The sequence below is a fragment of the Dermacentor andersoni genome, chromosome 9 (assembly GCF_023375885.2).
Source record: "Dermacentor andersoni chromosome 9, qqDerAnde1_hic_scaffold, whole genome shotgun sequence".
Lineage (NCBI taxonomy): Eukaryota > Metazoa > Arthropoda > Arachnida > Ixodida > Ixodidae > Dermacentor > Dermacentor andersoni.
In genome coordinates this window covers 128,852,459-128,913,611 of record NC_092822.1, presented here as the reverse complement: position 1 = coordinate 128,913,611, position 61,153 = coordinate 128,852,459, and the positions used below count along the sequence as shown (strand labels likewise).

The window sequence follows — 61,153 nt, the reverse complement described above, 5'->3', positions numbered from 1 at the left end:
AGACCTCCTCGCTTCACAGTTGGGGAGCTCCTCTCCCCGGCTGCCGCGCTTTGACAAGCGTGGGCACCAACATGTACACACACACACACGAAGACACGTGGCATTGAAACATGCCTGGACGCGCTTGGGAGGAAGCATTGCGGCAGCGCTGAACGGGCCGAAATGTCCGCCGCTTTGAACGAAGCCCCGGCGCGTCCGTTGCATCCGCGCCGGCTATACCGCGCGTCGGAGGCGAAACGTAACAGTGCATACATAGATATTGTGCAATTTCGTTTGTGCGTTGGGATTTCTTGAGGATGCCTCTACCTGTAGCAGTGCAATAATTAAGTGGTTCTATTGCGTCACTTATTTATCCCACTATAGTCCACAATTTGGCCACCAGTGTGTTTAATGGACAGCGGTTTTTTCGCATGTCCTTGGCTGTGAAATGCAGTGTGTTGTGTTTGATGCCTTTGAAGTGCAGCATTTTTCAATCTGATGAATGAGTGAAATAATATTTTTGTCTAACCTACAATTCAAATGGCAGTATGGTTCTCGTGTTCTCACTTTTGGCATGGCTTTGGCATTGCAGTGTGCTATGTTCTGCTTCCTGTCATTATACTGAGGCTCCTAGAGCGTACATTAATAAAGAAATGGCTATTTTCGGGTATTGTTACTGTGCGTGCCTCTTATCAGGGCAGAGTAAAACATCTTTATTAATAATATTTGAATGGCGAGAGCAGTGTGGGAGGAACCCTCAGTCCAGGGTCCCTAAGAATGCCATGACTTCTTTTGGCTGTCAGTTATGATTGTATAGTACACAGTATAAAAGTCAACATGTGTCTATATTACAGCGCGATATCGCTGGCTGTCATCCATTTCAGCTGCGGACATTGTCTAGTGGTAAATATGTTTGCAGACAGCGTCTGCTGTGATCAATAAATATCTATAATTCCCTTCGTAGTAATAATTCTTACAATTACCCTGATAAATCATGCGAATTTGACGGTCGAGGAACCTGTACGTGACATCAGTTCTCGCGAGGCGAGCGCGCAGCCCTCCCAGCCAGCGCGCAGTGACGTCATAGAGAAAGGAATATAACAAGTGCGGACATTCGGCGAAACGTGGAAACAGGATATGCGTCACGCTATAGTATTAACGCCAACCGTTTGCTGCCGCGAGCATCGAAAAAAAGAAAGAATGGGGAATGAGATTAACAGAAATTGTATTATTTTTTTATTCTTTCCCGGCAAAAGTAAAAAATATCTGCGTATCAATTAAAATAAACTTTGCGGCTTACTTCCGTTGCCTAGCGAATGGGCGAATGATGCTTGCGTCATTCGTCAGGCACACCGGCGACGCGAGAGATACCGGCCGCGCGTTGGCCTGTTCGGTCACCCGCCTGCCTGTTTTTCTATTTTGGGAGTGAGCCTGGTTTGGTGGGCTCCCGGCGAATTCTTGCGTTCCTTCTGAACTTCGACATGGCACCACTGCACTATTGGACTACGGCAAGGTGAAAAACTTTGTTCGACATTCTGCGACGCATTTCAAGAAATAGGCTTACTGCCCGGCACATATAACCTCAGACTCTGCCCAGGCGGCGCTGCGGAAAAACCCGTCACCAGCGCCCCCATTGGAGCCTTGGCGTGAACTGAGTAGTGCAAGGAGAGCTGTCCGCAAGCGAAGGTGCATAGGCCACAATGGACCCTTCTCTTTCGTTTGTGCTGAGGCACGGTTTCCTAAAAATCAAGGACCTGGAAAGCTTCTTCCGCCCATCCACGCTTCGGAAAGGAAGCTTAGCAGAGCGAAGTCCGTGTACAATATAAAATAAAGTCTCAAGTGGTATTTCGTCGTGCTGCAACTCGCAAGTACAGAGAGCATCAGGTCTGTCATATCAGCATAAAAATCTAGGCATTTCAAATTGTTTCGTATTAAATATGTCCTGAACACAAGACTTATTAAGTATCTCCTATATTTTTATGTATTTTATCGTAATGTTTTGTCTCGCAATTATTTACAGAGAGTAAATCCTTTCATAGCCTTTTCCAGGGCAGCAAACAGAAAACGTTTTCCAAGGCAGCAAATAGCGTGCGATCATAACGAAAGTAAGCTTCCTACAGTGCCTACGCGCTGCATCTTTCTTTCTCGCAGGAGCTACAGCATCGCTCAGTACCTTAATTTGAACTTTTTGCAGACGCTTCGAGCTACAAGCGCGCACAAATAAATGTAAATAAATGCGACATTTTTTTCTTTACACATGTGCGTTATTTCGCAAATACTAATCCAGTGCTCCTACAGCAACTTTATTGCTCACATTTGAAAAACGCAGTCGAGCAGGCTCAGCACGGTGCGAAGCGTGCTTGTTGTATCGGCGCAGGACATACAAAATACCGAAAGTAGAAATGAACTCGCGATGCAACGATGCTCTAGAACAGGATTTTGAATTCATAAACGAACCAAAATATTTGGTTAAGCTGACCTGCCAGATCTTTCCGTTCCACTTGTTGAGTCAAGCGGAGACGGACGTCTGTTAAAAGGCGGAGATATCGATGGCACATAAGCAAGATGGTTCGCAACGTTGTTTTTTCGGTTACCAACGAAGTGGCGGCTGCAGATTCTTGAGTTTTCGCTTAGTTACGGTCCTCCGTCAGGGCTACGCAACAGAATTACAGAACAATATTGTCGCACTTTATCATGCGAGCCCCTGTGTTGTGGGGAATGCAAGCAATCCGATTACCCAACAGGTTGAACGGCCCGTATCCAGCGCTCTCACCTTTCCCCTTCATACGATCACGATGGAAATCGGTAAAACTGAACGTTGTTATTCCGTCCTTCACGTTCATGGCAATTTACAACACAACAGTAGCGTCGATTGCGGCGTTTTTTTGTAGCGCACGGAGCTATCGCGGTTGCTGTCGTTTCCGCCATCAGCCTGACGAATGAGCCAGCAAGCGCTTTATGGCAGTTCGGAGGCGCGTCCGACTAGCGTAGAAATTCATAGCTCTCTGTCTGGGTCTTAATTGCGCAAAACGCTCGCCATATGGACCAAAATCTAGTTAAATCGTTGTTTCGCAGTCGCTGGCTGCATAGGCAACTTAGCAAGCGAGTCGGGCTTCGCACTACTCAATTACTGCCTCTTCGCACCGGCAGGTGGCGCTACGCGTCTTGCAAAGCTCCAGAGTCTGACGTCCATAGACTTGTGACGCATGTTAACGAAAAACAGCGTAGCCGTCGTGGCGCAGTTAATTTGAATTAATGAATCGTACCGGGAGATCTTTGCGACGCTTTCTATGAGCCGAAATGTTATTTTAACTCATTTCGGTAGTTTTTGGGCACGCTGGTCGCACAGGGTGCTGTGATGCAGTTTCGCGTGTACTGAATTTTACTGCGACACGTTTTGCAACCGTTTTGCGACAAGTATTTTACTGCGACTACCAACATTATTGTAACCAATTTCATTACTTTATGGGGTACCTTTCGAGCGCAGTGGGCGCGCCTGGCGCTGTGACGCGGTTATCCAAAAGCAGCTCGGCCGTGGTGCGCAGTTTCGCGCTTTAATGCACTGACAAGACACGTTCATGGCGCTTTCTCTGACGCCCAACATGGCTGAAAATTATTTTCGGTACTTTTTTTTTTACTTATGAGGCACGCTAGCCGCGCCTGTCGTGACGCAGCGAAAAGCAGCTCGGCTGTGGTGACAAAGTTAGTTTGGCGCCTACTGAATCTTACTGCGACAAGTTTGTGGTAATGTTGTCCCCGCAACAATGTAAGCCTTCTTTCGGTACGCACGGCTTGTCGAAAACGCGACGAGAAATTGTCAAGAGTGATAACACGGGAGTGCGTTGCTTGCGCCTGCAGAACGCGCAAGAGATAACGCCAAGGAGCTCAAACGCCAGGAACTAGTAACTCGAAAATTCTGTCTTCTGAACGGCACCCACGCATTTGTCTTGAGTGCGAGTAGAAGGAATTCTGCGAGCGTCCAGTATGTGTTCTGGTTGAGAGCCTGTGTTGTGGCCACCTCTGTGTATTCGTAGCGTACTATCGCGTCGGTTGTAGCAAAGTTCACAAAACGCGCCGTAGCCCGTGCATTCGTGCTATTAAAGTGCAGGAAATAAGGCCCGGGAAGAGGGGAATGCTTGGAATTAGAATGTTTTTGTGGTGTGCACGGTATTGTTTCGGATGAGTCGGTATTTTCTATGCCATGTGGGTAAATACGAACTGCTTTTGTTTGTAATGCCACCCATTCACCACTTTCGCACGCTTCGCCTCTACACGCATTATTCTTGCAGGTTAATACCAAAATAACACTTGCTTATAGTTTGATTTTTTCAGCTGACGTCGTCTGGTGGAGCTTCCTACGGAAACTACTGCTGCTTACCTGGTGCCACAACGTTGGATGAATGCACATAAAGCCCGCATCGATCATTTATAAAGAATAAAAAAACATTTCCTCATTTCACAAGGCGTCTTGCGTCTTTGTGAAATTGCACGTGACACATATACGATGGAGGCTTGTGAAGATCGTCCGCAATCAATATTACTTATTAATAAAACGATTTCGTGCGAAGACCGCGCGCGGTTGAGCTGTAGAAGCAAAAGAAAAAAAAAACCATCGAAGCCGGCGTGACGCGTACCAGTTAGTATTCAAAGCGCGCGCTATACGGGCGCTCACAAAACAGAAACCGAAAGTGTGCTTCAGGTATTAGCGCCGACGGCTTGGCGCGCTGCAGTCAATTGGGCTGCTAGGCTCTATGGGAGTGTCCGCTCTTGCTTTTCCTATGGTGACGTCAACGTCACATCTTGATGCGCAGGCATGAAAGCCACAGAACACCTATACAAACTTAGAGAAGGGAAACTGTACCTTCCCCAGTGCTACGGAAATAAGCATAGCGGTGGCGTCGTGAACTAAAGTATGCGACCACAGGTGGCGCTGTACAACAGGAAACGGAAACGGGGTTTTGCACACGCTTTACCAGATGTTCTGTGGCTTTACTGGGTTTCTGGCTGCTGCGCCTCGATCGTGCTCCCGCCAGTCTAGTTGCTGTGTAGCAAACGTAGCGCCTACATATTTATGTAGGCGCTACGTTTGCCACACAGCAACCAAACTGGCGGGAGCACGATCGAGGCGCAGCAGAATACATGTAGCGCTGAGTCATATCGAGTTAAGGCACACTCTAAACTGACTTTTAAGGGCATCCCGAGCGGTTTTTCGTTTATTACGCCGCCGTTACCCTGAGTTAAATTGTGCCGCCGCGCTCCAGCTGTTGCATTTCGTGTAGGGCTACTGACAGAATGCGGTTTCCAGGTGGCACGATGGCCTCGACTGGAATAAACGCACACGACACCAAAGATTGAGTAAGCCTGAAAATATTTTATTTGCATTTTACAAGTACAACAAAAAGCACACGTCTACGCATCCACACAAACGCGGTTACATAGTCAACAACATAGTCAAGAAATGGCTCATTAATAAGGATAGCACAAACGCACAAGAAAGAAGACCTAAGCTACAAAACGTACGGTCGGCTGCTAAGTATAATAATTTCCCTGTCACCGCGTGTCACTTTTATACGGCATCTTTACAGCACTACCAGGCCGGGTAGTTCGGCGGAAAGAACGCAACAGCTTATACGGCCGTCAGCTGCCTCTTCCTTACGGGTCAACTCCGCATCAACGTCGTGCAAGTTCGCATACAGGTATCTGTATCTGAACCATATGTGCCAGCTTAATACACGTGTAGTGAAATTATGATAACCACTGCGTCTTATCAAACGTATTGGTTTTGCAAATGCGCATTACAGCTGACGGAACGACATACTGTAAGTGAAGCACAAGAGAGCAAGGACAAAAGGAGGATACAACACTTGAAGAAATGAAGAATTAGTAGGCACACAGCAAACAAGCGATGACGGAGAACACACAATGATGCATCGGGTGTTCTGTGACATCGGTTTGCGTACTTGCGGTGTTATGGAGATCAACGGCATAAAAACGTACCTTCAAGCGTACTCCCTCAACCTCCGCCGCATTCATTATGATAATCAACGCCTAAACAAAATGAGGCACTATTCTTTGCCAAGAGTAGACCTTTTTACAGCAAGTCTATGTAATGACTCGCAGACGAAACCAGCATGCTTTCGAAAATTTTTTACCGCCGTAGTATTCGAACGCCAACGGCCAGGAAACACATCGATACCAATGGGCGTCTTGCGCTGGAGTTTGAGGTATAGTAGCGGCGCCTGGTGGCGGCGCGGGAAACGACATCTGGGTCGTACCAGCTTGGGTCGTATTGAGCCCTGGCTGTGGCGAAGCACGTTTCTAGGCCGAGTTTTGCGTTGATTCGCACTTTCTTCTGCCCTGTTGCGAGTGCGAAAAGGCTCGTCACTTCTCACAGACCACGTCGACCACGCTGCGAGCTGGTCGCAGCCTATAGTTTAACGAAAACGGACTCTGCGTGTGCCGTGCGATGTAATGCTGGAAGCAGAAGGAATCGGCGACGCCGATCCGGAGGGACCTAGCTCAGCATCGAAAAAGCGTCACCCTCGATACTGCTGCGTCGTGGGCTGCCATGAACAAGAAGGCCTGAATCCCAACATCCGATTTTATCGTTTCCCTTCAAGGCCTCACGAAGCGGAGCGTGGGGCGCGCTGTATAACTGCAGTTCGTCGCGCTGGGTAAGCGAAACTTCGCGCCATGCTGACTGCTTCACCTGTCTTGAAGCTTGCTTAATTATAGATCTGCGTTCTAAAATTCGGTCTTTTGCACCTACAGTCCCGACGGCTGACCGACATAGCAGCAGACATGGCTGGTGAGTCACGATTCGAAACCCGGCCACAGCGACAATTAACAATTCGACCGGTGCGAAGTGGTGAAGTGCCCAGGTGTGTGCAAATGACCACAAATGGCTGGGCTGATTCGGTGACAATTCACTACCCCACTACGAGCAGCACAGGTTAGAGAGATAAATGTGCTCATACTTGTCCTCAAGCCAGCATGTTGAGGCAGCGCAGCAAGATAGTATTGATTACAGCAGATCGATTTTCGAGTGTTGTCATTAAAAGCTACATCAAGCGAGCAGCTCACGAGCTCGCGCTACAGCGCGATTCGCACGTACGTGCGAGCTCATATGCATTGCATCAGTTATTACCAGTTACTAAAAGGGACAGATGGCCGCTACTACAACGCAGGCATAACTACTTGTTTAGCGGCATGCAGTCAACAAAAATTGCAGGAGACCCGCCGTTTCGCGGCATGTCGAAAGACCGCTGCCGTCGCGGCGGGTACGATCGTGCGCCCGAGCAGTTCATACATCGCGGCATGCTGAAAGACCGCTGCCGTCGCGGCGCGTACCGTCGTGTGCTCGAGCAGTTCCGTACACATGATGTCTGCTTATCGCTGCTGTGGATTCATTTATAGCAAGCATTTCCTCGCGTTTGTGCGCCTGAATCTAGCAGCGTGCAAAGCTTACCTGAAGTTCCACTTCGTACGCGACTCGCTTCACGTGCGATTGACACCGCGCTAAAGCTTCGCCGCTTAATTCTTGAACGGCATACACGTATTCGGCACTGCATAATTTCTTGCTTTTACGCAGCGTGCCACTCCTGAAAAAATCTTCGGCGCCCGATATTCGCTGTAGGCCGTGATACAACACAACCGAAAGTGGCGGGTCCATATTGTAAACGTGCTTTCCGAAGCAGACGACCGAGCTTGGTACGACCCACTTTAGGACAGAGGGCGCTTTTTAGCACCTTTTTCGCAGCGCCCCCTGGGCAATGCAAGAGCCCCATAGGCTGTCGGCTGTCGGTGGTTAATCAAGCACAAAAACCTTGACGCTATGATTAAAAAGCAGCTTCAACAATCAAATTTTTAAAAAATCAACTGCCTATTTGCCTGAGGTAAAAAAGCATCCTTAGACACCTCGATTGTTTATGTCAATGGTTTGTGTAAATTAAAAAATTCAGCATGTTCAGCGCCCCTAGCAGAGAAAGCACAAATTAAAGTATTCGACCAAATTACAGTAGCTCCACTTGCGCGCTTACGCTGAAACGCGCCTCGATTGATTTTTCGCCCTCTGTGGCCATTTGTTGAACTTGAGAGTGTGCGGGGCCTGTGAAAGCTGTTCAGGGGGTAATGGCCGAAGACGAGAGATGTAAACAATAGTGACGTCAGGGCCCCTCCTCAGATTTTCTTTCTTCCATGGCCTCCAATCAGCTCGCCGGAGCAAAAAAGCGCGAGACTTGAACTTTTCTACGATTCGCCGCAAGTGTGTGCTGCCGACGCCCGTAAGAACAAAACCTACGAAACTTCTTTAACAGGTTTAGGGAAGCAAACGCGCTACTGTGCTATTCCGTGGCACGTATAGATGTTGTCGAAGACCTGCGCCGTGATTACTTGAGTGTCTGTTGCTGGCTGAGACGCACACTCATAGACCTTAAACACAACTTTAAAGTTTACACACCACGCTCCAAAGTCAGCTTGTCTCGCGAACAGAATGTGCTGCGAAAAAGACACGGGCCGGAAAGTCTTATCTCACATTTTGGAGGCGAAGAGCAGCCGTGGAGCCGCAGCGACAGCTTCGGGAGCGCGATTGCTATGGCAACGTTGACGTTTGGGATACCAGTCCCAGTGCTCCTTTGCGAAGAACAGTACGTGACTTTCGCCACACTTTTTCCAAGCCAACACCACCCGGCCAAACAAGTGCGTATGTGCTGGCCGGGCCCTCTCCTGCACTTCCTTCCTTCACAACTAAAAACAACAATGTGATGTCACATCCGGAAAAAAAAAATTTGTTTATTTTTGTATTTTTTCTAAGCTCACGCATGCGCAGCGTCCACGAAGCCCTCGGCGCCGACGCGCGAACGTGGCACGCTCGCGACGCACGTGTCATGAGTTTACTTTTCGTAGTTCGGCAGCTGGCAAAGCAAGCGGCTAGCATTGGAAGTGCACCCTAATAATGGTACGTTCGTCAATTTTTGAAAAGCCTTGTTATACACATTCTGTGGCCTTATCGCTTCGCTGCAACGTAGTGTTTACGATGTCATCCACAATCAAAGCGTGACGTCGGCTTGTTAACGCGGTACAACGTCGGCGCATTCTATCTGTTGCTGTTTCCAGAAAAAGTAAAACAGAAACAAGTTGTCTAATCGCGCTGTACTTCGCTTTGAACTGACTCTGTATTGCTGAGTGCGCTGACAACTTACATTTCGTTGTTTACCGCAACCGACAGCGTTTCGCTTTGCGCGTGTTACTTATTTCTTCTTCTCTTGCTCTTGTGTATTTTTTTTCTTTAATCATGCAGGCGTCACTGATCAACACCGTGGACACTGCTCATCACGACATGGTGGTAAGCTTCGCTTCTTGATTTAAGCATGTGACAGCACTTTCGGAATCTCGTAGCAAACTATCCATTATTCACATCGTTAACTTAATTGCTCTGACTTCACTTATCAGCGCATACATCGTGGAGTCTGGACTGTGTTCCGGAGTCGTCGTGATCACGTGTCACGCGCAGCTGGATCTAGTTATTCGCTTTGACACATGTCGTTTTCGCGCAGCACGACGCCCAGACCGACTACTACGGGACCCGCCTGGCGACTTGCTCGTCGGACAAGTCGGTCAAGGTGTTCGACGTCAAGAACGGCACGCAGAAGATGCTCGCTGTGCTGACAGGGTGAGTCAGCTGACTGCAGTGTCGTTATCGGCGTTCAGCTGTGTCCACATATTTGACTAGTCGGTCCAGTTCGTTGTTCTACGTGTCGTCCCGTTGCTGTGCGCAGCAAGTTACTTTATGAGCTAGGTTGAGAAATAAGATGGGCTTGCAAAGAAAACATTATCTCGGCATGCACCTCTCCTCACCATTGCTCCCTGGACGCCTGCATCTCTGTGACATCAGTGCATTTTGTGCATCTTTGTGCGTCACTGCCATTTGCACAAATATCAGCATAGCTTGTGAACGGTTTAGTGCATGATATTAACATGTTCAGGGTGGCAGCAGCTTTTAAGTCTCGATTGCTGTGCATAACGTTAACATAGACACAGCATCAGATTATTGATTACATAGGGTGACAATAGGGACACTTCCTTCGCATCGAATTTATGGCATTTAATTAAGCCCTTATTGAAAGTTTCACTGCGTTGGATCTGCTTAGTTTTTGTTGGTTTGAATTTCATGCGATTTCGTTGTGGGGTTCTTTATTTATCACGCACTTGCTATATATATATATATATATATATATATATATATATATATGTGTATTGTAAATTACTGTTATAGTAAGTGAAATAGCCCGAAAATGCTTCTGTCAGTTATGTGTATATTTAACAGCCAGGGACCTATTTACCAATCACACATGGTGAACCATGGATGCCCGAAAAGTGATCTCAATTTACATTTATCTCTCGCAACTATATAAAATCTCAAGATTATACAGGGACAAGAGGCAATGAGTGCCCCACAGTGGTCCTGGATCTCGCCCAGTAGCAGCAGTACAGCGCGCATAAAAAATGCACATTTGCTACAAAGAATTCAAATTAAATAAGTAATTGTAATTGCTGTTTAAGTCTTCAGCATAAACGCATCACTAGGTAGTTTAGGTAATTGTATTGTCGAGGTTAGATGCATCGACGTACAGTCAACATAAATTACTTGCTATATTCACAAAAAACAAATTGCCAGGCCATCCCGGCCCTGCGACAGTGAACGTCCAGCGAATCTGTTGAAAACCACCACTACAACTGCTGAGGGGGGTATGCAATGCTTTATTGCTGGAAATAAATGACGCTCTTCCCCCCCCCCCCCCCACCCTGCTCAATTTCCGCTAGATTTGATATGTGTTGAGTTAGCAGTTCTTCTAGGGTAACGGCATAAATTCTTTGTTCGCAAAACACATTCATAAAGCTCCAGATAGCTTACATGCGTAACTTACTGCACACATCATAATTAGTCCCCTGTTTTTAAGTTTACCTACATATTGCCTATAACGCGCCCTTTATTTTCGCCAGATATAAACAAGATGCCTTGTTTAGTTCACTGAGGGCATTGCTTAAACTAAGACTGAACATGTTATGACGCCTGAAAATAGTGAAAGAAAAACTACGGCTAATTAATTATTTGCAACGCTTCTAACCAGACCAGGAATACCGGACCAGGAATTTGAAAGTTTTGTCGCACATTGCAGTTGCCATTTCCCCCTCCACTTTCCACAAAATAGAAACCTGTTGTAAACTATAGCTGTGTCAGGACACTAGGAAGCATAGCTGATAGCGACCATATCACACGCTCTAACACTTGAATTGGAAGTTGTTTACAAAGGCTGTGTTCGATCCAACCGCATTAAACTTCGCACAGAGAGTTTCCACAGTGTACCACCAATTTCTGGTAAATTTGGTCTTGCTGGCTTTTGTACTGCCAGGCTTGCAGGCTCAATTCTTCCCCGCTCATTAGACACACTTGTAACACTCTAGAGTGCTTGCATGCATAATTTATTGCCAGAGCCCCAATTACCCATCTATTTCTGACTTCACCTTCACATCACCTATTAACTTGTTGTTACAGTCACCAGACATAACGAAGCTGGCTACTTTAGCTCAGTGAGGACCCCAGACAAAACTGATATATCACGCATGGAAAAGTGAGCAGAAAAAAGATGAGGGTTCAATAATTGTTCGTAACACTTCCGAATAAGCCAGAAAGGTTAAAACTACATGACACATTTCACTTAAAATGCTGGCAATTTTTTCAAAGTATAAGATATCTGAAACACAGAGTTCTCTTGGGACATTGGGAAACCTAGCTAATAGCAGTAGCGTAATACTTTCGAACACTTGCTTACAATACTTTGACGCCGTATTTGATCGACACGTATTTACCATCGCTCATAAACTTGTCGTATTGTTCCCCTTATGTTCGAAAAATTTGACCTCAGTTGTTGTAATTAGGCCAGCGCAGCCCTTCTAAGTCTTAGAGTGCTAATAAAAAAGGCTAATAATGCTATGACCTGCATACATATCCTACTGGAAAATGTGCATTTCACCCACCCATTTGGAACATTGCCTACACCTCATCCATACCATGCCCCTGACTTTCCTTAGATATAAACAAGCTCACTGAGGATACCGGAGAAACAAACAATGAATCTCGTAATATCCCCTTCAGTCACGGCATGCACATTTGCGAAGGCAACTTATTTTTGCCGTTGCTGTGCAGTGGTTGCAAGCAATAGGCAATGACCATTAGGATTTAAGTAAATTGAACATTTTCCATTCTTAAAGTACGCCCATTTCGCTTCTGAGTGAAATGTATTGCTTCACACGACCACTTTCATCAAGGCACTACCATCTTTGACGGACGCTTCAAGTGGGGCGTTTTGGTAATAATCGCAAAAGATTATTTCTTCCCTTGTTGTAATGCTTGTGCCTAATAATTAACCTGTGCATGTAATTCGAGTGGGTGAGTATACATTTAATGAAGAAACGTAGCATGACTGACTGTACAATAAATGAATATTTAATTACTATGTAATTATGATGGGTCACTATAAAATGCACAGAGTCATTCTCCCATCTTGAATTGCTTTATATATGGAGTCTTCAGCACCTTGGGATAAAATTATGTAAATTTCACACATTTATTCACAGTCGATCGTAATCGGTAACTGAAGTATTTCACAAAAATACATGAAACGAAGGCTTAGTAATTATATGTTACACTTGCATATAAAGTAGGAAAGTGAAAGTTTAGCAACGCATTGTGCTTAAAATGTTTCTATTTTCATAAAATTTCATGTCCGTATCTTGTGCGTTGTTTTAGGAGTCTAGGAAACATCTAGATTAGCGGCAGTATGACGCCCTGGAATGCTTCAATGACTAATTTTCTACAAAGGCTGTAATGAACCTACACAGAGTAAACATGTATTGCTCGTCACTCAAAACATTGTTTTGTACGCCGAATAAATATAAACACCGTGCCCTGCATATTTTACTGAGGATACCAGGGGGAAACAATCAAGTGCCATGTATAACGCATAAAAATTTGGATAAAGCGACCAGTCAGTTCTAAGGTGAAGTCCAGGGCAGTAGCCCTCCTCACTGACATGGAATTGGAAGGCGTCAGCAAAGCAGTCAAATCCTGCAAAGGTGATGTCCTTGAGGTATTCTTCACTGAAAAAACACACAGAGTTGTGTCCGTTCCGCACCAGGGAAGATCGCTGCTGGCAGCACAATGTCAGTTCTTTCTTGCAATGTCACCTCAACATACTGACACCTGTAGACCCCTTCAAGTTAAAGAACTCAAAATTGCTCGTGCAGGACCTAGTGGAAGGATTACCTGGAGCAAACTACAGCGTCTCTATTGACGTTGAGGAACTTTTCTACTCTGTGCCGCACAATGAATTGTTTTTAGCAGTCCGTGATGCGATTGATTGTCATGGGGTAGTGCCCTTTCAAAATGCCTCGTTAGTCAATGGGGACAATTTTTTAGACTTGTTTAAGTGTTATTTGTGCTCCACGATTGTAAGCTATGACAATAATACCTGTGTGCAAAAGAGGGGCATATGCATCAGCTCTTGCGTTGCGCCTGTGCTTTGTGAGATTTTTTTAGCCAAATTGGACTGCCAGTTGCAACCTGAACTTGTAGAAAGGCATGTATTAAAAGTGTACAGATACGTTGATGACTTTCTTGGTTTTTTTTAAGTGTACCGAATGACCAAACGCCCCTATCGTCAGCTAATAGTGTGTTAGATCTTTTTAATAATACTTCATGTTCTTTGTCTTTTACCCTTGAACTTCCCACCAATGTTGTGTTACAGTTTTTAGACGTTGCTTTGTATTTTAAATGGGACGACCATGTTTGTTGGAAATATTTACTACGCTCCAAGAAAAGCCTTCTACCTTATGACTCCTCACACACTAAGCTTGTCAAACGAGGGATTGCCTTGTCGTGCCTCAATTCGGCTTTGAGAAAGTCCTGCTTGCACAAGATCGAGCACAGCTTCAGTTTGCAGGTGTCACGTCTCGAAAGCTCGGGCTTTCCCTAGAGTCTTTTAGTGGCCGTGGGTGGTTCGCTTTTAAAGAAGCTCAAAATGGCAACCGCCTCAGCCACACAGGAAAAGCAGAAACCAAGGAAGGTTGTGGTTATGTCTTACATTCATGCAGTTTCGCACAACCTGAAGAAAGTAGGACGCAAACATGAGGTGGATGTAGTTTTCACAGCCCCCTGTAAGATCGCAACGTTGTGCTCTCTAATACACAATCGGAGCGAAAAGAAAAGTGCAAAAAATGCATGTGAGGAGAGATATGTAAACCCCCTGATGACTTGCGCCATTTAGGTCGTTTACCAGATTCCGCTCCGCAGCGGTAAAGTTTACATTGGCCAAATGGGTCGGTGTATAAACGACCGATTCAGGGAGCACTCGGCGTCTTTAAAGGCTGTTGCAGGTGGTATGCGCTTACCTTCACATATCAAAGATTCCGGTTTCACTCTGCTATTTAGAAATGCATCCATTTTAAACAAGTCTAATGACAGAGTGGGGAGAGAAATTATTGAGGCTGGCCAGATATACGCACAATCTGCCACGTGTGTTAGTATCCTGTCAGTTGCCTTGACGTATAAAGAAATTAGATATCTCCTTGGGCGTTAGTATTTTTTTGCGTGTGATTATGCTTGAGCTTTGTAACAGCCTCTTTATTGCGCATGTGCTGCCCTCTGCTCCCTGGAAAACCTCTCATTAATTAAACTTCAGTTGTAACTGAGCGTCCGTCCTGTCCACTCTGTTTTTTCCCACCCGTATTTCCGCTCAACGGCACTACAGTCAGTTAATGTCTTCAGAGTATGTAAGCAACCTACACAGTGCAAATTTTCAGTACACATCACCAAAAATGGCCCTCATTTTTTCAAAATATGACATATCTGCTGTATTTGTTCCTGCCGGGAAACAAGTAATAGTGTAGCTTTAGAAACAGCCTGAAAATGAAATCGTCAGTCAAAAGTGACAAGTCTTTAGAAAAAGTCAATGTTCTATTGGTAATCAAATGGATCTGTGAGTTCGACCAAGGTCATTTTCACGAACATATCTACGATAAGTCGTGATTACACAATGAAATTCGACAGTTACACCTCTGAGAGGTTTGATTGTATTTCTGATTGTGATAAGATACTGAGACAGCAACGCTGCAACGGACAGAGATTAAATTGTTCCAGCAGTTGGTAATCCACCGATTTCATGCCGTAAGACACGTTGGACACGGCTGATTATAATACTTTATCTGGACCTCTCTGTACCTGGAGATTAAATGTAACAAGGTGATTGTGTTTTAGTATATGGATATAGCGGTCCCAAAGAGACTGGGCAGGATGCAAGTTGCACAAGCTGACAGTTTGTTAGGGCAGAAACTGCCCAGTGCAGTTATCTGCAACGTGCATGGCGAATACTGTGTGTCCTCCGCTACAGGGCGTCCCGAGAAGGCACAAAAGACAACCGTAGTTGTCCAAGCAAGGATATACATAATAAAGAAAAGCATTTTGGTCACTCTAGTGAGAAAGAAAATTTATCTTCAGCTGTGTTTTAATAGATTTTCCAGCTTGGAGCGAAAAGTGCCAGCGCCCTCTTTCGAAAGGGGGGGGGGGGGGGCAAATGAGATGCTTTGCCCCCCTCCCCCCACGCTTCTGATAGATATGCCTATGTCATCTGCTCATTTTCAATAAAAAATTTTCATCATCATTTGGAATTTTTTCCAAATATTGTTACTGCTTTAACAACGAAACATCCTTGCCTAATGGGTCTGCGGTTGTGGGGTGAATGCCCCTGGCTTGCAGACACGAGGGCCCCGTGTGGCAGGTGGCATGGGCGCACCCTGTGTTTGGCAGCCTGCTGGCATCGTGCTCGTACGACCGCACTGTCTGCCTCTGGGCCGACCAGGGCGCACACAGCAACCCAGACTGGCACTGTGTGCACCGCTACCGGGACCACGACTCGTCTGGTCAGTGATTGGTCACATTTGAGGAGGGGACACTAAAAGAAAATGTCAGATCGAGCTAGATGATAACAGAGCTTTAGTTAGTGAGATAATGTAAAATATGTATGGTGCCATTATTTTGGACTGTAGTGGGTTTCGTGCGACAGCACTGGCTACAATAGTGCAGCATTCTCTGATGCCTGCAGATTCATAGAGAGGGAGGTCACATGGGTGTTATATCACTTTGTCCCCTCATATTCCTTCTGGGTCTGCCAGTGAGAGAGATAAATGAAATCTTCCACATATGAAAAAATTGTGATAGATATGCATCAACTAGCCGCTCTTAGCATGTTTAGAGCAAGAAATATATTTTTTATATTTGGGAGGACAAGCATTCTTGTATGTTTTGAACACTCAAACAGTTCGTTAGGGTCTAGCCTGTGTTACTGTGGGCTTTTTCTGCAGGTTTCGTTCAGTCGTGTACTTTCTGAGTCGCAAGCAAGTGCATGCTCATTGCTGTTTCTATATTTAACCCTTTCGCTGTCGGACCTTTCTGGCCGTGACGCACCCCCAGTGCCGGCTTGGTTTCAGGGAACAAGCATAACAGGGAGTGAACATAGCAATTTATTTTTGATTATGAGTGGTATACAAATAACATAGTCAATACAATATGCACATTTCAGTGTTCTGCAGCTCTTGTTAGTAAACATCATCATCAGCATGACTATAACATCCATTCAACATCCGAATATGACGATGCGGAACTCATCTCTTCATCGCATGACGCTGTCCTAGTCCAAATCCAAGCTCGGCTCGTATTCTGAATCAGAACAGCCACCGCTCCAATGAGCAGACGAAGGTCTCGCGCCGCTCAGCCATCCGAAAGTAATCGCGCGCAGGGAGGATGCGCTTTCAGTCACCCGCACAACGGAGAGAAATAGGACATTGCCTGATCAAGAAGACAGAGGGAGATGGAAAAAGGCTAAAACAAAGTTCGAGGGGCCTTACGTTTACCGCTGCAAGTCGGAAGCGAGGGTGCGGCGAGAGAGCGAAAGCAGCAATCGAGTCACTCTTTTTGGAGAGGCAACGGCGCGTGCATCTGAACTTGACGTGCCGTAGCAGACACACCAACAGAAGAAAAATAAAAACCTTCAAACCAGTGGAGATGGCAGAACAACCCTTGAACCCATAACAACACGCGCGCGACGCATGATCCAGCGAACGCGGAGCCACCGCGCCACTCAGCAAAGAGAGAGGGGGGAGTTGCAGTCGCACCGTACTCTTCAATACATGTACTAACACAGGTCGGGGCTAAAATACGAACTTGTAGAAACAGTCATCAGATGGCGTGGCCAGTCCAGGAGCGCCAGCTTTGCGCTCAGGTGCGAAATTTTGAACGCACGATTGAGAGCGTACCGGTACGTCAGTGACACTGTGGGGGGGAAGCACGATGACGTACCGGTACGTCCGTGACAGCGAAAGGGTTAACAACTTTCTCAAACAAACTCTCAATTGCCGATAGCACTAGCGTCACTGTGTCCCTTTATTAGCCATCTGTAAGTCTCTCTGAATTTTCAACACACGCCCGTACCAACTAGCTCAATTTATTCAACTCCTGCGGTAAACGTCCTTTGAACTTGCTTGGAACAAGCTACAGTGTGTGCAGCCCAGTGAACTGGCACCGTGTGGCATCTACCATGCACCAATACCTATCACAACTGAAAGTGTCACATTTAAAAGGCCCACCATTACAGAGTGCTTAAGTGAGGGCTGACGAAGGCCTTAGTCTCTGATAATTAAAGGTGTTCAGTAGTGAGGGCCTGTTTGCAGGGTTGATTTGTGCTTTGTGTCATTTGCTATGCCCGTCTGCTTCCGTCCTGTGCAATGAATGGCTGAATGCAGTGAACTCCATCTGCTGGGCTCCTCATGAGTTCGGCCTGATGCTCGCCTGTGCGAGCTCGGATGGTGCCGTCTCAGTTCTCTCTAGCAATGGCGATGGCGTCTGGGTGGCCAAGAAGATTGCCAATGCCCATACGGTCAGTGCCTCTTTCTAGTTCATTACGAATGGTGTTGCTGGTTTGAGTGAATAGAAGATAGGCCAGCAGTCGTAAACCCTTTGAGGGTCACATTTCTTAGTACAGGTACAAATGCTTCAAAGTGACTTATTTTGAGAAAAGGAACAAAGAAATAATTTTATGTAACATTATAGCAACAAAATTGTTTTTATGTATGTGCAGTGTTTTACATGATTTATTGTTGAATGCACTGAATAAAATAACGTAATATATTTTTTTCAAATGTAGTGATTTTGCAAATTTAATGCAAATGTAAAGCATGCCACAACTAGAGCCCATATTTTGTAACATTCTATTTTATATTTCATTCTTCTCATGTGTTACACCGAGGGTGTGGTTACAGCGAAGATGGCGGTACGGCGGCATCTGAGCCATGTTTGAATCAATTTCAAAGGACAGAAAAATGGCAAATGAAGTGGATCTTTAGAAGCCCAGGACACGGGGCTATAGTGGAAGCAAGGCATGCTATGTGAGCGTCTGCTGGAAAATGCAGTAGTTGCCACCCATCATAAAAAAAAAACAGCGATTGAGAATTCAATCGCTTGTTTGATCACTGAGCTACTAGCAGTTATGTGTTTCGCAAAAGGAGACAGGCATGGCAATATCATCTGTTCGGTAGTGCCTGCCTGTAAGGTATCATATTTTGCGTTTTATAAGTCGTACCTTTGTATAAGGTGCACCCACGTCAAAACGGCAGCATTCCTGAAAAAAAAAAAGAAGACGCATGTAAGTTGCTCTGGTGTATAAGACACCTGTTCATTCAGCTTTGTGCCATCCGCACAACAGGCGAGAACAACGGTGAAGTGCGACTTCTTATGGCCTGTTGTCCTCACTGTAACAGTTATTTCGCCTTTCTTGGCGAGGCTTCTCCCAAGCGAAATATAGAAAGTCAGCTGCACTTCATACATGTTAAGACGTGGCTCACGCTGACATCCTTCTTCTCAATTTCGTCCCTCAAGAATGAGCTGAAGTTGTCAGGCTGTGACTGAAACTCGTCAGGCAGCTTCTGGCACATTGTCGTTCGAGCACTCTTTATGACCAGTTTATACCGCCGCATAAAGCGGAAACACCATGATGGACCACCCTAGAAGCATTGGTCTCTGTTGCCAGAGTCTTCGCCTCCAGGTGCAGCTGCACTGTTGACAGCCAGGAGTGCAGATTTTTGGGCTAGCTGGTTCGTTGCATCACATCCTGTCGTCTTTCGTGTCCCTATCAATCCAGCGCTGTGACTTCAATTGATGTTGACAGCCCTATGCCTTCGGCTCATTGTTGCAGTACCCACGTGCACTGACAATGCTCACGATCCGGCCAGCGTGCCTTGTTGCCGCAGTTCACTTTCTTTGTTGACTTCATTGTCCGGAGCACACTGGAGACATTGCGCCAGCCCCGGATCATTTTCTTGCTGACTTCGAATTCCCTCTCTGCTGCTCAGTTTCCATGCTCCACTGCAAATTTGACTGCACACAGCTTGAATTTCACATCGTAACTTTGCCAACATTGCTTCGCATCTGGTGTCTTGGTTAGCGAGGCCGTGACAACACCCGCAAAGTGTGCAGCAATAACGGCAACAAGTGCAGTGAAGTGTGATTGCTGTGAATGGCAGTAGGTGACACGAGGTGGAGCGTCACTTGATGCCTGCTGTTGTGATCGGCCGTTCACCCCGCGACACCCCTCAGTCATGGCTCGCACGATTATGGGCAACGAGCCGACGGCCTCGTCAAAATGGTTGTCGGCACGGATAAATTATGACCAGCGCGGGCTCGTTCAGAAGAGGTTCGAAGAAGAAGAAGAAATGGTATGGCTCTCACCTGTCAGCAGCACAAACTGGAGTGCCCAAGCCAGAGACGCGGTCAGTGTGATGTTCCGGCCATCACCTGTCAGAGTACAATTGGAGTCAGCGAAAAGGGCCTCCTGATACCGGATTGGTGGGACCTGATGTCATCGGCCTCCTGACACCGGATTGGGGGAAGTGACTAAACAATGATCACGCAAGGCATAAAAGGAGCTACAAACGGCGGGAGGGACCGGCGACTACCACTTCATCATCAACTTTTCTGTTTTACTTTGCATTTTCTTGTACATATGTAAATATATACGTGTTTGTCTAACGTCCTGAATATCGAACCCAGCCTCACGCTCACTTAGCCCTCCACAAGGAAAGAAGATCCCATGTCTTTGGACCCCCGAGTCGCAACACCGCTCAATGCAAAGGGTGTGGCCACAGCATCCAATCCAGTTTTAAATGTATTTAAGTCGCACCATTCTACAAGAAGCACCAACAAAAATTTCAGAAATGAAATGTAATTTATGCGCCGGAAAATACGGCAATTACAGTTGCTGACCGTTTATTTGGACCTCACGGGGACTGCGGGAATGTCCGAATAGACAGGTGTCCATAAAAGCAGATTAAGAAAAAAAAAAAAAGAAATCCTTTATTTCCACGCACTTATTCGGGCTCAGCAGTAGGCTTGAAGAAATTGTCAATGTGCGTTGCACGCTGTTTCGTTTACGCACAATCAGATAAGCCTGAATCTCGGAGCGGGTCGTACGGTCACTATAGGTGGCTGAAAGCACAGTCACTGCTTGTACATGCTCCGCATGTGACGGCAGCGTAGCACATGGTGCGTCATCTTCCGACTCGAAGTCATCATCCGGCAGCGCAGCACGTCAGCTGGCCTCCCGTCCGGATCATGCTAAACCCGCTGCTGCTTTTTTCGCAGATTTTGCTCCTACAGACGACGGGAGCAACCGCTATTGACGAGGATTCTGCATGGCTAGCCCTTCGCGCAGCCATAGACAGCGCTTGCGCACCAGATACGCCCGCACATCGGCTCACGTGGATGCAACCGCCTTCATGTTCTTCGGCGCCTGCCTTTATAAGAAGATCGTCACTGAGGGATCACTTCAGTGGGCACGTCAGCTGGCCTCCCGTCCGGATCATGCTAAACCCGCTGCTGCTTTTTTCGCAGATTTTGCTCCTACAGACGACGGGAGCAACCGCTATTGACGAGGATTCTGCATGGCTAGCCCTTCGCGCAGCCATAGACAGCGCTTGCGCACCAGATACGCCCGCACATCGGCTCACGTGGATGCAACCGCCTTCATGTTCTTCGGCGCCTGCCTTTATAAGAAGATCGTCACTGAGGGATCACTTCAGTGGGCACGTCAGCTGGCCTCCCGTCCGGATCATGCTAAACCCGCTGCTGCTTTTTTCGCAGATTTTGCTCCTACAGACGACGGGAGCAACCGCTATTGACGAGGATTCTGCATGGCTAGCCCTTCGCGCAGCCATAGACAGCGCTTGCGCACCAGATACGCCCGCACATCGGCTCACGTGGATGCAACCGCCTTCATGTTCTTCGGCGCCTGCCTTTATAAGAAGATCGTCACTGAGGGATCACTTCAGTGGGCACGTCAGCTGGCCTCCCGTCCGGATCATGCTAAACCCGCTGCTGCTTTTTTCGCAGATTTTGCTCCTACAGACGACGGGAGCAACCGCTATTGACGAGGATTCTGCATGGCTAGCCCTTCGCGCAGCCATAGACAGCGCTTGCGCACCAGATACGCCCGCACATCGGCTCACCTGGATGCAACCGCCTTCATGTTCTTCGGCGCCTGCCTTTATAAGAAGATCGTCACTGAGGGATCACTTCAGTGGGCACGTCAGCTGGCCTCCCGTCCGGATCATGCTAAACCCGCTGCTGCTTTTTTCGCAGGTCAGTAACACTTGTTCTACGACTAAAACGAGTAATCGTTGCTTAGTCCAGCTGACGTGCCCCCATAGTGTTTTATGCTTTTGTTTGTACGTGCAAAAAAAATTTTTTTTCACTGCTCATGTTGTGTGGTGACATCGAACCCAACCCAGGCCCCACTACGGAACAGTTGCTAAAACAGCTTATTGATGGTCAACAGAGCATTCATCAACGATTCGACAACATCGAAGCTAAACTAAAGGAGGTCGAGGCGTCTGTGGCAATAGCGAGGGAAGTGGGGGCGAAAGTATGTTGCCTAGAGAAAGCTATACAAGACTTGGAGAGAAAACTAGTGGATGTAGAAGACAGAAGCCGCCGAAATAATCTTATTCTCTTTGGCATCCCTGAGTGTACCGAAGAAACAACGGCATCCCTGACAGATACCGTGGTTACTGACTTATTTATGAACACGCGACGGCAAACTCGATCGTTTCACTCCAGGAAAGTCTGTGAATATTTTGCCAAAACGAATGCTTTCAAATACTCGTTCTTTCCGCGTACAATCCGTAATTGGAACGACCTGCCCGCTGAGGTGGTCGAAAGCCCCACTATTTCGTCTTTGATGTGCGCGCTTGACCAATTGCGATAAGTAATTGCATTGTTTATCAAGCATCTTTTGTTCATGCGTTTTTTATGTGCGTTCGTTCTGAGCTGTAACATCGTATACTTTGTTATGCGCAGTGCCGAGTGCTGTCATGCGCGACGTTGGGATGCTGTTTATGCGGAATTTTTTTTTTGTATTGTTTCACTTGTATTCTTTCTTGCTTTATATATGTGAGCTGTGATATCGAATGCTCACTTTGTTATGCGCAGTCTCAAGTGCTGTTACGCGCAATGTTAGCATGGTGCTGATAAGCAATTTTTGTACCAATGTATTCCTTTATTCTGTATTGTTTCATATATACCCACTCCTGCCCAAGGCCTGACACTCAGGCCGGCAGTATGTATCAAATAAATAAATCAAATAAATAAATAAAAGACCTTACGAATGATCTCGCCGTCGTCAAGTTCTGTTCATGTCAGTACAGCAGTATCAGCACCTGTGAAACTGTCAAATGAAACGGTGTACGGAATTGCAATGCAACCACTGCGCAGGTCTCGGCAGAACATTTTCGGCGTCTGTAGAGAGCACATCAGAAGGCGACAAATCCTAGGCCTCCCGGCCTCCGCTTGTCGGCATTCCCCAGCGCAGTCTGCGCGGGCACTGTCAGCGCCATTAGGCACTTGACGCGATGTTTCCGTATGCCGTGTTGCATCACCGCAACCTCGACACAGCACACAAAGCAAACATCACGCCGTCACGCCGACACCAGTCGCACAAACGAAAAACGTGGCCTACTCGCAGCGTCGTGCACGAAGAAAGAAACAAATCAGCTGCTGGATTATCTTGACATGGCTTACTAAGCTGAGACCGGAACTGCTGTAGCTACAAACCAGGCAGAAACGATAATGATGAGCGGGGATTTGCAGTAGCGCCACTTCGTGGGGCAGCAAGGAGGCTCCGTTCAAAACAAAAAATGGCGTTCAGCAAGTCGATGCATGGTGCTCTCGATTGAGCTTCAGGGAGTGTCTGAAAAATGAGACAAGAGGTTGCAAGGTGTCCGAACTTTCGGCAGTTGTTATACATTATGGTCTATCAGGAGAATGGTGGTGCCGCGAAGCAGACCGAATAATCGAGCATGTCCAAATTTTTGGTGTCCGAAAAATCAGTCTGTGACTGTACACACCTGTGGGAGAGCCATGTAGGCGAGCAACCTGTGGTAATGCTTTCAGTGACACAAAACAAGATAGAAAGAACTTTTTCTGATGTTCACAGCTTGAAATGACATGCACAAGAATGCCAAATATGAAGTGTGCAAGCACGTGCATAAGCACATGGTAGCAAGCTTGGCGAAGTGGTTACTCCAGATACTAGGATGGTGGCAGCAGAGTAACAAATTTTGGCGAGGTTGCAGAGGGTTGGAGAACCTCCAAAACGATGATACGGGGCATTCAATTCAGAAAAGGCACATTCTTTCAAACATTTGGTGGCCACCATACATGAATGTCCCTGACTACCTGGGACTTGTTTTCGCCTCTACATGTGCGGCAGTGACCCTTAAAAGGGCCCTGAACCACCCCTTAGGCTTGGCGAAAAAATTGTCTGCAGATAAGATTCGCTGCTATGACCATCTCAGCCAAGTTTTTCAGTTGTGCGCGGCATGTGGAGCTCGGAAGTGGAGCGCAAAGTCACCTTTCTCTCAGACACTCTTTTCATCAGAAGCTTGTTGCTCACTCTTTTTTGGACGCATTATATCGTAATATAGCAGATTCCCATATGCGGCTGTTATTGACCAATAGTTGGCATCAATCAAGAAGGATGTTTGGATTAGTGCGCTTCTTCCTGCTGTTACTGTGTATATTTATTGACAAAATTTAATAGCTAGGCTGAAGTAAGTGAAAATCTGCTTTCAAATGTACTTGCGGAAAAAGCCAACAATCGGCTGCTGACACTCGGCTGTGGCTGCCTGCATAGGATTTAAACTTTGGCCACCCTGCTTTGGTGTCACAGTCATCGGGTCTCGCTAATTTTGACTAGTTTTGAACCCTCAACTAGTCTCAAACCACGTGGAACTTAAGGCCAGACCTGATGAACGGTTGCCGGTGTGTGCTCACTCCTGGTCACTCCTTGTTAGACGCCTTGGCAGACTTATTGATACGCTTCAAAATGTGCAAGTTGGATGTAGCTACTATCCATTGGTCAAGCTGGTGAAGGACAAAGTCAGTCCGCACCACATGGCAGAGTCAGACTGGAGCACATGAGCGCGAGCAGGCACTAAAGCCCTGTCATGCACGAAGCAAACACTGCACATACGCACTACAGTTGCATGTAGCTGCCGTCTGCTATGTAACTTAGATACTGCGGCCACCACGAAGTGCCGCAACGAGTCCACTGGCTAAGCACCCTGTGGCTCGCTGAGGACAACCGTGTGTGGCTTACGTTTGGCATGTCGTAGGTGCCAAAATTGGTAGTGGCATCTACGTTGACATCCACAATCAAACTTGAACTGCTTTCCACGGTGACATTCAGTAGGCAGAGCGTTGTGGGCACGCTCCACTCTGCCGTAGTCTTCGCAGTGCAAGGCATTGAAGAAAGAATGGTAGCACCGCGAAGGGGGTGCAAATAACTCCGCTTCTGCTGAACGCATTGACGTACTTCTTGTGGCAAGGTATTTCTGAAATTGCCTATTGTAACTGCAAATGCATTTCTCCACATTGATAAAAAGTGGTTCAGAGCCCTTTTAAAATGACACTAAAGGCAAATATGAAGTCAAGCTAAAGTGATAGGTTAGTGCTCGATAATCTCTAAGGCATCAATATTATTGTGAACAGAGCATTAATAATCTATAAATTGAGGTAAATGCAGGACATTGCAGGCAGACATGCGGACTGCAGGAGAGAAGAAATGCAGACTCCCCCGGCATATTCAACTACTTGCCCGATGACGAAAGCACTCCTCAGTTAAATTCTGTCACTACAGTCGAACCCGGCTATATCGAACTTGCAAAAAAACGCCTATCAGTTCGATACAGAGCATAATTCGATATAAGCCTGCTAAATAATTGGATGTCATAAAAGCACATACCATTTATAAAACCACTTTATTGATGAAACTAGCTTAGTTTCGCATGAAATAGTTCTGCATTTTGTTCTGCTAGGGCAATTTCACTGCCTGTGACGCACGCACTTCCTTACATTGTCTAAGGAGTTGGGGCATCTGAGGCTGCAACCTTCCACATTTGCACAGAACCACCGGACTAGTGCAAGTGCACCAATCACTTCGGAGGATGTGAGCAAAGGACTGTCGTTGCTTTCCTCATTGTGCCCACTTTCACTTGTGCTCGGTACGATGTCGGCAATGTAATCTTCGTTTTGGGGCTCTCCCATGGTAGCGACACCATCATTTGCACTCACAAACTCGTCCACTGTTGATTCGTCAACAGCTTCTGGAAATTTTGACAGCTCACTCCAAACTTCGGCAACACCGGCAATGGCTGCGTTGCATTCATCAGAATTTACAGTCATCACCGAGCACGTGGAAGCTGGCACGGCTGAAGCAATTTCGGATGAATCACTCGTACACGGCCGTGCGTACGTGTCGGTCGCCACAGGCACCGGGCTGCAAGTTTTGCCGCTTTATCCTTAACCTTCCCCTTATTCTTCAAGATCATGCTGAGAGTGCTCCTCGGAATCTTTCACGCTGTGGGGACATCCAACTTCTCACCGCGTTCGACCCGATTTATAATTTCAAGCTTCACGATGAAAGGCGAATTCTGCCGCTTCATCACGGCAACACTGTGGAAGGCCCACAAGGCGCACAGACAATGAACCAGAAAACAGGGTGTCTACCAACCGGGAAAACTGGGAATTCTCAGGGATATTGAGTAGCCTGGAAAAACTCAGGGAAAACTCGGGATTTGTGCTTCTATCAGGGAAAATTGGCTGTAAATTTATTGAAAGGGAACCCAAAGTCATGGTAAGGCTGGCCTGAGTAACAGAGAGGAATCATAACGAATGGTCTTTGACGCCGCGTCGTCTGCTGGAGGAGTTGCCAGAGTGCAGTCAACGAGCGACTTTCCGGACGTCAGATAATTCGGACGGCTTCGCGGCACCAGTACGCACCCCATAGGGTCAGTGTATAAGAATGCTGAAATTTCTGTTGCAAGAACCCTTCGCCGTCCGATTTTCCGGACTTTTTGCCATGACCGCAGGTCCGAAACGGCATTATTAAAAGCCACAACCGCCGCCATTTTGATAACATCGCCGCCTCGAACCGGCACACTCGCACGCAGATCCGCTGGCAGCCACCATCGCGGCAATGCTAGGCCTAGCTTAACCTTCTTGCTGTTCTGTGCCGTGTTTTTCATTGAAAGAATTCGCCGCTGTCAGCAATGGCACCGACACCGCCTTTGTGATCATCGCGACTGGCTTCGATGTTCGAAAAGCACGGCGCGTTGCATAATGCCGGTTCTCGAAAGTCAGCTTCACCGCATTAAAGCAGTGTTACGCTGTGAAGCAAAACAAGTGTGGGAAGGGGCAACTGTCACGGGACACAGTATGTATTCCTTAATTATACACGCGTACACCCGCCATCTTCTGTCTCACTACGAGCACCGATATGCCTAATAAGTGTACTGGCAGGCCTTCAGAACTTTTTCGGGCGTGCCTGTGGCGATTTGAAGCCTTAAGGGCTGTAAAGGCATGCATTCATTTTTTTTTTTTTTTCCACGTTTTGTCAGATCCTAGGGAGTCCGAAAAATCGGACGCTTACTGCACAATTGTCCAAGAGGATGCTTCAAATAGTCCGTGTGGCAAATGCGCAGCCTAAGGAGAACAAGAAGGCAAAGGACCTACGCATTGAGAAATGAACGGGGAAGGAAGCACGCCGCCGGTTTTTTGAGAGAGCTTGCACTCTAAAAGCAAAGTGTTGGCTGACACGGAGATGCAGGTGTCCCTCATCTAAGTAAAAAAAAAAAAAACTCTTTAAAGCAGTAGAACGCAACACTGAGGCGTTATGCGCGGGCTGAGTATGTCAGGACAGTTGAGGTTGGCTTACCAGCTGTTGCGAGAGAATCTCACTTCTGATAAAGTTCGGGCCTCGTACCAGTTAGCTTGCTATCAATTGATAGAAATAGCTCATTTTCGAAAATATTCTGTATGCATCTTTTTTTATTATTCATATTTGAGAATGTTCGACTCAGTTTGCAATGGGTTTTACTATTTCCCTTCGAAGATATCTTATTCGCTGTGCATTTTACTAACCCCTCCCTTGTGTTTTCTTTTTGAATAATATAAACACTACCCCTTACTATTCAAACTGGATTAAGTTTTTTTTTTTTTTCGTTTTTAACATGCTTACTAGAGAGTGACACCATTGGGCGACATGATGTAGGGAGCCTGTCCTTACGTAAAACAAAGTTCTGTGTCACTCAGGAAATATTGCAAAGGCACTCAGGGAAAACCTGGAAAACTTAGGGAATTTGGAAATGTCAACTTGGTAGACGCCCTGAGAAATGCAGTGAGACCACTTGAACTTTTGCCATTTTGCACGAAAAGGGCACGAGAGCCTCTGATTGGCTGCCTGAGCAAGCGCTGTGGGCGGGCCAGGATCATTTTTTTGCAGGGGGGGTGTCGACAGCTCATCCAAGGCAGCGCAGTCACGGTAGGGAGAGCGGTTGGATGGAGCCACACCGGCGGGTTTGCCTGACGCGAGCAGTCAAAAGGTTTCGTTTTCACTTAACGCCGCACCGCTCACGCTTCCGTGTTTCAGTTGTTTCATTATCACGTAGTGCTGCGCTGGTTTTAGTGACTCACGAAACTCACAGAAATTGCAAGTAGCAGAGACTTCGACTTCCATGCAATGTCGCGGGATGCCCGAATGGTCTACACCATTTGACCAAAAAGCAGCTGCAGTGGCGAATCTGCTGCTCTGTCTTGGCTCGGCACCGCCGTCTGTCGGGCGCCATTTTACTTACCGACGGCAGCAAAGGGTTGGTGATGGCGTATGCAACGTCGCCACTGCCCAGTTGGGCGGCGGTAGATTTGAATTTCGGAAAAGGTATTCAGATCCTTCAGAACCAATTTTCTTATAAACGAAGTTTTTCTCGGCATGAAACAAGCGTTGCAAGGTTTTTGGAATGGTATTTAAACAGTCCACGTCGACTTAGTACCTGTCTTTAGTGTCCCTTTGAAGGTTAACAGGACACTAAAAATACACTAAATCAATTCACCCTGATGAAGTGTTCTTTCTCAATCTAAACCGCATCCTGCACTCGCTTCTAATGGAAAAACTAAAATCCTTTGCTATTCAGTACAAAATGGTGTGTTTTGGATTGCAGCTTATCTTTCTCATCGCACGCAATATGTTAGTTTTTGTAATTCTGAATCTGATCATGTTGAGTCCTTTTCTTTTTTGGGTTCCGCAAGGGTCTGTGCTTGGCCTGACATTGTTTCGTATCAAGGTTAATGATATTTATTGTAAGAACCAGGAGTGACAGTAAGGCTGTTTGCAGACGACTGCGTAATTTACACCCCCATTAGTAACACGACAGACCAGGCAAATCTTCGTAAATTCTTCCAGAACGTTGTCAACTGGTGCAGAAAATCAGGAATGGAAATTAACACTGACAGGACAGGGTGCATTATCGTAACTAGTACTCGAAAAATGCCCCTTCATTATGAGTTTACACTACTTGATGAACAGGTAAAAAGGGTCAACTCAGTGAAGTACAGTCGAACCTCGATGTATAGAACAGCGTGGTGATCGTAAAACAGTTTGATATAGTCATAATTTGATATATTTCTTTATTCAGACATATCCCCGCTTAGCCCGAAAGCGTTACAGCAGGGGATCACGTAAAAAACTTCCGCAAATCAATCAGTGATCCAAGGGTGTGATCGGGGATCGTTGTTTGGAGCGCACGTTCGGTTGCGCCATGCGCAATCTGCCTATGCCGCGCCAACTTCGTCAGCCCCGAGCGTGTCGATTGTGCCACACGCTATTGCGTAGGCCGCGCCGACTTCGTCTGCAGTGTGAAGTCAGCGCGGTCTAGGCCGATCGCGCGCAGCACAACTGAATGCGCGCTCCGAACAACAATGCCCGATCGTGCCCCAATCATGCTGCAATAAATACTCACTTGAAGCTTCACACAAAGTATTCGTTTATTTGGCTGAAAGTACTGCAGCAGTGTAGCCTGCTTTTTATTGGCAGCCACCTGCTTAAACACGAAGTCCTCAACATAGTCTAAACAATCCACAAGTGATAGGCCAGTGCATTCTATTGCACCACAGTAGCTGCATAGAAGGGCCAAAGCAGCTACAGCCTCAGTGGAAGTAGGGAGCGGGGCAACATCAGTGCTTGTGGCATCAACCTCGGGCAGCGCCTTTGTTTGGCCGCTACTTTGCTGCAATCTCCACGTCCGTCAATTCAAGCATTTTGCAACACTGTAAATAGCGCAGTATTAAGTGGCATCTGTCAAGGCTGAGTGAGCCCAGTGAGCGTGCACTGTCTTTGCGGTTGCAAACCAGCATTCCTTACGAGGTGTGGCAGAGCGCAGCACCGAGGAGAAGTCAGTGTGGCAAATGCAATGCATCGTTGACCTTGTCAGACTAGCCAAGCCACCGTGTGTGTACACCACTACGTTCAAGCGGCGCCCTCTGCATGATCGATGTGTGCAGCTATAGTACGCAACAGTTGGGAATGCCCATCGCACCACTGGTATCTTCGGGGGCGTTGTGGGAAAGCTCACAGCCTGTCAACAGAGCGCACGTGGTCTGGGGTGGCAGAGTTCGATATATCCATTTTACGTTTGTCCCTGTTTGAAATAAATAATTAAATATGCATGCAATTTTTCAGATGATATGGAAAGTGTTCGATATATGCAATAATTCAATATATTCATGTTTGATATATTGAGGTTTGACTGCACTTGGGAAATACATTGATGCAAGTATTAAAATGGGATTAGCACATAAAAGAAATTTGCTCACGAGCACTTAAGCAACTTCGATTTTTACGTAGGAAGCTCACTGGAACATCCCCTCAAATTAAACTAACAGGGTACAAAATACTGGTTAGGCCCATTCTAGAATATGCGGAAACAGTTTGAAATCCACACCAAAAGTACTTGAGTGACCTATTAGAAGAGCAAAAAAATAGGGCACTCCAATTCATTTACTCGATGTATTCAAGACGTGACATTGTTACAAGCCCTCCATACCCAAGTACTTATTGCGACTCTAATCGCCGTAACTTAGTTTGATTAAAGTTTCTTTTTCTTCTGTATCATAGCTTCACCAAATTGAATAAGTACAAATGATTGAAATCTCTGAATCATCGCTCATGTAGGACTAATCATAGAAAGTGCATTCATCCATTTTTTTCATACTGTAACACTTTCAAGCATTCCTTTTTTTCCCTCTATCATTGAAGCATGGAATACCTTGCCAAGATATGTAGTGAGCATCAGGTTGGTCGATACATTTGTGTCTCTTTTATAAGCCTATTTTCAGTTCTTGTCGGAGTAAACTTTTGATTACCAGTGTTTTGTGCATAGTCCATTCCCTGTTATGCATGTGCATCTTTTTTGGGGATGAGCAAATGATATTGTTAACATGTAATGATATCTATTGGGTCTTTTTTGTCTGTGCTCAGGACAACATTTATGATGTCAGAGCTGTTTCCAGTGTTGCGTCTCTGCTCCTGGGCCATAATTTGAAGTTTCCTTTTTAATATTCTTTTGTACTGGGCTTCAGTATGTTCAAGTTGGCATATATTTGATTGCCTTTCACTGTTTCCATAGCCATTGTCCAATGTACTAAGTTTTCTATTTTTCTTTCTTGTGAGAAGTCCTTTGTTTGAATATTACCTTTCGATGAATTTATTCTTATGTGCCCTAACCTGTATAGGCCTCATGAGGCCTGCAGTATTGATAAAGAAATAAAGAACTGGAATACAGCAAGTTGCACAAGTTGGGTTTCTTTCATAATGAAGTGCAGGGTGTGAAAAGGGGTCAAGAACCTGATAGAAGACAGGACAAGCACTCACTCACAACTGAACTTTATTAGGGAAATCATGTGATGTATACACATATCAGAATAACACCTGGCACTTGATGACAGCTATGACACCCGCAATCTAACAGAAAAAATGGGGAATACGGGAGATGGAAGATGTGGTTCCTGCTTTCACCTTGTTCTCGTTTTGCTCATCGTCCTCAATCTAGCAGAGTCACCTAGTACGAGACGGATCAGGGATGCACGAACACAGACGTACACCTCACAACAAGTAGCAGTATAGCAGGTGACTGAGCCAGCCGAACCAGCTGTCAAAACGTCATAACATCCTGGCTCTCACGTGACCACCTTCTGCATCATATCATGACGCAGTAATCTACTGGGATATGGAATAGAAACTGGCTGTAGAAAAGCTATTAAATTATTTAGGATCCTCAGAGACTTCCCAGTTTGATTGCTTCTTCCGTATTCTTTTTCTTGGATTTAGAGTGTGCAAATCTTCAATTGATGCAATAAATGAAGAGTCAAAAATGTCATGTCAGTACATCTTTAAAAAACTGGCGGAACCCATATGCACTGAAACTGTGATTAGCATTAATAGCATTAAAGTAGTGTATTGGCACACTGTATTGCCACCACTGAAACTTGTCATGTATGAGCAGTGTATGCAGCCGCACTGCTCTTTAGCACTTGCCCCTGGACACGCTATGCTGTTCATTGCCGCCACAGCGACGATTGTCTGAATATATAAGATGTAGGTTCGAATGCATATGGCACCAGACACATTTAGATGACTTTTTGTCATTGAAGAGCGGCACATATCCAGTGGCACACACCTAGTGAACCAAGTTAGACTAAGAGGTGTCGTTGAAAAGCGGCACGTACCCAGTCACCATGTTGGTGTGAAACAGGTTGCAGCCTCATTGCCACCAACTCAGGGGGAGGAGGATGTGATGTACTTGCTAGAGGACAAAGCCAGACCCCAAACGTAACATTGCGACCGCGCCAGAGACACCACCTTCTGTTTCTCCTCGAGCGCCATGCCGTACCATGGAACCCTTCAATAAACTGGAGACGGTCTGAAAGACCTCGCCGCTTCCACCACAGATGTCGGCAACATGGCGCTCCTTCCTGAATACAGGGGCGGTAAGCAGCACCCTCGAGCTGCCACTGTTCCCGGAGTTCTGACCGGGACGCCCAACCAGCTGGTCACAAAAGCTGGATATCACAGTAGCTATGCTTCCTCCTGCTCTGCACCTTGATGCCCTACATCCAGGGCCATAACCACACTTCAGACCTTTGGGCTGGCCCTACTAGAACAGGCCACAGCGCCAGCCGCGTCGAGTTCTCCTCCGATGGCAGTTGCACCTCGCAGCTGGTCACTTCAACTGTTTTCGGCTCCAGTGTGCGGTCCTCCACCCAGCTTTCCAGCAGTTCCCTTTCTTTATTCTGTTGTGCCCTTCTCCGCGACGTCTTACTCCAACACCTACAGTGTCCATTGAAATGACAACAGATCACCAGCATCAGAAAGAACTCGCGCGAACTGCAACCTAACCACCCTTCCAATCCCGACAGCCTCCCAACATTCAGATCACGCACCCTTACAATTGCACAATTTGAATACAACTCTGCAAGCGTGTTCTTCTTCTCCAGCCTGTGACAGCAATTCGACGACCACACACCCAGTGTCCATTCGTCTTGCCGAATCGAGAACTCCACTGGAGTCTCCATTGAGTGCCTTCTCAAGCCCTCAGCACATGATACCCACTACCAGGCAAAGTTGCACGCAGCACGACTACCACTCAAAATGGCAGTAATGCCACTACACCCCGCAACTTGTCCACCACACGTGACACTCCAGCGACAATCCTACCGCACCCCTTGCCCGTGCACCGTGTTCAAGGCTGCATGTGCCCACACGATGACTCAAGTTCCACAAAAGCATCCCTTCACCTGTCATGCGCTGGGGCTGCCTGCTGCTCTTGGAAGAACAGACACCCTTCTCGCACTACACCACACAGGATGCACACTCAGCCACATGTTCGTCATGCTCGGTACAGTCGACTAGCATCCAACTTCGAGATTCAGAAGACTGCTGGTGCCCCGGTGTTTACCACATGACCACGACGCACATTATCATTGGCCTGTCGTCGCATGCAGCAGTCGCACTACCAGAGAGGAAGAAGCTCCCGTGACGGGCACACGACTTCACCCAAGCTGTCTGTTACGATGCTGCATCTGAGTCGACATTGCACAGGCCAGTGAGCTGTTTGCCTCTTGTTTACAGTGAATCGTGGTCGCCACTGCCACGATCTCATCCCGCACTCTGACCTTAGTCCAGGTCAGACTGAAACCAATGGATATTGCTCTGCCAGGACTATGGCCAGCTGTTGGCGAAGGCCAACGCCAACCCCACCCGCCATGGAGAGGTGGGGGGTTAGGTTAAGGAGGGGATTGTAGGGTTGCAGGGCAAGAGAAAAGCATGTGCTCTACATTTGCCTGCATAGAGGGGCAGTTGGGGCATGAGGGGACACGAGTTGGGACCGAGCGGGGCGCATGCTATTGCTCTGAATTAGTGAAAGCCATTTATTGGTCTCCGGCGAAATTCAACACTGCACAAATGCCCGGTCCTGCGTGTTTATGTGGTTTGTGTCTCGGGCATTCATTGCACTGTGCATGCTAGAAAACACAGTATTGCCCTAAGTTAGTAGAAACTGTTTGTCGCTGGTGACACCCAGCACTGCACAAACGACCGCTCCCAGGCCAGCACGAGAATCAAAGGGGCTCCCGTGCCAAGGGCAAAAAATACAGGCCGGGGCACTGCTAGCATGTCACTGCAGGTGGATGGCTTTCCACGACAGGCCCCTAGGAAAAGTTCCCGCGGCTGTGCTGCTTGCTCTTGCAATAATCAGTGGGCCCACTCGCAGGAACTCGAGCAATTTCTGTCGACCTGGGCCTTTGATAGTGCGGCTCAGGGCAGTATAACCATGTGCAAGCACTAAGCATTGCTTAGCGTTTGGAAAAAGGAGCAACACAAGGTATGCACCCATCGTAAGAGCAAAGGCACTGTAGACGAGCTCAAGTCTGAAGCCCTAACAAAGGAGCTGGCAGACAAGAGGAAAATGTGTACGTATCGAGTGCTGTTCCGAAGAGGTCTCCCTCGTGCTCGCTCTGCCCGTCATGCCGTCACAGTGCTGCGATCAACAATGTGAAGTGCCAGCGCCACAAACCAGTCCGTGGCAAAGGCCCACCCCAACAACTGTTGTGAGTGGAAAGGGAGAGGCATAGGGATGACCGAACAGGTGAATGCCCGCACAAGAATGCTGGGGCGCACTTAAATCTGCACAAACTTCCCTCACTTTGCGGCAGGTATCTAACCTCTTCCCCATGCTCGGTGACCCAAGCTGTCTGCTATCTTGGGACACTAGTTATGTGCTGTCCGCTGTCTTGTTGAGCTGATAACATGGGCCTCTGCATATGTGTGTGTGTGTGCCCAACCTTCTGCTTATGTTCTGGAAAAATATGTGAGGAAGAACATACTAACTGGGAAAACATTCGATTCCAAGTCAGTAATATATTTGGCAGAGTGTACTGTAGTTGACATCTACATAATACAAAGCATTGCACGAATTGTTGCATCATGAGACGCCGACGTGTGCCAAGCTGTTGGGGCCCATGCGGCGCAAAATGCGTGTTGTCATTCCCGCAGTTTCGTCAAGCAGACGTTTGCACTCCTCAGATTCAGTTTGGGTCAGTAGCTTTCTGCGGGCGGGGCATTTCGGCGGAAAGTTTTGACACGCCCTCTCATTGAGAATCGTTGCAGCACGAGACGCCAACACGCATCGCGCTAGTGGGGCTTGAGTGGCCAGATACGTACTTGGTTGTTTTCCTCTTGCTTAGTGTTTAAAGATGGCCAATGGACACTGAAATGAAATCGAGCGGTGGGTGATGGTGGAATACAATACCGCCACACCGAAACATGATACTTCATGCCGCCTGAAACGGGGAACAGCGGTGCGTTTGGGTTATCACCTATTAAAAATGTACAATATGCTTCAAACAGCACTATGCCACACGTGCCATTAAACAGATAAAGGAAGATGCTTATTGGGATAGGGTTGGTAGCGATAGCTGTGAATGCAGCATGCCAATAATGACCTGCAAGAAGATTCGCAGGTCTGCACCGGCCTTTTCACGTGATGCGTGGGCGAGTGCTGCGGTGAAGCTGTCGCAAGTGGTTGTTTTCGATCGTGTGTGCCTCATGCCTTTTCTTGTTCACACGGGATCTAGCGGCCAGAAAACGTATCATACAATCGCAATTTGGCGATGTACTGAATGTTGGTGCCGAAAGATTGTGCCTTCTGGGAATGTATTAACAGGCAAAAAAGAAGTGTAACTCTATTAGGTCATTTTTTGCGTTCTCAGAGGAAATTGCACAAAACAGGGTTGTATCAGTCGGGTTCTACTGTATATGAAGGCGATAGTGCCCCATCCACATTAGACACCTTCTGCGTTGAATGCGGCTTTTTGAAGGAAAGCCATTACAATCAACTTGCAGCCAGGATATGAGATACTGCAGAGTTTCAACTGGAGTGCAGTGATTACTACAAAATAAGTTGTAGTATTATTATTCAACATTGTGGTTGGCTACAAGATGGACTCATCATGTGTCTGCTGATGTGGCCATAAGGTTTCATGATTCACCGATGACATCGAGACATGTCATGGGGATAGAGTAATCATCATATCATATGTAAAAAATATTGCTAATGGCATTAACATTGGCAAATATCTCTGAAGGATGGATACGCCACCAATATTTGTTGTTGAGTTGGTTTTAGCGCATGAGGTTGTTTACTAAAAAAGAAGGCCAATCTTACATGTTTAAAATTTTGTTCTGAAGCCTCAGCGCTGATACTACAACACTGTGACATCACAGATATAAAATTTTCTCATGTTTTGGCCATGCTGTCACAGTAGAGGTTCTTGAAACTTGCCCAGTTCAGTTCTTGGTTCATTCAGGATATGATGTGTAGTCCATTTTTTCCTATAAAGAAATCCACTAGGTGACACCATCAAAACCCATAACATCACAGCTGAAGATGGCAGTCATGCATGACATCTTCGCAAAAAGCCACGTGCCTAAGCACAACAAACTGGGCTGGAGGTACAAAAAAACTTAATGAATACAAGTTTCCTTACTGAGAAAATGTTCCTTTAGCGCATGTATATGGGGAAGGAGTACTAGGCTGTCCCATTCGGCAATGCTACACGCACTTTCCTCTTTGTCAGAACACATCACGAACCTCTCCTGGGTGAATTGTAGGAGCATCTCCTGTGTAACGGGGCGGTGACTTTGCCATCAAGTTCAATTTTGATGGTAATCTCTCACATCTTGCAGCTACCTAAACCTAATATTCGATATTCACTCTGAAATTAAATTCTGGGGTCCAAAACCCATGATCTGATAAAGAGGAATGCCCGTAGGGGTGGAGGGGTACTCCCGGTTAATTTTGACCACCTGGGGTGCTTTAACGTGCACCCAATGCACAGTACGTGGGTGTTTTTTAGAGCACAGCTCTTAGGCGCTCGTTCCTGTGGTGAGCGTAGGCGTCGTCTTTTGGCATCCTTGTAACTGAGCGAACAAAGAGCAAACATGGAGTGCAGATGAAAGACGGCGATAACGAAGAGGAAAGCGGAGGAGGATGCAGTGAAACCATGAGTCAGGAAGCGGAAAAGGAGGGTATGGCAAAAGCATGAGAAGAAAAGCATAGTGCCGCAGAAGACTGGCTATGGGGGGCCGACGATGGCTACAAGATGGTGCCAGAGTAGCGTGTGTTGTCTGTATGGAAACGAAGGGCTGCATGAGTGAAGGTCTGTCTGCATCAGCTGCTGTGAATCGCACCTACGTGTCACCCACGTGGTGCCTTTCGCAATCTCCTATTAGCGAGGCAGTTGCACCACGCTTCGCTCCATTTGCAACGTGTCACACGAGACAGGTTGTCCGTGCCAGACAACATATCGCGAAATGAAAACATGTATACAGCTGTGCTCAAATTTCACATTATGTAGAATCGTAATCGTCGGTGCACTTTTTTGCATTTCACCCCCATGAAAATGGGGCCGTCATGGCTGGTATGTTATCTTGCGATTGCGTGCTTAGCAGCGCAATGCCATCGCCACTAGGCAATCATGGCAGGTTGGAACCGAAGTAGAGTTTGCTGTGCACATTCTGTGGTACATTTAGTTTTTTACATTTCTTCATTATATCATCCTTACTTTCATGCCACCTTTCCTCCAACCACATTTTAGTGGGTTTTAGTGCATTATTACGAGAGGGCCAGCATCTGGCGGTCACCATCTGACATCAGCTTTTTTGCAGTATCAGGCGCATGGTGTGAAAAAAATTGTTAAGCTGAGGATTTTCTGCATGCCTACATGATGGGCCTTTCCTTCCACATGGTTCACTGCATTTCCTAGCCTTCCCAGTATTCAGTGCGAGCGTCGAAAGGGCGACCTGTACGTTTTGTGTTGGGATACCGTTGCGGATACAAACGTTGGAAAGTATGCTTGTATGTATTACAACCAGCGACAAGTATTCTGGTACCATTTGTTCAATAAAGCTCTTTCTTTTTTACCATTGACAGTGTGTTCTTGTATTAGAGAACAGTTGGAAGAAATAAATAAATCCTGAGAAACTGATTGATGCATGTAACTATATTTAACACTCCGAAAAACTTGGATTTCCTTTAAAGAAAGAAACTCCGGAATACACCCTAAAATAAACTGCAAAAATGCAGCATCCTCTATGTTGTTGCTCAGTAAGAAACTTTAATGAGAAAGTGGAAAAGTCCAGAGCAGCAGAATGTGCCGTTTGTCCATCCAGATTGGCTGCAATGCGGTGAGCTGGGCCCCAGCCCCGGGTTCATGCCAGGCCGGCGAGCCAGGTGTATGGATTGGGCTTCGCCAGTTCGCCACGGGTGGCTGCGACAACCTGGTCAAGGTCTGGCAGCTCCAGTGAGTGCACAGTGGATGTGGACATTTCATTTCTTTGAGGACAGCACGTGGGAAAAAAAAAAAAGACTCCTTTTGAGAAACATTCCTTTTCTCTCACTAATTTGGCAACTCTCACCCACTGCACCAAAGGAGCCATTTGTCCCGCATTTTCATTTTTGGTATTAGAGTTGAACATTGATGTAACAAACACAGGCAAATGAAGTAAATGTATATAATTTTTGACAGGATTATCATGCAATGAGTACATATAATGAATATTAGCTATAATTAAGGTATTCTCGTGTCATATACAACTTCATTATAACCAAATTTAATTGTATTTCAACAAACAATAGTTCGAACATGCTAAGTATTCTAAGGATCTGATTTGTCGATGGGGCACAGTGCCACCAATATTACAATAATCTTTCTTTTAATCAGTAATCAGTGGATTAGGTACATATAAATAACATTTCATTAGCAGCATTATGCAACATGTCATAATTGCAGAATTCAAGCCAGCCAGTACAGTCGCTTATTGATAATTCGAACTGTACAGGGACTGCCAAGAAGTTGGAATAATTGCAACTCCGAAATAGTGGATTCAGAAGTACGTGTTGTTAGGCTAGTTGGTTCATATTCCTCAGTAGACCACAAAATATTTATGGTGGCTTAGCACGAACAAGGAAGGATGGAAGGGGAGCACCAAATGAAGTAGTGGACTCGCCAGAAAGTAAGTGACGTTTCGCAAATGGTCTAACAAAGTGTACCTATTTTCGGATCACCATTTTTAGGAATACCTTCAATTTCACATGACCAGCATTAGTGCCTACGAGCGACGGCATTCTTGGCACAGTGCCAAGCATGCTGTCTTATCACAGTGTGAAAATGATGCTGCCTGTCAACGCATCTAGTGCTAGTCACATGCATAAAAGTGAAAGTACAGTAAACCGTTGTTTTAATAAATTGAATGGGATGGCGAAAAAATTCAATACAAACGGTAATTCGATAAAAGCAACAACTCCACAAAAGCTAAAAAAGTAGAGCTGAAATAGCACTGCTTGGCAGAAGTTTAATATGGGTGCCACGTGGCACACTTTCGATCACGATCGAGTCATGTTAGGAGCAAACTTCTGAGTCATGATTGGCTGCCTTGTACAAGCTGCAGGAGGGGAGAGATAATAGGGTCTTGGTAGCCAATAAGGTCCTGGATCGGCTGACCTTGGGCACACCGGGCACTTGGAAGGCGGCACGAAGTAACATTTTCTGTTCTGTTATACACTACTTCCACAGCGCCGCTGTGTTGCCACGGCAAGCAGAAGCTGGAAGCACTGCGACTTACTGCGTGGGCACCTGACAACAATAACCAAGTGGTGCTTTTTGTAACGGGTATATCTCAGGTGCTACAACGTAACATTAAAGAATTGTGGCACCCTTTAGTTATTGCGCTAGTTCCCTGGATTTTTTCTTCAAGAAAAACTATACAGCGAACTATAGTGCAACCTCCAATCACTCCAATCCAAGCAGCCTTTCCTGCTGCTAGACTACTGATGCTGCCTACACGGCGAGCACTAGAAGCTGCAATCTCTATGAATGGTCACTCCACTGTTAATACAGTCAACTCGTTATTACGAACCTCACATTAATGAATTTCTGAAATTGACGAATATATTAAAAATCCCCACCAGATTGCCTATATTTTCAATGTAAAAATATTTGAGAACTATTAATTTCAATCCAGTGCATATTTCAGAATAACACACATAGTTTATTTTCCCCTTTATAACCGAGGAACATCAGTATTACGAATTCGGCTGAAAGTAACAGCGTCACAACTCTCGCGGTAAACGGGAACCGCAAGTGCAGTAGCTATCATGATCACCACAACCTTTACCGAAAACTTCACGACAAAGGTTTGGCGATTTTCGCGTAAGATCCAATGATGAATGCAGCTAGCAACGGCACCAAGAAGAAGCGAAAGCAGTTTTTGCTGCAAGACAAATTGAACGTATTGTAGGAAATCGACGCAGGGAAAAAGCAAATCGACATGTGCAGACAGCATGGCATTGCCCCATCTACCGTCGCAACCATTTTGAAAGACCGAGACAAGATTGTCAAGCTTCACCGGGAATCGCAACTCACTCCTGCGAGGAATCGGCTGCAACTGGGAAACTTTCAAAGATGTCAGACTGCAAAGTGTTCCCGTGTCTGGCCCGATGCTCCAAGAAAAAGCCAGCGAATTTGCCAATGCACTTAAAATAACTGGGTTTGACGCCAGTGCGGGTTGGCTTTTTCGTTTCCGCCAAAGGATCGGAATAACTTGGCAAGCAGTCTCGGCTGAGGAAAAGGCTGCTGGCAGAGAAGGCATGGATTCCTGGCGCAATGACCGTTTTCTAGAGGTGGCTGAATCGTACTCTGAAGACGATATTTTCAGTGCGGATGAGACCGCATGTTTTTATCAGCTCCTGCCAGACCAGACGATGCACTTCAAAGGGCAGCAGTGCAAATGAGGGAAGGAGTCGCATCTTCGCGTGACAGTCCTGCTCTGCTGCAATGAAACAGGCACGAAGAAAATTAAACCGCTCGTCATCGCCAAGTACGTGAAGCCTCGCTGCATGAAAAACGTCATGTCGTTACCGTACGACTACTGCGGGAATAAATGTGCCTGGATGACCAGAGAACTCTTTTCCGAGTGGCTCATCAAACTCGACGACCAAATGAGGTGGGATGACCAATGAATTCTACTGGTTTTCGACAACTGCTCTGCTCACATTGTGAATGTTCGTTTGACGCACGTTCGCTTGGAGTTTCTGCCACCAAACAACACGTCCTTGCTGCGACCCCTAGACCAGGGCATTACGAAGAGCGTGAAAACAGAATTTTGTAAGCGCCTTGTGCAGCAGTTGATTATCAACCACCGCCTAAAGCAGCAAACTGCAATCAATATTCGTCAGCACAGCGGAAATTCTCACAGGAGCTTGGTGGAGCTTGAAGGCGTCCACCATTAGCAACTGCTGGCGACAAGCAAGGCTTGTCAAGGCGCCTGTGCAGCTTGACGAGAACCTGGAGGTGACCAACAACAACCCAGAAGACCTGTGGACCGAGGTTGCAGAACTGCTGCCCGCCGTCTCTTCCTTCGACGGCTAGTGGAGAGTGACCGTGCACCGCTAACGGCGGTGGGCCTGACAACGGAAGAGATTGTTAACTGCATTCGCAACGGCTCCAGTGATGATGATGACCCGAAGGAAGGCGTCGGTGGGTCACCAAACACAGAAGATGAGATCGTGTCGAACATTGATGTTTTAGTGCGCAGGAACAAAGTTGGCACTTTTATCGCTCGGTTCAACGATGTACCCGATGAGGTATTGTGTAAAGTGAAAGATGTAAACGCATTCCTAATCGGTCGTGCATGCTGCACGCGCCAGAAGAAAATCACTGATTTCTTCAAATAAAGCAGCTTTGAATTGAGTGAAACATCTTTATTTGAGAGTATGCTTGTCTGCACACGCATCTACTGCCAAGGTACTTCATTTTAATTCCTAGGTTTGTCCACTGGCTTATGACCGGAAGCTTTTCATTACAACAATATTTCAAAATAACAAACGGCTTTCGGCGATCCTGCATGATTCGTTCTATCGAGATTTGACTATACAAGGTTAGAGTTCCTTCAGAATGCTGCTGCGCAGTTTCCTGTACTTGCAAAAAGAAAAAGGGACTCGCGCATTTGTTGCAGCAAAGAAAGCGTGGTTTTATGCATACCATATTTACTCGCCTAATTTACTCGCGTCCTGCTGCCGAGTGGCTTTGGCAAAGGTTCGAGAATTTTGGTCTGGCTATGTAGTGTATTGGGCAGCCATTGGATTTGTGATGCGCTCAGCTTCAGCAATGCGAGTGGCAGAGTTCACAGCATGCACTGTGAATATGCGAAGGTATTCTGCTTCGCGCTTTTGTCTCTCGCTGGACCAAAGTGAGATTCGGCCGTCAATGTCGTTGCCATTCTGCACACCTTAACGCAGCAGTTTTCTTAGTTGTCATCGCAAGCAAAGCAGTAGGCGGCATATAAGTATTGTGATACAGTGCAACCTCGTTAAACCATAGATGGCCATAGCTCGAAAAAAGTGTGTACTAAACGGTAGTACTGCTTAACTGAAATAGCATGAGATCGCCCAGTTACTTGTCAAAAACAGAACTCATAGAGAGTGCGATGAAAAGGGGAAAGAAACATACAGTATTTATTCACTTCGCGCGACAAAAGTGTTATTGTCGTTTGATGCCACGGCCGCCTAGCAGCGACGACAGTGGCCTCCAACTTCCTGAAGCTGCGAGCCAGTTTTTCGGCCAGCCCCCTCTTCTCGGCAAACACTCGCATGGAAGATTCCTCGTTGGCATTGTGTATTCTCCGTGCACGCGAGCGGTAGCGCTGCTGAAGTTGCGGGGCGCCTTTTTCATTGCGGGGTGCTGTTCTCATCGTGACGATTGCATTCATAAGGCTGACGTAACGCGCAGCTTCTGCCACTGTCGTGCCTGAATCGCCCGTGCTGTCACTTTCTGTGTCGTCCTCTTCACTGTCGCTAGTCGACACTTCGGCAGCAACAGAGGCAACGATGGCGAAAAGTCGAACCTCGTAGCCGACATCTCTTCACGGTCGCAGCAGCACTGCCGAGCAACTTCTTCGCATTCCAAATGCCACACACCGTAGTCAACAGCACAGCGCAGAGAAGGCTCCAGAGTCAGATCGCCAACAAATGCAGGTTTATTCACTCCAGATACAGCACAGTGCGACAGTCACGGCGCTTACGGGCAAAGGTTCACCGCAAGACCAATCGAGTATGCACGCCCACTGCACTAAGGCTAACCGGTAAGCGGTCCGCCAAGCGCAAGAACGAGGAGTCGCAGGAGCAAAGGTCCCATATAGTGAACTCGTTGCGTGCTTGTGAGCATCTGCGCAGTGGGGAAGCGCTCAGCGGAAGAGAGCTCGGGTGGAGAGTACGCCCGGGGGCCGCCATTCTGAAGGCCAATCAGGGCATGTCCCAGTGACACTGGCTCGCACGTTGATTCGAGCTAGGGAGAGGGAAGCACGGTTTGCGCGGGAAATTAGCTCTGGCACACTAGCCGTGACCGCCATGTTGTCATTATGGCAATGGTTCCCGGAAATCGTGCTAAGCACAACGCGCGAGCTGGAGGACGAGGCGTGAGGATTCAATTCAGTTTATTTCCCAGAAGCATCTGGACAGCTTCCTGGCCAAAAGTTCCTAGAGCAGCTTTTAGCTAGGATTGAGGCACCGGGGTAGTTTGAAAAGTATGGGAGAGGCCTTTGCCCTGCAGTGGGCGTAACCAGGCTGATGATGATGATGAGGCACCTCAATCCCCACAACGTCTTGCTTTAGGATTGATACTGTCTGACTCAGTGCCAAGCATCGCGCTACAAGTGATTGAATGAGAATATTACTGATGCCATTTTGGAAAGGGTCCATGAGGTCAATGTGCTGCTAGCAAGTTTCTAGTGTTGTAATTTCACTTATCTGGAAACTCCGGTTGTCTTCAAATTTTTTCCTTTTTGTACAGTTTTGAGGTAATCCGATTGTACTGTAGCTTATTTCAAACCTTTGAAATGTGCGCTAAAGCGATAAGGCATTTCTATCTGCTAGAATTGCTTAAGTTATACCCAGAAGGAACTGCCATATGAATACACTAACACAACGGGCATGCTAGGCTTAACCACCACACAAATAACACGTCAAAAAAAACATCTGAATAGTGTGGTTGTAAAGTAATACCCCTTTCAAGCGGGCAAGTTAAGTGCACTTACGGGGAGTGCACTTCGGGACCTTGGGTGACACTTAAGGCTATGCGGTGCTAAACGGCAATACAGAGCAAACTCGCAGTAAAACAATAAATAAAATGCAGGCAGACTAATACTCCTGTCAAGCGAGCAAGTTAAGTGCACTTAGGGGGAGTGCACTTCGGGACATTGAATGACACTTTAGGCTATGCAGTGCTAAATTGGAAAACAGAGCGCACTTGCAATAAAAAAAATGGCAACCGACTAAAACCATGTTTTTTGAAGATGTAGATTAAAATTTTAAAAAGAACTTCCGGAAAGTGATTGCTTTAGTTGTATCATAAATAAAAAAACAATCAATCTATGTTTACTCAACAAAAATGAAAATATTTCAATCGTAAGAGTGTGACAAGTCAAGGCCAGCCAAGATGAATGCCTAGCCAATCCAGAACAAGATGGTGGCATGCGACAAGGCAGCCTTTGATCCTGCTAGAACAGAATATCAGCGAGTTCTGTTCTGATTATTTTGTTAAAAGCTGTCCAACGGCTACAATGAACTTCTGTAACCTTCTTCTATGCATTACATTTTGTATTGTTGGAACCGCTGGCGGTGAGGCTACACACTCGACCAGCAAAGTACGTTCCGTGAATACACTCTGATCGGAGTGTGCTCTTCTGTGAGTACACTCCGCTTGCGATATTTAGATTTGGCAAAGTGCACATGAACCCAGTGACACCCTCCATAAGTGCACTCAAGTTGCCCTCTTGACAGGGGTGTAAGTCAAGTTTGAGAAGCTGGTTCTGGTTTATTTTGGGCATAATCACAGTGGATATGAATGCTGCCATTCACTAGGCAGGGTTCCCAAGATGACTTCACAGTTATCATTTTAAACCCGCAACAGCCAATGTATTATTTTTGATATGCCGAGTTTGGTACTTGAAAGGGCCGAGTTAAATGTGAGAAACTTAATGTAACTCCAATAGCAGCGTTTTTGACGCACTGAAGTGATACTTCATTTGTGGATAGCTCAGCAATCTAATTACTATGTAATTAATATGCTAATTAACTCTAATTGCTGCACCTATAGAAATTGATCAATTTGATTTACAGTTCTTCATGGCCTTAATTGTTTAACATTTTCATTGGGGTTCATCTACCAACATCATCATGCACCATTTAAAATGATGATTTGTCAGATTTCACCATTTTCGGCCGATTGGGGCGTTTGGAAATATAGGTCTTTAGCTGAAGATTTCATCAAAAAGCCACAGGCCTGCGTGGTACACGCAGCACAGTCCAAGCGTAAGCTGGAGAAGCGGCTCCATAGGAGTTCCATTTTCGGCACCACGCACTAGGTTCTTCGCGGCGAAGCTTTTTTCATGTCGTTTTCACGAAAACTATCCCAACTGTCTGCCCGGCGTCGACAGTGAGCTGCAGCTTGTCGTGCTGTCTACACAGTGGTCTGCTGAGCTGAATGTTGCCTGGTTGCAGCTGCGCGTGTAGCTCTACGAATCGCTTCTTCACCTGCGGCGCGTACCATGCGAGGATGCACCGTGACGTGTACCAAAGAGTAAACACAGGTATCCAGGACTATGTGGCACACATATCACATCCCTTGACCCATGGCACAGTAAGCTGCTGTTGATGATGATGGTGCTTTATTGGCATCCCCTTCAAAATGGATAGTGGCAAATAGATAGTCACTTAGCCTGCTTGAGTTAACCAGGTCCAGCTACATGCCGCATGCAACTGCTACATATCGGTGCACCTGGTGGAATATAATGGCACTGCAATGCAAAGTTTGTACGTGTCAACGCTAAGCAGCACACATGTCACATCATAAGAAGCCAACAAACACTGACACCAAGGACTACATTGGGGAAATTACTTGTGCTTAATAAAGAAACAATAAATAAATGGAAATGAAAGTGGATGAAAAAAACAACTTGCCGCAGGGGGAAACGATCCCACAACCTTCACTTGTGTCAAATGGCACGATATGATACTCATGATGATGGTGATGATTATGATTTAATGGCATTTCCTTTAGAATGAGACAGGTGAAACAGTTACCTAGCCTGCTTAAATTAATAAGGTATGCCACACACAGTTTTCACTACATCAATATTTATACATTTCCCTAATTTCCTCAAGACTCCCCTATCTACCTTGTACTGCTACCTATGCAACTGCTACATAAAGTGCCACCTGGTGCAAAATATGCGACTGCAATGCAAAGGGTGCACATATAGATGCTGTGTAGTGTGCATCTCGCATCTCAAGGCAAGTGGCACGACACGATGCTAGTGATGATGATGATGTATCTCGACGAGAAGTTCGGATTTTTATGGGGAGCGCAATAATCCTATCTTTCTGGTGCGTTCTGAGACTACGTCTGCTCCAGTTTGCAGTAGGTGTTCAATCTCTCCGTAGTGCCCCTTGGTTCATCATCATCATCATCAGCCTGGTTACGCCCACTGCAGGGCAAAGGCCTCTCCCATACTTCTCCAACTACCCCGGTCATGTGCAAATTGTGGCCACGTCGTCCCTGCAACCTTCTTAATCCCATCCGCCCACCTAACTTTCTGCCGCCCTCTGCTACGCTTTCCTTCCTTTGGAATCCATTCCGTAACCATTAATGACCATCGGTTATCTTCCCTCCTCATTACATGTCCTGCCCATGGCCATTTCTTTTTCTTGATTTCAACTAAGATGTCATTAACTCGCGTTTGTTCCTTCACCCAATCTGCTCTCTTCTTATCCCTTAACGTTACACCCATCATTCTTCTTTCCATAGCTAGTTGCGTCATCCTCAATTTAAGTAGAACCCTTTTCGTAAGCCTCCAGGTTTCTGCCCCGTAGGTGAGTACTGGTAAGACACAGCTATTATATACTTTTCTCTTGAGGGATAATGGCAACCTGCTGTTCATGATCTGAGAATGCCTGCCAAACGCACCCCAGCCCATTCTTATTCTTCTGATTATTTCACTCTCATGATCTGGATCAGCAGTCACTACCTGTCCTAAGTAGATGTATTCCCTTACCACTTCCAGTGCCTCGCTACCTATCGTAAACTGCTGTTCCCTTCCGAGACTGTTAAACATTACTTTAGTTTTCTGCAGATTAATTTTTAGACCCACCCTTCGGCTTTGCTTCTCCTAGTCAGTGAGCATGCATTGCAGTTGGTCCCCTGAGTTACTAAGCAAGGCAATATCATCAGCGAAGCGCAAGTTACTAAGGTATTCTCCATTTACTCTTATCCCCAATTCTTCCCAATCCAGGTCTCTGAATACCTCCTGTAAGCACGCTGTGAATAGCATCGGAGAAATCGTATCTCCCTTCCTGACGCCTTTGTTTATTGGGATTTTGTTGCTTTCTTTATGGAGGACTGCGGTGGCTGTGGAGCAGCTATAGATATCTTTCAGTATTTTTACATACGGCTCGTCTACACCCTGATTCCGCAATGCCTCCATGACTGCTGAGGTTTCGATTGAATCAAACGCTTTTTCATAATCAATGAAAGCTAAATATAAGGGTTGGTTATATTCCGCACATTTCTCTATCACCTGATTGATAGTAATATGGTCTATTGTTGAGTAGTCTTTACGGAATCCTGCCTGGTCCTTTGGTTGACAGAAGTCTAAGGTGTTCCTGATTCTATTTGCGATTACCTTAGTAAATATTTTGTAGGCAATGGACAGTAAGCTGATCGGTCTATAATTTTTCATGTCTTTGGCGTCCCCTTTCTTATGAATTAGGATTATGTTAGTGTTCTTTCAAGATTCCGGTACGCTCGAGGTCATGAGGCATTGCATATACACGGTGGCCAGTTTTTCTAGAACAATCTGCTCACCATCCTTCAACAAATCTGCTGTTACCTGATCCTCCCCAGCTGCCTTCCCCCTTTGCATAGTTCCCAAAGCTTTCTTTACTTCTTCTGGCGTTACTTGAGGGATTTCAAATCCCTCTAGACTATTCTCTCTACCATTATCGTCGTGGGTGCCACTGGTACTGTATAAATCTCTATAGAACTCTTCAGCCACTTGAACTATCTCATCCATATTAGTCATGATATTGCCAGCTTTGTCTCAACGCATACATCTGATTCTTGCCAATTCCTAGTTTCTTATTCACTGCTTTTAGGCTTTCTCCATTCCTGAGACCGTTGGTGACCCTCCGTTCCCCTTGGTTACCCAGAGTGTAATGTCGTCTGCGTATAGGGAGTGCAATAGGTTTCGTATTCCTTCGAGCAGCTGTGCCATGGGTATGAGCAAGACATTGAAAAGGAGGGGTGAGAGTACTAATCCTTGCGGCATTCCCCTGCTTGCCAGTGTGAAAGGGTCCGATGTGAGTGACCCGAAGCCTATCTCTGCCGTCCTAGCGGATAGGAAGGCTTTGATGTAGGTGTGGGTTTGCTCGCCTACTCCTAGATTTGAAAGGGCTTCCATGATAGCCTCGTGTTTGACTTTGTCGACTGCTTTGGTTAAATCCAGGGCTACGATTGCTTTGGTTCGTTTGCTGTGAATAGGGTTGATGACCTCCTCCGATAGTCTGTGCTTGAGGTCTTGTGTGGAGACGTATCTAAAGCCCAACATTGTGCTGGGAAAGAGTTCGTGCTTGTCCATGTGTTCTTGCAGGCAATCTAGAATCACGTGTTTTAGCAATTTGCCTAGGCATGACCTGAGTGAGATAGGTCTCAAATTTTGTATTTGTAGACTCTTCCCTGGTTTCGGTATGAAGGTTATCTTTGCATGTTTCCACGCTGCCGGCAGCTTGCCTTTTTCTCAGCATTGGTTAAACAGTCTTGTGATAGCGTTTATTGATTCCTCATCCAGGTTTCTCGCAGTTCGGTTTGTGATTCCGTCCGTTCCTGGGGCAGAGGATGTGCGGAGTTTGTGTAGCACTGCCCTCACTTCTGCCATCATTATTTCCTCGGCCATTCCTGGATTCGGAGGCCCTTTGTACTGTGGAAGCATTTCCTTGTCGGAGGTATCTAAACATTGCTCCTGAGTTCGTCAAGGAGTTCGTCGTCTTGAAGGGGGTGTACGTGTATAATGCGGCCGATGTTCTTCTTGTGGGCCATCTTACAATTTTCATGGTCTAGGAGGTACCTGAGTAGGTGCCACATGTCTTTTAGGCCCAGTTTTGCATTCATCTGGTCATTCTAATTTTCTTAACGTGTGTAATGGAGTTCGGGCTTTCTAGGGCCTGTCTTTGTCTGCTTGAAGGCCCATCTGTACAAGCAGTCTGACCACGTCTGCTTCCGCCAGGGATGGTGCGGAGGAGTGGCAGGAGGCCCACCAGCTGGAGGCCCACTCGGACTGGGTGCGGGACGTGGCCTGGAGCCCCGCTGCGGGGCAGCCCAGCCGCATTGCCAGCTGTTCCCAGGACTGCCGCGTCATCATCTGGACCTGCAACCTCAACAGTGGCTGCTGGCAGCCTCTGTTACTAGGCACCTTCGATGACGTTGTCTGGCTCATCAGCTGGTCCCTCACGGGCTCAGTGCTGGCTGTGTCGGGAGGTGACAACAATGTGAGAGCTGTTCTGAAATTCTAATGGCAGTGAACTGCAGCTGTGCTCTTAGGGATTGCGAGCAATGCTTTTATTAACCTATTCTTAGTTTTGATTGAATTTTATCCTGACTTTTGTGTTACAGCACCAAAACTAAATATGGCAGACCAGTTCTGCTGAATGCCACAAGGTAAAGGAAAGCGGCGAATTCTGCAGAGCTGATTTGCCATATTCAGACCCTAGCTGTGCTTCAGGTTTTTAATTAATCTAGTGTCACTCTGCAATCTGCTAGCCTCCCTGTTAAATGGCAGAGCAGCTGTCCCAGAAAGGCCCCAATTTTGACCCCCACCCCCCCAGATCAGGATGAATTTTTCTGTGAATGTAATGCTTTCTTTCAGGCAAACCTCCGTGAGGTTCCTCTGCAGCTTTCTGCTGCTGTTGGGTGGAATGCAGTATTTTTCTTTCGTGGATCTAAAATTACCTGTGTAAGCTAATGATCTGAATGACACTGTCAACGCTCTTGATTCATCATTATCATCATCAGCCTATCTTTATGTCCATTGCAGGACAAAGGCCTTTCTTGGCGATCTCAAATTATCCCTGTCCTGCGCTATCTCTTTCCAAGTTATGCCTCCAAAATGTCTTAACCCTTTTGCTGTCGGACCTTTCTGGCTGTGACGCACCCCCAGTGTCGGCTTGGTTTCAAGGAACGAGCATAACAGGGAATGAACATAGCAATTTATTTTTGATTATGATTGGTATACAAATAACATAGTTAATGTAATATGCACATTTCAGTGTTCTGCAGCTGTTTCTAGTAAACATCATCATCATCAGCCTGACTATAATATCCGTTCAACATCCGAATCAGGCGCTGCGGAATTAACCTCTTCCTCGCATGAGACGCTGTCCGAGTCCGAATCCAAGCTCGGCTCGTATTCTGAATCAGAAGAGCCACCGCTCCAATGAGCAGAGACGAAGGTCCCGAGCGCTCAGCCATCCAAAAGTAACCGCGCGCAGGGAGGATGCACTTTCAGTCGCCCGCACAACGGAGAGAAATGGGACGTTGTGTGATCAAGAAGACAGAGGAAAATGGAAAAGGCTAAAACAAAGTTCGAGGGGCCTTACGTTTACTGCTGCAAGCCGGAAGCAAGGGTGCAGCGAGAGAGCGAAAGCAGCAATCGAGTCACTCTTTTTGGAGAGGCAACGGCGCGTGCCCCTGAACTTGACGCATCGTAGCAGACACACGAACAGAAGAAAAATAGAAGCTTTCAAACCAGTGGAGATGGCAGAACAACCCTTAAACCAATAACCACACGCGCGCGACGCATGATCCAGCGAACGCGGAGCCACCGCGCCACTCAGCAAAGAGAGAGGGGTGAGTGGCAGTCGCACCGTACTCTTCAATACAGGTACCAACACAGTGCAGGGCGAAAATACGAACTTGTAGAAAGATTCAACAGATGGTGTGGCCAGTGCAGGAGCGCCAGCTTTGCGCTCAGGTGTGAAATTTTGAATGCACGATAGAGAACATACCGGTACGTCAGTGACGCTGTGGGGGGGAAGCGCGATGACGTACTGGTACGTCCGTGACAGCGAAAGGGTTTATTTATCACGCCACCTGATTATCTCCCGTCCTTCACTGCACTTCCCTTCTATTGGCACGCATTCTGAAGCTCTATAATTGTCCACCGGATATCTGCCCTATTTATTACATGGCCTGTCCAGCTCCATTTTTTTCCTCCTAATACCCACTAAATACGGCCAACCCCGTGTACTCTCTAATCGACGCCACTATCTTTTGGTGTCTGGTGTTATGCCTAACATTTTTCGTTTTATTGCTCTTTGCACGGTCATTAACTTGTTCTTGGGCTTCTTTGTTGCCCTCCAAGTTTCTGTTCAAAATGTTAGTGCCAGTAGAATGCAGTGACTGTACAGTCGAACTCGGTTTTATCGAGCTCGCAAAGAAACTCCTATCAATTTGATATAGGGCATTATTTAATATGAACCTGGGAAAGAATTGGGCGTCATAAAAGCACATACCATTTATCAAAGCACTGTATTGATGAAACTAGCTTAATTTCACATGAAATAGTCTAGTATTTTTTTCTGCTTGGGCAATTTCACTGCCTGCGATGCATATCACTGGCTGTGATGCACGCACTCTTCCACGTTGTCTGAAGAGTCTGAGCAGCTGAGTCTGCAACCTTCCACTTTCGCGCAGCAGCACTAGACTAGTACGAGTGCACGAATCGCCTCGGATGATGGCAGCAAAGGATCGTCATTGCTTTCCTCATTGTGCCCACTATCACTTGTACCTGGTAGGATGTCGGCAATGTAGTCTTCATTTTCGGGCTCTCCTGTGGTCATGACACCATCACGCACACTGATTAACTCGTCGACCACTGATCCGTCAACGGCTTCCGGAAATTCTGATAGCTCACTCCAAGCTTCGGCGACAGCAGCAATGGCTTCGTTGCACTTATCAGAATTTACCGTCACCACCAGGCACGCGGAAGCCGGCACGTCTGAAGCAATTCCAGATTAACTACTTGCACATGGCTGCCTCGACGTCTCCGTGCGTATGCATCGGGTGCCACGGGCGCCGGGACGTGAGTTTGCTTTACCCTTAATCTTCCCTTTATTTTTCAAGATTGGGCTGATTGCTCCTCGGAATCTTGCATGCTGTGGCGACATCCGACTTCTCACCGCGTTCGACTCGATTCACGATTTCAAGCTTCACAGCGAAAGGCAAATTTTGACGCTTCGCCCTAGCCGTCATGGCAGCACTACAGAAAAAGGCCCACAAGGCGTAAACGCTATGAACAAAAAAAGCAGCGAGACCACTCGTACTTCCACCATCTTGCACAACCAGTGCACAAGAGCCTGTGATTGGCTGTCTGAGCAAGTGCTGCGAGTGGGCTGGGGTCATTTTTTGCAGGGTGGTGTCCACGGCTCGCACGACACCGCACAGTCACGGTAGGCAGAGTGGGTGGATGGAGCCGCGCCACGAGGGAAAGCCAACTTCTGGGGCAGTCTTGTGCCGCCCCGCAGGGGCGTCTGCGTCAGCAGGCGTTTGGTGTGTTGCGACACCACGTACCCGAGCACACGAGGGTTGGACCCTCCCGCGTGTAACCGTGCGCGGCTTAGTCGTGTCTGGGGAAAGGGGGATCCTGGGGGTTGAGCCGATGCCGGGTGTTTGGACCTTTAAGGCCCCCCGGCGGAGGCAACACACCTCTTCGGCCTCTGCTTCACACAGACGGCACCCCTGGACTGACCCACCCTGGGGAAATCGGTAGTTGCCTTTTCCTTTCTCTTTCTCCCTCAAATCTTCGCCTTTCTCTCACTTTTAATCTTTCTTGTCCTCTCTTTATTTTCGTATTACTTCCGGCTTCATAGGCAGCAAGGGTTAACCTTGTGCACTATATCCAGTCTTGGGTATATGTATTTGGTTATAACGGGGTTGTACCGCTGGCGTGCGCAGAACTGAATATTTCCTTCCTGTGTCGTCCCCTGGTTGGGCTCCATGGTGGGCGGCGGCCATCCCTGCCGAAAACGCCATACTTCTAATGGCCACTTCTTTTCCCCGACTACCTGATCGCCCTCAGAAACGACGGCGCACCGAAGATATTTTCCAATTTCTTGGAAACAAACCGCCAAACTTTCCCTGATTCCATGTAATTCCTTCAAACAAACCTGAAAAGACCATGAGAATGATTTCTCCTTTCCTCGTATCTAAGTATCTCACTGAAACTCTTGGTACAGGTTATAAAGCATCGAAACTGGCTAGCGGCGATCTCCTTTTGGAACTCCGCGATCCGAAACAGTTTGAAAATCTTCCTAAAGTTGAGTTGTTTGGGGAAATCCCAGTAACAGTAACCCCACACCGAACTATGAACACCAGCCGTGGTGTTGTTTCTGACGACAATTTGATGGAGCTCACAGAAGCCGAACTGTGGGAAAGCTGGAGTGAGCAAAACGTGATCAATGTTAAAAGAATCATGCTAAGGCGCGACGGCAAGGAGATAAAAACCAAGCATATTGTACTGACTTTCTCCTCAAGCATTCTACCTGAGACACTAGAGGCCGGCTATGTAATGCTACGGGTCAGGCCGTATGTTCCAAATCCTCTCCGCTGCTTCAAATGCCAGCGTTTCGGCCACAGTTGCCAGAACTGCCGACGCCGGCAGACATGTGCAAAATGTATTTCCCGTGACCATGCCTCTGAAACGTGCGAAAACGCTCCACACTGCGTCAACTGTGATGGCGAGCATGCCGCATACTCGCGGTCATGCCCGTCTTGGAAGAAAGAAAAAGAAATAGTCACAATCAAAGTAAAAGAAAACATATCATTCAAAGAGGCACGCAGGCGGGTTGCATACCTTCCTAAGGCCAGCTTTGCCGAAGTGGCGCGTCAAGGGGCAGCGTCACAACGGCCTCCGGCGGCTGTCCGACCCACAAGCCGTGAGTCGGCAGTTACGCCACCTGCCCCCGCGGCGGTTGCAGCTAGCGCTGCTCTGTCAACCCAGCAGACGGGGCCATCGACCCCGAAGGTGGGCGCAGCTGAGGCTGCCCCACCTTCAGTCACATTGGACACAAGTGTCCAATGTGACCTCATTGTAAGGGGGTTTAATCGCAGTGAAAGTCTAGTGTAGTCTGTATTGTGTAAAGCTTGTCTTACTTGCCCCATTGCTGCAGGTGACCTTGTGGAAGGAGTCTCGAGATGGAAGCTGGGCATGCATCAGTGACACGGGCCACGAGGATGACCGCACCAGCGAGTACTCGGACAAGAACAACGGCTAAGGACCTGGTTTGGCCACACAGGCTTGGCTACAAATGTGGAAGCCGATCAGTGCGCCAGACGTCCGGCCCCCGAAGGTGCACAGCGTACAAACCTGCTATGTTCAAATATACTCTCTGGCTCTGGTTAGGCATGCACAAGATGGGGCTTACACGACCAAGGGGCTACATTCAAATCTCGATATAACGAACCACGCGGGACCGCTAAACATCGTTCGTTATTTTGAAATATTGTTGTAATAAAAAGCTTGCGATCATAAGCCAGTGTACAAACCTAGGAATGAAAATGAAGTACCTTGGCAGTAGAAGCGTGTGCAGACAAGCATACTCTCAAATAAAGATGTTTCACTCAATTCAAAGCTGCTTTATTTGAAGAAATCAGTGATTTTCTTCTGGCGCGTGCAGCATGCACGACCGATTAGGAATGCGTCTACATCTTTCACTTTACACAATACCTCATCTGGTACATCGTTGAACCGAGCGATAAAAGTGCGAACTTTGTTCCTGCGCACTAAAACATCAATGTTCGACACGATCTCATCTTCTGTGTTTGGTGACCCACCGACGCCTTCCTTCGGGTCATCATCATCACTGGAGCCGTCGCGAATGCAGTTAACAATCTCTTCCGTTGTCAGGCCCACCGCCGTTAGCGGTGCACGGTCACTCTCCACTAGCCGTCGAAGGAAGAGACGGCGGGCAGCAGTTCTGCAACCTCGGTCCACAGGTCTTCTGGGTTGTTGTTGGTCACCTCCAGGTTCTCGTCAAGCTGCACAGGCGCCTTGACAAGCCTTGCTTGTCGCCAGCAGTTGCTAATGGTGGACGTCTTCAAGCTCCACCAAGCTCCTGTGAGAATTTCCGCTGTGCTGACGAATATTGATTGCAGTTTGCTGCTTTAGGCGGTGGTTGATAATCAACTGCTGCACAAGGCGCTTACAAAATTCTGATTTCACGCTCTTCGTAATGCCCTGGTCTAGGGGTCGCAGCAAGGACGTGTTGTTTGGTGGCAGAAACTCCAAGCGAACGTGCGTCAAACGAACATTCACAATGTGAGCAGAGCAGTTGTCGAAAACCAGTAGAATTCATTGGTCATCCCACCTCATTTGGTCGTCGAGTTTGATGAGCCACTCGGAAAAGAGTTCTCTGGTCATCCAGGCTCATTTATTGCCGCAGTAGTCGTACGGTAACGACATGACGTTTTTCAAGCAGCGAGGCTTCACGTACTTGGCGATGACGAGCGGTTTAATTTTCTTCGTGCCTGTTTCATTGCAGCAGAGCAGGACTGTCACGCGAAGATGCGACTCCTTCCCTCATTTGCACTGCTGCCCTTTGAAGTGCATCGTCTGGTCTGGCAGGAGCTGATAAAAACATGCGGTCTCATCCGCACTGAAAATATCGTCTTCAGAGTACGATTCAGCCACCTCTAGAAAATGGTCATTGAGCCAGTAATCCATGCCTTCTCTGCCAGCAGCCTTTTCCTCAGCCGAGACTGCTTGCCAAGTTATTCCGATCCTTTGGCGGAAACGAAAAAGCCAACCCGCACTGGCGTCAAACCCAGTTATTTTAAGTGCATTGGCAAATTCGCGGGCTTTTTCTTGGAGCATCGGGCCAGACACGGGAACACTTTGCAGTCTGACATCTTTGAACCACGTGAGAACAGCTTGGTCCACATTTTGAAAGTTTCCCACTCGCAGCCATTTTCTCGTAGGACCGAGTTGCGATTCCCGGTGAAGCTTGACAGTCTTGTCTTGGTCTTTCAATATTTCCATTAAAGGAGAAAGATCAGGGTAGCCATGGCAGCTGTCTCGGTTCTTTGCATTTTGTGCCCTAATACCCAGGACTCTTACTGTGGCTGCAGGTTCGTGAGGTGTGAGCACTCTCCGCTTGCTTTAGCTCTGACCTTGCCCTTCAACACAACCGCCTAAAGTTCACAAGGCGAGGGTGCCCCCGGACGTGAATGACACAACCTGTCGGCCTAGCCCTCAGAGCAGCCAATGTTCTGCCTATAGATGTGAAGGACAACTGCAATGACAACTGTGAAGCTTGCAAGGCTGAGACAATATATTTCTTCAGTGGCATAGAATGCAGACTTGCCTTGCCACAATAATGGTGACTGCTCCATAGCTCACAAGGGTAGGATAGCAAGCCTCCTCTGAAGGCTGATTGTGCAGGCCCTTGAAGCCACCAGCTGTGTGCCTGCCAATATTCTGCGCCTTCATCATGGTGGGCACTCCAAAGTTTACAAGGCTGGAACGCTGAGGTCATCCCATTTGAAATTTGGAAGCTTTGCCCTTGAAGCAGCCAGCACTGTCACAGCAGTATCAGTAACCGCGAGGGTCAGTGATGTTTACAAACAATTATGTAGCATCCTTGGCTGTGGACTTGCAAGTGCCCTGGAGACAGAAAAGACTGAAATCGGGACATTCAGCAGCTGAGAGTTATGGGAATGTTCTTGCACACTGACATCAGAGAAGTCACGAAGAAAAGTGATAGAATACTTTCATCTATTTCCCTAATAGTTGGTAAGTTCTACATAGTTTGCTTACATCTGCAATTGGTGCGACGACAAACTAGACCACCAGATTCATAGCCCTATTAATCTGGATCAACAAGAGTGATGTAGATGCTTGTGAATACATTGAATTGGACATCTGTTCCTGTAAAGCGAAGCTCCAGGGCTGATTGACCAAATTAGACATGAAACCATTGTACACATCCGCTGTGCCATCAGGCACTTTAATAAGTAGGCCATAGAGCTGTGTTTATTCACATGATGAGAAGATGCCCATTGATAATGATGAAGCTAAGTAACTCAGTCTAAAGAATGCTGCAAGAAATTAGCATTACTTGAGTAGCGATATTCTCACAGCAAATAGATGCATTGCAGAAGTGACAGTCATAGCTCCAAAAGCACAGAAACTCGCAGAGGCGAATCTGAATAATTGTGCCACAAAAGCCATTCTGTTCTCTCTCGGTCAATGCGTGCTGCATTCTGTCGGTCAATGCGTGCTGTCTCTGCCCTGAAGACGGCCACAGCTTTCCTTTAACAGGGACTGATAGTCCACGTGACACCACTGTAAGGAAATGTTGAAGATGTGTCATAAAGACAAAAATGCAAAACAAAGGGAGGAGGGGAATGAAGCTTGCAGAAAAACGAGACAAGGATTGTTTGAGATAAGGTGTGGCAGTCAGGATCAGCCACCAGAACCAGAACAATAAGTCAAAGGAGAGTGCACTTTCGTGTGTGATCAAACAGACAGGCATCATACTGAAGCCATCAAGAAGTGCGGAAGGACGAAGTGAAGGCACTTCGCAACTTGGAAAGACAGAATCACATGCTCGAATGCAGAAGCATTGCGGGAAACAACTCAAGCCTCCGAATGCAAGAAAAGAGAGAAATATAATTTGTGTTAAAAAAAATTATTTCCTTTCAAACACAAAGTTAATATAACACTGCCCAACCACACAATACAGAAAACATTATAAACAGCTCCAAAATTGCATAGCTGCAAACTCGACCTTAAAGCCTGAAATAGGTGAAAAAAAATTTTTTCCTTGTGAGCAAATCAGGATGTCTGGCTTGGATAAGTTGAATATGTGCAGTGTTGGCTTGGCAGAAAGATTATTAACAGAAAGGCTATTGATTAGTTAAACTTCTATAGCGGTGACCGAAATATGATTTCGGCAGTGGGAAAGAAAAGAACATTTGTGTGTAGTAGTGTGAGAGTTAGGCAGAAGTGGGCAGAAGTGCAATGTGTAAATGGGGTCTATTTTGAGCAGAAGTGCCAAGATATAAGTTGCACTGGTATTGCACTGAGTCGGGTTATATTGAAAGGAAGCAACAGCCTGCCCTTTTATTTGCATAGATTTTGCCATACACTTTGCCAACACTTGCATGGCTGTCACACTACTGCATACCTCGGCAAAGCCAGATGCTGCACAGTCTGTTTTCAGGTGATGGATAAACGCTGCATGTGATAAACATTGTGTATATAAGGCAGCCATTTATGTCTATCCACCAGCAGGCATATCTGTATTTTACGACTGTGCGCAAGTTTATTGTTGACAGATACCATATGTTGTGCATAATGTAAAGTATGTCCTTGCATTCATGCTGGACGGCAGCAATATTTTTCTGTTCTACCTCGTCCTCCCACTCTAGGTCTTTGTCCAGAAAAGGAATTCCTACTGCTTGAGTGCCCATGACAGAGTCGATGCTGCTTCAAGCAAGAACATTTCTTGTGCCAGTTACTGTTATGCAAGCCAATATTTGCACAAAAAAAAATGGTACTTAGCTCCTTCAGATTTTTCAAATAAAGTACTTTACCAACAAAACTACGCCCAGGGGCAATCCCCCTTCCACTTTTCTTTGGCATTTACAACACTGCCTCGGACCGTAAATTCAAAGCACCTGATACATTTTAGGCCGAACGTCTGCAAAGTTCCAATTGAAGAGGTACCGACATGATACATCTTCAATTATTCGTTCTTTTTTTTTCTGTTAAATTAAGGCTCTAGAGCTCTAAATAAATAGTAACAAGTGTTAGGGCGGTGAGATTTAGTATAATATCTTTCCTAGAGCCGATTTCGGTTTTGTTTTCTAGGAGGATACTGTGTCGTGACATCACAACACTGTATGTGGTCACGTGGGAGAAGGACATTGCGATATTTTGACCCGCTCTGGAGGCCTCCGTCTAACTCAGTCGACTCGTGTGCTGCTACTCGTGAAGGCCAATGTAGCAGCATAGCGGACGACCGAATGAGCTAGAGCGAGTGTCGTAACATTGCGATGTACTGCTCCCACATGACCATATACTGTGTCGTGACATCAGGGCATAGTATCCTTCTGGAAAACAAAAGTGGCTGTAAAAAAGCTACTGCATTAAATTATTTATGGCGTTTTGAGGCTTCAGCCCTCTAAAAACGGGGCAAAGTCAAAGTAGCAGCCACAACGCTGTCTGTCGTCTTCTCTCCACCCATTTTTCAGCACTGTTCAACTCCCTTGTAAACGCGCACTAAACAGCTCAATTGACCACACTCGTGCAGTATGTGCTACCAAGCGCGTTTTTAACCCCTTCCATGCCACACCGTTACCCGATGGGGGCGAAAGGCAAAAGCACCCTTGTACTGTGCATTTGGTGCACGTTAATGGTCAGAATTAATGCGGAGTCTTCCACTACAGCCTGCCTCATAATCATATTGTGGTTTTGGCATGTAAAACCCCAGCATTTTTTTTCATTCTGACCAAAAGTGGCCAAAATATTTTTAAAACCCCAGTTGGCAACATGTTTTACCTTCTCGGAAAGAATCGATTTGCTCCTGCTTACGCTGTCCCATGGATTTTGTGTTGCCATCGATCAAAAGCCTGACTAAGCACCGAGACAAATCTTGGCTTGTCCGTGGTGTTGCTAACGAATGGAAAGCTTATGAGCTGAGCTTGTCTTTGGCCATTTTTACCAAAAAGCCACGAACGAACCCAGCTCGTCGAAGGCGTGGAACACCCCACACAAAGTTTGCAAGCATTTGATTTCAGTATCAAGTAGGAGAACACAAGCTGCACACCTGGTAAGTGTTGTTTGTCCAACTGAAGGAAAGCCAAGTTTACCAATCTTGCTAGAAAGCACCCCTGACATAACGTATGTCAGCGATTCCAAAGCTAGACAGCAAGGACAGAAGCCCAAGAACGCAAGGCACGCAGTGAAAAATCTTTGGTAGCTTTTGCAAACAAACGGTGGATAAGTTGGGCTACTATGACAAAGCCTTTGGCAGACCAGTTCATTTTAATAATTAAATTTTATGACACAAAGTTACATTGCTTAGACAAAGGAACATTGTTAAGAGCTTGGGTCATGGCTTTCAATGAATTACAATAACGAACAAGTCTAGACACAGCCACTTGCATGTTTTATCTTGAATGTTTGGACAAAGATTTAAAGAGGGGGGTGTTCAGTAGCAGATTAAGAATAACGTATGTAGGACATGCCCACACATCATTAACAATGGCAAGTGACATCGGGGATATTTCTGGTTCCTCTCCCGAACATTAAACAAATATGAACCTGATTCTCTCTACAATGACTCCTTTATCATCAGGTTTATAATGTTACCCTTTTTTATACATCTAAATTTATAAAAAGGAGCTGGAGATTGGCTTCACACAAATTGGGTAGCAATGTCTTTCGACAAACTTATTAGCTTAATAGGATCAGCATCGGGCCTATTTCTATATTTCTGTTCATTAAGTACTACTTAAAACATATACAGAGGAAAGGTCACTTATATTGATATCAATTACAGCTACACAGTTTTCAGAACTTTCAAGCAACCAGAGGGGCTCCATACTGTTTCCCGAGTTGTATTAGTATGTATAGAAGACAGGTTTAGTCGTATATGTACACTAAAGGCAAAACATTTTCATTAGTGAGCATGGTTCTTTCTTTTTGATTTCTTTTTCAACTTGGAAGGAGAGAAATGAGTGCACGATGATGGTTGTTGGTATATTTATTTTGCCACAACATACCGATTATTAAACATAGAGTTTCCATGAAACACATATGAACTATATAAAGAAGTGAATCTTAGCAAAGCTTCACAACCATAAGTCTTCAAGTCAGTTCAACTGCATATATTTAAAAACTACAAGCTTAAAATATCATAACGTACCACATATTAATTTAGCCGTCATATATATCACTCGTAGGTGCTAGCGTGGCTGAGTTAGTCATCAGAAATAGTCCTACAAAAAAGCTTCGTT

At 46.5% G+C, this 61,153-nt stretch overlaps 1 protein-coding gene across 2 annotated transcripts; it reads left to right on the top strand.

Annotated features, from left to right (window-relative positions):
- The first annotated feature begins 8,796 nt into the window (after positions 1-8,796).
- On the top strand, positions 8,797-54,755 carry LOC126529676 (protein SEC13 homolog). Of its 2 annotated transcripts, none has more exons than XM_055069975.2 (8): positions 8,797-8,935; positions 9,278-9,322; positions 9,534-9,649; positions 15,791-15,954; positions 17,833-17,966; positions 38,199-38,329; positions 49,362-49,612; positions 54,301-54,755. In XM_055069975.2, the coding sequence occupies exons 1-8, from the start codon at positions 8,933-8,935 to the stop codon at positions 54,348-54,350; spliced, it is 894 nt and encodes a 297-aa protein (XP_054925950.1). In that variant the 5' UTR covers positions 8,797-8,932; the 3' UTR covers positions 54,351-54,755. The 2 variants fall into 2 exon arrangements, with proteins under 2 accessions (XP_054925950.1, XP_050033146.1); XM_050177189.3 differs by having other exon boundaries at positions 49,362-49,623.
- The last annotated feature ends 6,398 nt before the right edge of the window (positions 54,756-61,153 follow it).

Excerpts from the sequence above, each read along its gene's own strand:
- LOC126529676 (XM_050177189.3), top strand. Across the intron at positions 9,323-9,533 it reads CTGCTCATCACGACATGGTG|CACGACGCCCAGACCGACTA; the intron begins GTAAGCTTCGCT and ends GTTTTCGCGCAG. Across the intron at positions 49,624-54,300 it reads TGTCGGGAGGTGACAACAAT|GTGACCTTGTGGAAGGAGTC; the intron begins GTGAGAGCTGTT and ends CCATTGCTGCAG.